The sequence below is a fragment of the Thunnus albacares genome, chromosome 8, assembly GCF_914725855.1.
Source record: "Thunnus albacares chromosome 8, fThuAlb1.1, whole genome shotgun sequence".
NCBI lineage: Eukaryota > Metazoa > Chordata > Actinopteri > Scombriformes > Scombridae > Thunnus > Thunnus albacares.
The window spans coordinates 23,179,250-23,251,338 of NC_058113.1; the positions used below are offsets into that span (position 1 = coordinate 23,179,250).

The 72,089-nt window shown below is 41.2% G+C and overlaps 2 protein-coding genes and 1 long non-coding RNA gene across 9 annotated transcripts in view; 1 reads left to right on the top strand and 2 right to left on the bottom strand.

The window, feature by feature from the left end:
- The first annotated feature begins 495 nt into the window (after positions 1-495).
- Positions 496-3,319, top strand: cited4b (Cbp/p300-interacting transactivator, with Glu/Asp-rich carboxy-terminal domain, 4b). Its single transcript, XM_044359811.1, has 2 exons — positions 496-729; positions 1,673-3,319. Exon 2 carries the CDS (start codon positions 1,682-1,684, stop codon positions 2,438-2,440), a length of 759 nt encoding a protein of 252 aa, XP_044215746.1. The 5' UTR covers positions 496-729; positions 1,673-1,681; the 3' UTR covers positions 2,441-3,319.
- A 6,839-nt stretch (positions 3,320-10,158) lies between these two features.
- On the bottom strand, positions 10,159-30,783 carry LOC122987345 (polycomb protein SCMH1). Of its 7 annotated transcripts, none has more exons than XM_044359175.1 (17): positions 30,651-30,783; positions 29,910-30,051; positions 28,003-28,074; positions 27,658-27,735; positions 27,313-27,383; positions 26,616-26,850; positions 26,120-26,208; positions 25,561-25,819; positions 20,120-20,364; positions 19,391-19,582; positions 16,341-16,467; positions 15,962-16,162; positions 15,434-15,604; positions 12,923-13,048; positions 11,960-12,091; positions 11,240-11,367; positions 10,159-11,043 (listed from the first exon to the last, which is right to left on the bottom strand). In XM_044359175.1, the coding sequence occupies exons 3-17, from the start codon at positions 28,025-28,027 to the stop codon at positions 10,924-10,926; spliced, it is 2,199 nt and encodes a 732-aa protein (XP_044215110.1). In that variant the 5' UTR covers positions 28,028-28,074; positions 29,910-30,051; positions 30,651-30,783; the 3' UTR covers positions 10,159-10,923. The 7 variants fall into 7 exon arrangements, with proteins under 7 accessions (XP_044215110.1, XP_044215113.1, XP_044215112.1 ...); XM_044359178.1 differs by having other exon boundaries at positions 25,576-25,819; positions 30,651-30,782; XM_044359177.1 differs by having other exon boundaries at positions 25,576-25,822; positions 30,651-30,782.
- Positions 30,784-68,920: 38,137 nt separating this feature from the next.
- LOC122986812 overlaps positions 68,921-72,089 on the bottom strand; it is a 3,333-nt gene continuing 164 nt past the window's right edge. Inside the window, exons 2-3 of the long non-coding RNA XR_006404391.1 lie at positions 69,422-69,568; positions 68,921-69,055 (exon numbers count right to left, since the gene is read on the bottom strand). This is a non-coding gene — a long non-coding RNA (uncharacterized LOC122986812). The remainder of the gene's footprint in view (positions 69,056-69,421; positions 69,569-72,089) is intronic.

Genomic DNA, 72,089 nt, shown 5'->3' on the forward strand with positions numbered 1-72,089 from the left:
CCAGGATAACACTCTTGCTACACATACACATAGTTCAAATAGATAAGTAGGTGTAGACAAGTGCATGGAACATGCACGAGTACGCTAATGTTATGCTGTCTGACACACACTGGTCTCATGTATAGGCTACTGACTCACACATAATAAGCAGAAAATCATCCTTATTACAAAAAGTCTATCTATCTATCTATCTATCTATCTATCTATCTATCTATCTATCTATCTATCTATCTATCTATCTATCTATCTATCTAAATTAATAAAACTTAGCCCCTGTATTTTACAAACACAGGAGCAGCAGTTACTTATGATGACAAACAAGATGTCCAAGTGTTCTTTCAAAAAGAAACAGTGGGGAGGAGGGTATTTAAATTGGCTACTGTGTCACAGCTCTCCAACAGCCCTTTTTTTCTACGCCCATGCACAATTATATTAAGTAGGGCCAATAGGAACAAAGAAGAGGCAGGACCGAAGCTCCACCTCTCCCTTACTGCCTTCCTCTGAGCTTTTTAGATGTACATAATCCCTGAGTTGACCCAGAAAATAGGCAGTCGTTTCAAGATCTGATGCGGCAGTCTTTGTGCGCACCGTCCCCGCTTGAGCATGAAGCGTAACCCTGTGGAATACATACTGTAATTCGGAGGAGCTTTGCCTTGCAGAGGAAAACTGTTTAAAAAAGACGGAGCCGAAGCAAAGTCGCGCAACTTTGTGAAAACGTAGCGGATACGGGTAAGTGATCTTTATCGGATTTATTTGTTAGAGAAATTGGGGTTTTGGTCTGTGGTGCTCTCAAGGGCTGCTGCTGCTCCATTGTTTGCATTCCCTTGTTTCAAACTCGAGATTAAGAAAATAGATATTATTCCACAGTGTCGGGGAAATTGGTGAATACAAACATTTAAACGAGTCGATAAAATGAAATCGAAGCGGGGGACTGAAGCCTTTGTTGAATTTCGTGCCTTATTAGAAATGTGGTGATTCAGCTGTTGGGGAGATGTTGCATGATGTCAGTGTTCTTTGTTGCAACCTTACGTGCGTAAAATGTAACAGATTTTTTTCTGTCTCAGCTGGCATGCAACATAGATGGGATTTAAGCAATGCATTACGCGATGCACGCATTTTTCCTCTTTTCTTGTCGATCTAGTCGTGCATGAATTATTCGGCTGAAAATTCCAAACAATGTCGGACGTTAACCTGTAATTTCAACCTGGGCGTTCATTCCTTGGCACAAAGAGGGAGGTTTTAGGAAGACCAAACACACGAGAAAGGTTTTTGGTGTACACCAAAATGCAAAACAATCTTGCAGATTGTTTTTCCGGAAGCGTTTTTGGTGGTGTAACTTAAGGTGGCATTATGACATTAAAAGGGGAAAAAATGTATCTTTGTTTCTTTTCAGTGAAGATGAAGAGTGTGGTCACTATAAAAGAAGTCAATTGTCATTAAATTGGTTTGGAATAAAGCATTGCTATATCTCACACATGACAACATCAACACTATTGTTGTTGTGTATCTTGACCAGTTTCATACTGGCTCACATTGAAGGACAGTTAAATATGCTATACATGCATGTCATGTCAGTATTAACCCTGCTGCACCTCCTCTAGTGTTTCTACTGCTTCCAAACATCTTGTTTGCCTCTTGTGTTGTACTAATAGTGTCTCCTCTCTGCTTATAGACAGGAGGCATGGCAGACCATCTTATGATGCCCATGAATCACAGCTCAGCGGGCGCCAGTCTCCACGGTTACAGGATGGGCATGAACGGCCTGCAGGCAGGTCACCAGCAACATGCCAACCAGCAGGGCATGCGGGCGCTGCCCAATGGCCAGATGATGCACTACGGTGGCGCCCAGGCCAACATGGAGACCGCCATGAGGCAGCGGCAGGGCATGGTGGGTGGACCCATGAATGGACAGCTGAATGGGGCCCAGATGGGTCACCACCAGATGACCTCTGGTAACATGATGTATAATGGCCAGCTGCAGCAACAACAGCATCACCCTCAGCAGCAGCAGCAGCAACAGCATCACATGCATCCACAGCAGCACCAGCAACAAGCCCAGCACCCACAGCAGCAGCAACAACAGTTCATGAATGGTGGGTTAACATCTCAGCAGCTCATGGCCAGCATGCAGCTGCAGAAACTCAACACCCAGTACCATGGACACCCACTGGGGCCTATGGGTGGGAACCACATGGGGCCAACAACCCAGTACCGCATGAACCCGGCCCAGCTGGCTAACATGCAGCACATGGCTGGACCAGCACTGGCCCTGAACGGTATGGATGCAGATATGATCGACGAGGAGGTCCTGACCTCGCTGGTCATGGAGCTTGGCTTGGACCGGGTCCAGGAGCTGCCAGAACTCTTCCTTGGCCAGAATGAGTTTGACTTCATCTCAGACTTTGTCAGCAAACAGCAGCCCAGCACCGTTAGTTGCTGAGAGGATCTGGTTTGTGAAGGCGAACAAATGGAGACAGCAGAGTGAGAATTGTCCAGGATGGATGAAGAGTGCTCATCTCTTTACTTTTTATTTTGTGAGCACCTCGCTGTACGACCAAGCCAAGTTGCAGCGCAGGGTGCACAGAAGAGAACTCTGGATATCCACAGTGAACGCACAGTGCTCGAGTCTCACGTGCTGGTGGCCAGAGGGTGGTTGGCTTTAAGGCCTAGTTCCACCTCTCACATTTCCTGGACATGAATGTAATAAAGTAATGCTGAAATTGTCAAAAGCCACTCTGAACAATGCTATGACACTGTGTTTCCTCCAAGCCTGGACTTCATGACAGTTTACCAGTAAAAAGGTGTATTTATTTATTCCTATCTGAGAAAACTGATATAAAGAACAACCACCATCTCCATTTTGGGGTCCAAGTGGTTTTAATGATTTTTGAGAATGAGACGGGGAAGAAAATCGAATTTAAGTTCTCTGCTCATTAATTTTTTTTCCTCCATTATATTTGGCCTAGTATTAAGAATAAGCTCAGATGACAAGGTCATTTAAAAAGAGCCTGCATTTTGCTATCACAAAGGTCAGACACGACAGAAGTACGATGTTAAACAGATTTTAAAAATGGTTCACTTTTGGAAAAGTGGCCTTTTTTAGATGTGATGTTCTCAAAAATCTACTGCTTGTACTGTATGAAGCTGTAAAACTCCAACATGTCCACACTGTTGTGTTCTATTGGAGATGTAGAACCGCCTTAATCGCGCAGATTCTTATTTATTGGTTGTTTATATTGTCCCCTTTTTTGTGGTCAAGATGGGGGGATGGTCTTTGTGAAAGGGGTTTTGAGGATCAATAAAGATGGCCTGGATAGAAGTGTGGCCTGCTTTTCCATTCATTGCACAGTTCTTCCCCCCGGCAGTGGAAAGCTAGCTAAGTGCTTAGGTTAACCTCTGGGTGAAGGGAGACCTCAGTTTCTTTCAAGTCTGGAATGAAAACATTAAACGGATGCAATATTTATGCTTTTTGAGAGGGATATGTACTCTAGTATGTACCTCTTGGGTTTTCAGTATCATAACTCTCCTTAATTTGCCATTTTCATAGCTAAGACAAGGCACAGTGTCACTGATGATAACATGATTGACATGGAATTACATGTTTCTCTGCCAGTTGGCAAAAGAATAGCTGTATTATTATCTGTGTACATCTTATCTCAGGCAGTGGTATGGAATTTACTGCTCAACAGTTTTATTCAGGTGATTAGCTAAATAAATGCCACACACTGACATTACAGGTGGTGAAAAGGTTTACTATAATGCCAAAATATTCCATCAAAGGGTAGCAGGCTTACAAAAGCAGCATTTAAATAACATTGGTTTCTCTCCAGCACAACAAACATTTGTTTCTTTGCTGTGTGTAAAGAGTAATCTGTGTGTGGTTGGGGGAGGTGAAAATGACCAAAGAATGCTTACCTTGATGGGGGTTTAACTGACTTAAGGCTTGTAAGCCCTGACTCAAAGAAGGTTGGTGCCTTTTCCCAGCTCACCAGCTCAGTGGATGGTCAGCGAAACAGAATATTGCCCGTCAAACAATAACATTAAACAAATTATGCAAATTCAAAACAAACCCCTCTCCAGTCTAAGCCATGGCCAGTTGGGATAAAACAATTTTCCTCATACTGTATAATTGAAATTCATTATGAAATGAGGGTGAAGGGGTGTTCTGGGGTGGCTGAGTTTGTTGGAGTGTTTTGTGCCTTCGGGCTATGAAAATGCTTGATTGAGGTCATGTTGGGAATGTCATCACCGCATTTAGCTTTTTCACATTGTCAACAAAGGCATCTTTAGCAGCATCATGAGTAACAAGGGGAAAATGAGAGCACTGTTGTTGTTCGCAACCAGGAATAGCACTTGCTGATTGCTCAATTTTTGAGTCAACTCTGCTCTTAAAGCAGCCTCATCTCTTTTCATTTTCTCCAATTGTGTTAAACAGGGTGTGCTCTCAATACCAATTTGAAACATGGTATCATAGGTGATCCATAAATTCTGAAATATGTTGCCCATAAATGCAGGCTTGTTTCAAGTAACAAAGACTTGCTTAAGGGTGTATGTGTTGTGTATTTTCTTGGCTTGACACTTTCAAGAGAATGGCTCATAAGTAGGCCAACAGCCTTGGCACAGGGCTTAGTAACGGTTGCAGATCTCTTGCCCAGTGCCAATCTGGTGAGATGGTCTTCTGGTGAGTGGCACATGGGGCATGCTGGCACACTGTCAGAACTCTGTCTCCTCATATATCTCATAATTGTATGCTGCACTGTGTGCTCCTTGTTTAGGCCCAATTAAATGCAGATGTTGTGTTACTTGATTGTGACTCTATAGACAAATGGCTAACTATGCCAAACAGCCCTGTTTGCTCTCCCAATCCCTTGTTATGACTGCCGCCTGCCTCACAGAGTGCCAGTCTAGACACACACGCTAAGCAGGGTGGGACAGTCAGAGACGTTTACAGTTAGTTCTGTTTTTCTTACTTTCTCGTTTTTAGCCCACCCACAGAAACTGCTCGACACAACAGTGTCTTCCTGTGGCAGCTTGCTGTTTTCTCAATATAAGTCAGAGACCAAAAGCCACATTATGACAGAGAGGCAGACAGGCAAAGTGAAAGAGACAAAAGATAAGAAGAGGGGAGAGAAAATGTAAGGATCTCTCCAGTTTACAATTAGAAATTAGGTGGAGGGATTTTTTTGTTTTAGGGCATGGGGATTTTTTAGCTGGGTTTTCCCACAACACTTTTATGATTCCAATTAAAAGCCTTCAACAAAGATCACGCAAGGTATGCTAAATACAATCAAGTTAACATTTCCCTCTTCTGAGCCACATCTGTATATGAATTGTATACATCTATGCATCGTGCATCGGCTAATTTTCTTTTTTTTCCAGGCTTTGGTCCAGCTGGTGCCAAACCTGAGCTCATGGTAATCTCAGGGGCTAGTGCCAATGACGGATAGGTGTTCATTTGCTGCTGTCACGCATGGCCAAGTCTTCACATGCACTCACATACACACACACACAGCATCAGCACACAACCTGATCAAACAGGCTAACAGGGATACCTCAATATCAGTGTGGAGCCAGGGGAAGATAAAGGATTTATGTCTCATCTCTGGTCATTGTGTCTGATCCTCGCAGCTACCCTTACAGCATGTTTGTAGATTGTGGTGAATTCATTGTCGGTGTAAATGAGACAATAGTGTTGGTTAAAGAGAAAGTGCAGCTAATGAAATATGTGGTGAACATCATGTGATTTAAAAAAAATATGACTGAGCATTCAATCTAAGATTAAAACTAAACCTGTCGTGTCAAGAATCCCCCCGATGTGAATAACTGTAAAGCAAAAAGTGAAATACACACGAAACTGAGAATCAAAGTGAGAAGACAACTTGAGTTTCCCACGAGTGGATGAGTTATTTATTGACAACAGGAACATGTTTCTATCTGTGTGTGTGTGTGTGTCTGTTTGAATATTGTATGAAGAGGGCGCATGCTTGAACTTGTCCGCTTTAACAAGAGAGTTTGGAGTTTTTTTGCCATGTTTTGTGCTAACCTTGTGTGTGTGTGTGTGTGGTGTATGAATGTGTTTGTGTGCTGGCAGGGGGTAAATAAACAGCAGATCCCTCAGGGCAGGGGTTATTCAGTGGACATGTTGCTCAAGCCGAACTTCCTGATTTTCTAGCTGAACAGTCACCTTCTAGCTCCACTTGACATGCAGTCTTATTGGACACTGCTCTTCCCTCCCCCAGCTTTAGGTTCTCCTCACAAAAAGCTAAAATATCACAGATATTTCAATGCAACAGGCCCTCTGTGGAAAACATCAGTTGTTGCACTGTTGGATTTTGCTCCCGGGCTTTTAGTAAAGCTCAGCGTCTTCTAAGCAACACAACCTTTTCTCTTTCCCACATGAGGGAAAAAGCAATATAATCCCATCACACTTTCTTTCCTGGAGCCACATAGTTTAGCTGTGTCTCAGTAATTGTTTTGTTTTCCATGAGTCCTGCTGAGGAGGCTTTTAAATGCAGCCGTGTACCTTGTGCATGCAGAGGTAAGTGGCTGATTTTGGCATGTCGGGGCAGGTGACACAGAGGTTGCCTAGTGACTAGCGACTCCTCCTCTGACCCCCCTCCCCAAATCTGGGGTTGAATGGTTTGCCAGCTCTTTGAAGTAAAGGGAGGGGATGTAAATAATTTATTTTCCTGCACACAGCTGACACTTCTCAGTCGAGCTGGCTCAAACACATCGTGGTGTCCCAACAATGTCTAAAGGTGGTAAATATTTAAGGGTTGTGTGATTTACACAGCAAGAGCCAAACTGAGTTGAGCTGCGGTTTCACAATAGTGGCAGAAAGTTAACCTTGGTGTCAGCATGTATCCAATACAGCTGTTTTGTTAATAACGCTTGTTAAAATGTTTTTTAAGTGTGTTTTTTTTTATTTGTTCGTTTTTTTATCACGAACATCAGCATAATTCATATTCACTTTGAATAATGTTAAAATTACCTTTCAAATACACCCTCATTGTTTGGCTCTCTGATGTGTCAAAACCTGCCCAGCCGATTATAAAGAAATACTAATATTCAACAGGGGATTGACACAAAAACAGCAACACTTGTGCGATGTAATAATGTCCAAAACAAAAGCCCTGCAAATAATATCACCCTTTTTGAAGCTTAAACCATGGAATTTTTAATGACACTGTCAGCAAGGTGGTAATTGAACACAGTTGTTCCCCTTTTTTACACTGTGCAAAATAATGTAGCGTTGTATCAACACATAACTGACAGTCTCAAGATTGAACATTTTAAGTTTCACAAAACCAGTATTTTGCTGTAGAGCTTTTTCGTTGGATTATATTGTATTGTAGAATTCATCATTGTATTCGCCTCATGTACTTGCAATTTTATTTGACTCGAGCCCATTTAATGTGAGCAGGGAAATTATCCAGGCCAGCCCTGAAGAGTTACAGGTTTGTAGGTTAGAATAGAGGGAAACAGTATTAGCACAGGCTATGTTCTGTACACAGTGTCTTTGTGAGCAAGGCTTTAAGCCTAATCTGGTGACAGTGGCAAGCACATGCTACCAAAGACAGAGTAACAGGCTATAGGCTGGGGGGGTGGAATTAATACAAGAGAGCAGTTCTTGTCAGGCTTTACACAAGTGTTATCCTGCTGATGAAATCTCCATATACTATATAAGGTAATCTGTGAATGCCAAGGAGAATCATGTTCACATCTGCTTTTTGATTATATTAGTGAGTAATTTTCACCCGTGCATCTGTTATACCTGTGCTTTTCTGTGTTTGTGTTTTATTTTCTGTGTGTGTGTGATCCATGCTTTTTTTTTTGGAGTCATGGACAGATAATACCCACGCTGCCGTGTGACCAACATTTTCCTTGCAGGAAAATCCTGACATTAGCTGGCACGCACCATCTGTAGGCAGGGGCCTGATTGGGTGAGGGGCTGTCAAGAGAGAGAGAAGAGTTCTTAGCAGATATTATCTCCCAATAAAAGTCAATGGAGACGAGCAAGTGGCCTCATTTGTGGAAGGTGGTGAAATCAAATATGATGTTAGAAACAATCGTACGTAGACATGGATGACAGTGTTATGTAATACAGACCCTACTTCCCTGAAATGTCATGATTCCTCTGAGGTGTGGTAGTATTTTCTTTTTCCATCCCTCAGTATTTGGTAATACAACGTGTAGTTTTGTTCCACAACAACTGACCAATCAGACAGAAGTGTCCTATACTGCATTGTCTGGACTCACTCACTGAAAAGCCAAATAAAATAAAGAACCTTAAACAGAGACAGTTCAGACTGATCATACCCAGAGTAAGTGAACTTGAAGCATTTAGATAATGCATTTAATGCATTATAAACCAGGAATTTGCGCAATCTGGAAAAATGTTTCAAAGATCAACCTGACAAAGAAATTCAAGTATATGTTTTTATTATGACTGACGCCTCAGGGCTTTGCAGGCACACCAGGATCTGAGGCCCTCACCCCCACTTAAAGTACCTCAACTGACAGCCCAAAGGCATGCTGGGAAATCTGGTATCAGCTGGAGAGGAAGGTTGTGGACTGAGCACCTTTTTCTTTTGTCTTTCTCTCTAACTGTGCCCACACTTGTCTGTAGAGAGCAGATGCCAGGCTGGTTCTGTAGAATATATGGCACTTCCATGCCATAACATGACAGCAGCAGCAAGACTCGAAAAAGTCGGGGTTTTTTCTCTCACAGTTATAACTGATCTGCAAGCCTGCAAAACTTCCTTTCATACATACTGAAACTGTCTCGCTGTTCTGTATGGTGTATGACTGTTGGGGCAAAGACAGCACTGGATGACTCAGGAGCTCTGCTTAGAATTGTTGGTAAATATCAGGGGCAGGATTTCCCCAAATTATCTAAAACCATTGTGTGTCATGACAATGAAGATAATCTGTCATGCATATATGTTCCCAGATGACCTAACCAGTGCTGTTGAATATTCACTCTAATACTGAAAGACCTCTCTGTCTGCTGTCTTACCAGCAGAACAAGAATGGCACCTAATAAAAGTCCCACTCTAGTGTTAGGAGCTAAAGTGAAAACTCACTTCACAACCTTCACAAACACAATATGCAGCACAAGGAGCTGTTATTTCTATAAATAGCACCAGTTTCATGCACAACACTTTGGCTACTATTACACATCAACAAGCACAGGCATCAGCCACGAGCTCTGAGCTTGTCACATGTGCCTGAGCATAACACACAAACACAGCACAGATTGTGCGTATGTGTCATATGCTCACACACAGAGACATGCATTCATACTCATCCATGTCAGTAAGAATCAGTGGGTTTGGTCACTGTTTTCAACCCTACATGATATGTTTTCCTGTTTTCACTAGGAGGATGTGGTTAGATTTTCTTGTCTTGTATCAGGTCGCTTCAGTAAACACAAGTAATTTTCACCCACACACCTAATAGCCCACTCGTGTACTGATGGAAATAATGATATACATTTACCAGAAACAGAGCAAATAATTGGCTCACATAATCATAAAGAAAGGGTCTTCCAATAATGGAAAGTAAGTAAAATGACCACATCGCAATATAGCAGAAATAATGATTATGTAGCAACAAAACTAAAACCAACCATATGAAGTAGTCTTCACTTAGTATAATAATATCATATGAGATTATCATGCTGAGTCTACCAGATGGAGATATGGCCACCCATGGCAGTGCATGTCAGTGAGTCCCAAGGAGAAACACCAAGGAGACTTGACTGCGAAAAGGCTAAAAGAGCTGTGCTTCCCTCTGTTGGTGAACGTCTGTCACTGGAAACACACTCTGAATGGAACCACATGTAGTCTTTAAAATAAAAATTTGAATCTGTATTGATAATGTAAGTAATATGCACATTTTAAACCCAGTATAATTTAAAAAAGATACACCTTTTACAGCTTCAAAATGTCAAGATTGTTAAATGTACATTTGTATGTGGTATATAATCAGTCTTTAAATGAAAAGGTCAGGCAAATTAGAGAGAGAAAATATGATCCTCATTCAAATAAGTGAAGAAATCAATTGGTGTAGTAACACAGGAGAGTTTAAACATGATGGAATCACAAATTCTAACATTGCAGAACAAAAAACAGAAAAAAAAATAAAACAAAACAGTTGAATTATTATATATTTATTGAACAATGTTAAGTATGATAGGGCTCTCCATGTAGGAACTCTAATAATATAGTATAAAAAATTAAAAAAGTACAAATAACAAAGACAAGACAAGTCATTGTAAACAACATTCAGAATAAGAGAAAAGAAACAGATTTCCTCATGGCAGTATCCTCCGAATAAATGTTTTGTTGTCCTTTCATAAAACATGTTTTTTCCCCATAATCAATATTGTTGTAGTTGCAAAACCATGCCTCAAACAGAGACGTTAATTAGACACATTCCCAACTATTGGGATGAATGTAGTGATTTCCTTTCTTCCTTTATGGTTTTCTTTCTTTTAGCATATCCGACACAAACCGTTTAAAAAGGCAAAAATACGAGTCCATATATTCATGAAGTACAAAATATGAAATGTACAGAATAAATGTAACATAATAAAAGAAGGCCAAAAAAGCCTTTTACAGTTGGCCACATATGACTCTTCAAGTTATACTGAAATGCAAAACAGATGACGGACAAGTGGGTGATCCTACGTATCCCATGCTGCCTTAGGGCTGGATTGTGCTACACAAAATAAACATTCCTCATTGGATGAGGTCAGGAGAGGGGTATGTAATACCAGATATGGTGGTTTGATGGAAGTTGCTACATGTAATGGTCAGTATATGTCCGATATGCAGTGCATTATATACTGATCCTACAACAGGGAGGCGGGGTTGGAGTTTAGTCCTTTGGAAGGTTGTGGCTGGTCAGCTGACCTCCTCAGGCCCGTTTGAGCTTGTCGATGTGAAAGGTGAGCTTGAGGGCGGGGCCGAGCTTCAAGCCCATGTATTTCATCATCATGTCGCTACGCAGCAAGAGGAGTGCTTTCCCGTCAATCTCCTGTAAGAGAGGACACGGAGATTGGACCGAGTGTGCAAAAGTAGTAGATGTACTAAATAAAAGCTGATGTTTAGCAGTGAAATATAAAGGACAGTCTATTTGCAAAAAGTATATATCAATTTCAGAGAAGAATATTTTAATATTTTATTATAAGCCAGAATTCTCTTTATCATTATCATTATGAGGGTATACATACATGTTTTCTGAAAAGGTCAGCATGTGGTGCCAGCACTGGGTCGATGTCTCTGATATACTGCATGACATCCTCTACTGTCCACAGGTTGGGGTCTTGACCACTGGGCCTGGGGCTCTCCCGAAAACTGCCTGAAGGGGAGCACAAGCACATACATTCATAACGACATTCAGGTCATTCATCAAGTATTTCATTCACCTAAACTGTTAATGTTACTGCAGTTTTCCCCAAGAATCAAGCACTATCCTACACTTTACCTTGCTATCCCAAAATACCATTAATAAAATTACTTGATTCAATTACAAAACTCAAAGCTTTCCTTTCCTTTGTGTCTGAGCCAATCTTTAGTCTTTCAAATTCAATTACAACTGTCAGTCAGTGCCGTCGTCTTCAGAAACGACAGAGCTTTAAAACCTGCTTTATCCTCTCTAACAGAGCAACTAACCCTGCTTCAAAAAATCCAATTGCCTGGCTTTCAAAAAGTACTTTCATCCTGTAAAGTTGAAATTATTTTGGAAGAACAGAATTTTCCTATCTACATTTATTTATTTACCATTTCAAAGATATGCCACAAACAACTACAAACTACAGTAAATCAGCAAACCTTATGTGCAGTAAATTTAATAGGCTTCTTCTGGTGTTATAAGCAACACAACACAATTAAATTGTGGTGCAAACTTCTTAGACAAAACTAGTGTTTCCTGTATAAGTGTTTCTTCCTACCTGTAGAGTTGGTATGATGCAGCAGCTTGGAGGGAGACCTCAGGCCGGGTGTTTGGCCCGTACAGTTTGGGGAGAGAGGGCTCTTCTTTAAGTGCTCTGATGCAGCAACGCTGTTCTCCATGAAGGACTCTCCTGAGGACAACAGAGACAGCTGGCTAAGCAGTGAGATAAATAAATACATAGATAGAGATACTTAACAATTCCTAAAGTGGCCACCAGCCCCAAAAAATCCATCATATTAAATATATTTAAAATGCTGAATGTAAAGAAGCATTACAAAATGAATGCAAGTGGCTGGCTTATTCTCATGACACATTTCACAGTGTAAGACTTATGACTAGTATGACAGAAGGCCAGTTTAAGGGGGATATTACCCTTTTATATAAATCTCTTATTCTCCAATAATTTAATTATAGTCTAAGGAAATTGAAAGAAGACTAAATGATTAACCTCCTGCACCAGAACTTAATACCACTTGCTCCTGAGCCAAGAGCTTCTTCTGTTTTACTACCTCTTTTTATAAGATTATATTAACTTTACTACTACTACTACCGAACTTTACTGGACAACTCAGAGCGGTCTGTTATCAGAATTAAATGTCTTACATAAAATACGGTGCAGTATTAGAGTGGAGCGCCACTGACTATATAAATAAATACTATGTACATGAGTGGAAGGCTTGTTTAATCAGTGAAATTCTTTCATTTAAGTGTATTTTCAACCCTTTTTTTTTTTACTCACAAACAAAAGGACAAAAAATAATACATTATTATATCAGGCCAAGGCATTTTACAAAATACATTTACATATATTGTTTCTTCTGAACACTATCAACATTCAAAGTATTATTATTATTATTATTATTATTATGAATTTTCTTCAGCTCTGTTTAAATATAAACAAGCAGAAAATATTACAATTTATGGAGGTACAGGGATATGAACAACAACAAAGTTAATGTACCATCAGTGGAGTGCCGGGGGATTTTGGCCAGTTTCTGAGGCAGGGGACTGTTGTAGGACTCCTGGAGGAACCGCTTAGTGCCTCGGCCCGGGCCTGTCGTCAGGTTATCTCCAAAACTTCTTCTATCTAAAAGCAGTACAGAGGGAGGAAATAATGAGAGCTCATATAGGTAGAGGCTAAACAGACCTATGGATCACTGGGTAAAACATATCTAGAGCTTTTGGTCTAAGATGCTGAATGGGAACAAAAAAAAACAAAAACAGCAATGTAGGGCAGAGAGAGATAAATATAGTAAAGTATTTTGATTAGTGGAAAAAAAACCTGTCAAGCTATGTAATTTTTTAAAAACACAATTTGGTTTGTGTCAGTGAACTCAATTTCAAGTGTCATGTTTTCGCTGTAATCATTAATTAATTCTTGAACTTTAGGAATCTCCAACAACACTGGCAACAACACACTCTCTCAGCCACCCTCCATTGTAATAGCACAATAATGATCCGCACAATCACATTAGAAGGTTTTGACTTGCCAACAATAGGAGGTGATCTACGACATTCACAACAAACAATCAGCCTGGCAATGAACAGTTTGACATATTTCTCGCAGTGTTTCTTCCTCCACCCAGATAAAGCATCTTGTTGTCAGTACACTATTAAGTGGCTGTACAGCCGGTAATTAATTCATTTATGCCTTATTTATCTTGTTCCCAAGAACTCTAATCTCTATCCTCAGAAACTGACATTTCCCAAAGTAAAACAAGTAAACATAGTGTACATATACTCAAGAGAGGAACACAGTGTACCTCCCTTGAGCACTTACAAAACTTGTTTTAGGAGTCTACTGCCAACATCTCTGTGAGTAAGACATCAGGCCTGTCACAATAATTACATTATCGACATTATTGTAAGATATGGACATGACCCTCATTCATTTTTACTGACATCAACATTGCCCGTTCTGTTTACGCGTGTTTGTTTGCATAAGAATGTCACCAGGTGTGTAGGGAGGGTGCGGTCGAGAGAGAGAGAGAGAGAGTGGGTGTGTGACGGTGAGGCTGACGCTGGCAACCGCAGCAGCAGCAGACATATCAGTATAGCTGTGAACGTTGCAGTGCAGTGTGTGTACAGTTTAAGGTATTTGTCAGTGAATAAATGCTACAACTCCTCATGACCCATGATTAAAATGAAGGGGGTTAACCCCGAAGTTAGCGACAATGGGTAAACCTAACTTGACCAATCTCACTTAAGGTGAACCGACCTTTAAGGTGGACCAGGTATTCTCATTTTAGTGACAATCTCAGACATTTTGCTACTATGGTGGTTGTAAATTTGCTCTTGTTTTCCTTTTTTAAGACAAACAGAGCAGGACTTGATGTGTGTATATGAACTATTTAACTCATAAAATCCATTTTTTGTAACATCACGCCCCAACAAATAAAAAAAGCCTGCAGACATTTCTAGAAACCCTAAAATTCTTCACTCCCACTAGTGAACACATGCTGGGGGAGTGTATGTAGGCTGCAGGTATGGTGTAAATGAATAAGGTGAAGCTAGAGGTCCTGGCACCTCCTAAATAAGTAAGTATGGTATTCAAACTGGTGTTACCATGTTAACTGCAACTGTGGCATAAAATGGTCTTATAATGACAATAAAATTGTTTATCACAGTTATTTCTGGGACAATATATAAAAGAACACAACTAAAGAAACCAATACTGGTGTTACACACACAATCTAACTGCTATATAGAGTCTATTATTGGTTTTCAGCTTAATAAATATTTCTAAACATGCCTCATTATCACAAGTTACAACTGACATATCCAGCAGTCAGACTGATTTCTAATAATGAGGACAGAAGCTCACCCTTCTCGTTACAAATGCTCACAAACATGGGCAAAAATTCCAGATTTAGATTTGATAGGAACTGAGAATGGAGCTTTGATTGAATACCTTTTTGATGAATATATTTCTAAAGCATTGAATAGGAGGAGAAAAAAAAACATATGATAGATAAATTCCTCATACTCTATTCTACATGTATTGCAGACTATTGGTTTATGAACTGGAATAAAAAATAATTATACACAGCGTTTGGCACTAATGGATGCATATGTAGATTTTGTTTTGTTTGGATTTGTGTGTTGTGTCTTGTGCTTATGGGGCTGTGTTTGTATATTTGTTGTATTTCCATTGTGGGATATCTTTTGAATCATCGTTTGTGGGAGGATTATGTTTATGTTTGGATGATTGTCGATGTACTGTGCTGTTAGATAATGGTGGGTTAACATGCAGCAATGTTTGGTTTGTCGTTAGTTAATATATCTGAATGATTCCATGAGGGGTGGGTCATGTAAATGACCAGATACAAAAAAAAAAAAACCTATTCATTCATTGTTGTAAATGAAAAACAGTATTTACATACACCAGACACACAGTATCAGAGCCTCCTGAATATTATCAGGATGTAGTTGTGCGCACCTGAACCCACTCTGTGATAACAACAGCACTGACCTGTAGTGTATGTGTGACTGTCGTAGTGCAGGCCTCCTCTGGCAACAGGCTGGCTGCCAAACAGAGGATCGCAGTGAAGGTTGTGGCAGAGTTTTTCCAGGAAGCGGAGGACGTAAGTGACACTGCTGACTGTGGGCAGGGTTAAGGTGTGATGTTGCTGGTCAAAGTAAGCTGGACAAGAAAAAGGGGGCGAAAGGCCAGACGATCAAATGCTGCTCAATGAAGTGTACACAGTCTTTTGTTTTAAAATGAATAAAAGCACAATGTCCGATTGTGTTGTTTGGACCTCACATTTCATGTCACATTTATAACATAATTTACACTCAGTGCTCCATGTGCAGTAGTGTTTTGTTGCTATTTTCACAACAGCTCTACTGCTCTTACGAAAGATAATTGAACAAAGATGTGAAAATGCCACAACAAACAAGTAAAATACAACTAAACTGCTAAAAATACTCTTTCATGAAGACTTTCAAAATGCTACAGAGACAGAAAACACATTCCCTTTCAAATGAATGTAATCCCCACCTGAAATGACTTCACCGCCTTGGCCAGACTTGAGGCAGGAGAAGACTGTGGCCTGGTTGTGGGCAGAGTCAACACACGCCTGGACGCACTGCTGAAGGACCGAAGAGGCCCGGCCTGGCCCAAAGTGATCTGGGAGCTGCTGGATTCGCCGCTGGTCCAAATGGGGCCCTACCTTGCCGTACTTGTTTAGGTACACACAAACTAAGAGACAAACAGAAGAGTCAATGATTATTGTTATATGACTTATTTAATACTTAAATCTAATAAAAAAAAATGCTGATTTTACACCTTGTTTCCATGTATTAACAGGGGTGGAAAATCTCTCTGCACCACAGTGTCAATAATATTCATAATATCCAGGCCTGTGGACGTCACGTACCTGTGGGAGCCTGTAGTGCAGAGTTGGGGATGGTGGCGTTGTCCAGAGGCACAGTGCTGGTGTCAGGCTCTGGGGTGCTGCTGGTGGGAGACGTGGGGACTGGATTAGGTACCACGCGTGGTTTTCTCTGGATACAAACACATACGTAGAGACATTTGTAGCATTTGTATCTTAACTGTTTCATTACCGTCAGTACCTTTGATGAAAACAGTTAATACAAATGTTGCTCCTTTGTTGCACATAGTCATCATTTTTATATTTGAGCCCACAAAACAAAGGAACTTCCTGTAAATGTAATAAGGTGTAACACGGAGAAAACAAAACAAAGATCAAAGGTGAAAATTCATAACTAAGTATCTCTCTTCAATACATTATTGGGGCCTGATGAGTGGTTTTGAGCTGCCAACATTTGTTGTGGACAACCACTGTGTTTTTGTAAAAGTAGATGCCTTTGAAATGGAAAACAAGCTCCATCTGACTCACATTCAGAGCACCAACAAACAGCGTGACATTCATTTATGAATTTTAACCCCAAACATATTCAGACCTGGAATCATTATTTTCATTTTTAGGGCAAGGCCACTTTGGCCTTTGATAAATACAAATTTATTGGGGCATCGCAACCAAAATGTAGGGCTCAAGGCCAAAACCACTGGTGCAATAACATAAGTGATAATTACATTGTATGAAGACAAAACAGTATACAATCAACGAAAAACAGTACTGAGTTTATTTAACACTGAATTTTTGACTTTTCTGCAAAATGCTGTCTGATTGATTCTTTTTAAAAATGTGAGCAATTCATTATATTGATTGTTATTGTTATATTTTAATGATAAAATAAAGTCTATAAATAGTAGGGATGCGTGATATGGGATTTTTGCTGATATCCGATATGCCAATATTTCCAACTCATTGTGGCTGATTGCCGATACTGATATATGCACATATGTTTTACAGCTGGCTGAGGAGACTATTATGCATGCAAGCATTGATTAAACTATGATCAAGAAAGACAATATATGAAGGAAGACTTAGGAAGACTTTAATGAACCTGCCAAGTGGGTGGAGCAGTAGAATTTTCTTTGAGTTTATTAGACAGACAGGATTAATGTGTAGGATTTAATCTCTGGTCCACACTCCGGAGCAGAAGGTGGCGGTAATGCACCTAAAACGCTGGTTGCCAACCGCCGTTACAAACCAAAAAGAAGAAGTCCCCCCCAAAAAGAGCGGTACATCCTGTCAGCCAAGGTGTTTCCTATTTTTGCAGCTGATCACAGCAGCTCCTCCGCAGACTATTTTACCCTGACGGTCCTGGCGCTGCCCGTCAGACCCGCTGCTTCTTCCCACTTTAACCTGAATAACGAACCGGGACTCGGTGCTCTGGTTGGATCCACACGGAGAGCTGGGGCTAACGTTAGCTGAGGGGCTAGCAGAGCATTAGCCACAGCATGACCGGAGGGAAGCAGAGCCAGCTAGCCTCTGCTAGAAGAAGCAGCTGGTCTGACGGGCAGCTGAGTGAAATAGAGCTTGTGGAGGAAGCACCGGGACCGTCAGGGTGAAACAGTCGGTGGAGGGAAGCACAGTCAGGCGGCGGAGGAGAAGGCAACATATCGACCTCTCATAATCGGCAGAAAATGTTCATTTCAGGCTGATGCTGATATTTCATTTTAGAGCTTATATCGGCCGATACCAATGACGTGCTGGTAATATCGTGCATCCCTAATAAATAGGCTAAAGGTGATCAAAATTAATCTGAGCAAGTTTCAACACCCGTGCGACTATTAGCATTTGAGTCTGAGATCATAGGAGCAGTCACAAAAATTACTTTTTTACACGTTACACATTAAACACACTGATGAGAAACTTCTCAAGGGGAGACTACGATGATAACTGTGAGTCATGTAACAGCTGACAGACTCTCCTGATCTGTATTAACTGAGAGGTGGCTGACTGCTTACAGAGAAATGGGTGTGTGTGTGTGTGTGTGTGTGTGTTAACATTGCATCACACTGAAAAAGTTGCAACCTGTCAGATCTCAGAGCAAGTTATATACTCTATGTACATTCATAGTTAGTTAACACTATGCAGCAATATCCTGGTTAGGGATGTCAACAGTTAAGCACCAAGAATATTTTTGACCGGTTACGCATGTCGGTCAATGTGTAAAACAGACTCCTACACGGAGCGTTACATTACGGGTTGTTTGTAGCCTTAATGTTGCTAGGCTAGCCAGTGTCTTAAAGTCTGTTTATACTGAGTGTGTCAGAGTCAGTCAGCACTAAAAGTGTTTCGTTAGTCCAGTTTAACCTGCAGGAGTTTCTGAATGCTCGTGTAACATGTTTTTCTGCCACGGAGGGAATAAATTCATGACGAGTGAAAACGAGTCCAAAGCGTCTCTACTGCAGAAATGGAATATGTCAAGCTGCCAAATACCACTGTCACAGATGATGAGGAGCTCAAAAAGATAAACAGGCAGTCTTATAAACGTTAACAGCTGGAGAAAATAATTTTGACTGCTTCCAAGAGTGTGTGAAACTTTAAAAACACAACCTGTATTAATATTTACACTGTACAGTGTTTAGCTGTTTGTGCAGTAATTGTTAGTTAACGTTAGCTAGCGGGTTAACTGTTAATGTTTACGTTACACATATATTTGTGGGAGTGGGAGATATCTCACGCTACTGTTGATGTCCAGTTTGATGACGGAAACACTGGGAAACATTGAGTCTGTTTATTTGCTGCATCGCATGAAGTTTTAAATGAGAAAATGCGCAACTTTCTTTTAAGGCCACAACGGCCAGTTCAAAACAGGGCAAGCCAAACTCGCCGTGTGGGTAGTTAATTTTAGAAGGGGCATTAAGGCCACACTCTGCGGTATCCATGGCACTGGACGTTTGGCTGTGGTATAATTCCTGCCCTGCATATTACACATGATGAAACAAAGGACCCTTTTCAATTTGACAGTAATTTGAAATATACTAGCCGTCACGTTTACTCAGGTGCTGTCTAGTCTAACTGGTAAGGAAAATGACAACAAAGACAGTTACCTTGCTGCCAGGCTTGGGCCCTCTTTTCTTTGGGATCTTGATAGGTTCTGCCTGAGTCTGGGCCTGCTGCAGAGCTATCCTCTGTGCCCAGTTGGCAGGCAGTCTGCCTCTGGGTCTCCCTGGGCCTGTCACTGGCCGTCCTGGGCCAGCTATGGCTTCTTCCAGCCAGCCAGTTCTCTTTGCCCAGCCCAACTGCAAACAAAGAGCAAAGGAGACAGAGTCAAGTAGAGCTAACTCCTCATGCTGTGAGACTCTACAGTGGTAATGCTCCCTCCAGCAGAAAACAAAGTGTGACATATGGTGAAAAATGTTTCCATGCAACCAAGGCTGTCATTGTGAAACAACTTGAGCACTGTTGTTCATCAGAGGTGACCAAAAAGAAACAACAAGGGATTGTTTTGAGACATAGCCTACAGGTTTTGCTCGTATAGTTTTGAGATATCCGCCTCAGAGATTTTGACCACCACCTCAGTACAAAGGAGGAGAATAAAATTTAAGTGAAGACTGCAAATCAATCAGTGTGCTCCAGTATTTTCCCTAATCTGTAATGCATTAAAAACAGCACTAAAAAGAGTCCCTCTAGGAACGACATCACTGTTACTCTGTATAATCCACAGATCTCACTGCTAACAGAAGTAGTCTTAATAAAACTGAAGACATACATGGCTTGACACAATTAGATATCTCTGAGGGTCTGACCCTGGTATCTGTAAGCTACATCAGGCCTACCTTACTGCCAGGCTTGGGCCCACGCTTCTTGGGGATCTTGATGGGCTCCAGGGCTTTGCCTGGCTGGATGCTCTGTGGTCCCAACGCTGATCCCTTCTGACTCCAGGGCCCCGTCACCTTGGTTTTCCTGCGGCCTGGCTTACGTCCTCTCTGAACCGGAGGTCTGCCCACCGTGGGGGCAGGGTGCATGGCTGGGCTCTCCACACTACCGTCTGTCAATGCCCCAAGGCTCTTAGGCAACACTACTGCACGGGCAAAGACAAGGCAGACAAGAAAGAAAAGTTGAGTGAAAAGCAGTAGGATAACAGCAAAAAAAGAGCAAATTGAGTTTCACCATTTAGTCACATTCATTATTTGTGTAATGAATTTGTATTGCATCAGTCAAATACAGCAGAATGAGTGAGTGCCCAACTCCTTGCTCCTCCCTTTGTGCTGTTAACTGTGATGTCCTCGTCTGACTCCAGCTGCAGCCAACCAAGAAGCAAGTTGTGTTAAACACACATGCATCACGGACTCTCATTGTATGTGGCTTATCAGGTATTACCATTACCTCACCTCTTCTATAAAAACATTCCTCAAATGCTAACTAAGAAGTTATCTACCACCTCCTTTCTGCAATATGTAGCATCAAACTTTAAAAAAATAAAAACATCTTTCAGTTTGTTAAGGGCAGAACTAAATTCTGACTGTTCATATCACAAGAGCTCACGCTTCTCACAGCAGCACAACAGCAGAGAAGGTCAAACATTCTCAGCAGTAAAACAGTTTTCCTTCCTCGGTAATAACCCTGAGGACACAACACTACTTCTCTTAGACTGTCTTGTGCTTCACACTGAGAGAGCAAACAGGTAGAGAGAGGTTACATCTAGAAGTGCACGCACCAATTCGCTTCACAAGACTGCTCACATCTGTCCTTTGCTTCACTTTTAGGTTTTGTGGGCACCATCAACAACATTGCATTTACTTCCATTCTACTGGTGTGGCGGTAGAAATCTCAAAAGATGGATATCTCAGAATCTGAGCGAATAAAACCAAAACTATCTGCGTAACCAAATAACACTAGAGGAAAGTGAGAAAATATGCTTTTTCATAACTTTGGTCAACTGTCTCTTTAACTATCCAGGTTTGGCTGATCAGCCTTTTACTGGAATGTTTGTGGTTTACACTTAACATTGCATTGTCTGTAAAATCATGTGTAACTAAAAGCACTTAATAATGCAGTGAGTAAAATACATGAATCCTGCTTTGAAGATGAGATTTTGATTATTTTTTTTCTTCTCAGTTAAATGAACATCATAATTATGGTGGGTATATGGTTGGCAAGCAACAACATATGAAAATATTGTATCATAAAGTCTGACAATCATGCATTTATCTTGATTAACTGCATAAACTGTGATCCATACCGACGAACAAAAGACGAAGATGAAGTAAAGGAAAAGCAAGGGCTGAAACATATCAGACAAGAGGAGAGGGAAGAAAACTCAGCTGTTTTAAAAGAAGGGACAGAGGTAATCAAAGAGAATTTTCTCTAGGTCTGACTTCCAAGTCCCTGTTGGCTAGAATAAAAAGAACACCTTAAAAGCCTAACAAACCCTAATAAAGAAGCTAGCTGCTGACAGCGGTGAGGACATTCTTTAAATTAATCTCTTAAACTTCCACCAATGAACACACACTATGCCTTTTTTGATGGGAAGCATTTCAGAAATCACATGAGGGAACACGCACATGGTAAAATCATTATGAGGGTGTATATTAAATAGATAAAAGCAAACCCAATGAGCCATGTGTTTTATATAAGCCAACACAGCTGGAAAAACTTCAACACAAAAAAAAAAAAAAAAAAAAACCACAGTTAAAGAATCACAGTATAGCCAAGATAGCTGGCTTCATATGCACCTGCAAGCCTACACACACACACACACACACACACACACACAAACAAACTGAAATACACTGGTATTCATCCTGGATCAACACACGACAGATTTATGAGAGGAGCGGCCACATTCATTAACACAGGTCTTGGCCCGTAGGGCTGTATTTATTAAACACACTTTCACACGGGCACACCAATCAATGCAAAGCTCAGTCTGCAGGCTACTGGTACTTTTTTTTTATAGGGGAGCTACTATGAGGCTAAGAAGAAAAACAAGACACCAGATTGATCCTCACAGATATAATGATTCCGAGATAATATGTTTAAAAGGTTTAAAGAGCTCTTGGTTACGTTGTTCATTGATCAGCAACAACCCTTGTAAATACATCCAAACAGTCGTGTAACAAGCAAACTCCTGTTTTTTTTTTTCTCCCTCTCCCCTGAGTGCACTGAGTTCATCGAGTTCACAAAGCCACCACTGCCGGCTTCATATTACAGGAAGATAACTTCTAAAGACCTTTTAATCTATCACACCGAATGCATTTCTGTAATTTCATTCATCTTAACTTACCTCTCTCTTGCCCAAAGAAAGTCAAAAAGTGACTGGTTGTCTGTGCAGCTGTCCTCAGATTCACCCTCTCCTCCTGCCCTGTCCTCCTCTCCCACTCTTCCTTTGCGTTGCTCCTCCTTTCTTTCTTTTTCCTCCCTTCTCTTCTTCTCTCCTCCCACCATCTGCCGACAATGTAAACAGTCCAACTTTCCCAGCATATGTCTTTCTTTTCTCTTCGTTTCTGCCCCCTCTCTTAACTCAATTCTCAGATGTGTCTAATCAGAACCTCAGTCTGCCAGGGTGCCAACAAGAGGCCTGTGGAGGGGCATCCAGGCTCGTTTCAACCACGTCATGGCCCCTCCACTCTGCCAACTGGGTAAGTGCCAGGCCTTCATAAAAACACTAGCAGGCTACAAAGACATGTCCTGCCTCCCCATTTCCCTCCTTCCTTTTCCACTCCTTCACACACTGTGGATTCTAGATGAGTATACATGACCTTGTGGCTGATAACCCTCATATTTCCCTTCTTTAACACTTTAACGCTACGAACTGAGCTGGATGTTACTGGATAACGGAGGTCGAAAGAACATGTTCAACTGCTGTTCATTTGAAACTATCAGGGATTTAAAAATAGCAAACTTGTGCGGATGACTTGATCAACTGTTACTAAAGATGCCTTCAGGCAGACGGAGTTCACCATCACACTGCAAAACCACAACGCACAAGTTCAACTCATACACGCCCCGGAGACAGTAAACAGTAAAACTCCAGATAGAGATATATTGATGAAATGTTGATGAAACAGGCTCATTATTGTGGTGAAAAAGTTACTTTTCTGCAACGGTTCTTAGATGTAAAAAGCAGAACTGGAAAAAAAAAAAAAACATACCACAAAAAAATTCAGTTACTGCAGTCTTTTAGCAGAAAAGTACTGGGTGCACAAGAGGAAAAACAGGTCAACTTGTTATGCACTGGAGTTGCTATGCAATAGGCTGAGCAAATACAATGGGTGGACACAATAAAAACATCTTTACAGCATAATACAATCCAATGCATGGGTCTGTGCATTTGAAGCTTATAATTTTGGCATAAGTTTGTTTTTTGTTCAGAATTGTGTTAAATCAACTGTATGTGTATAACTTATTACATTTTCTGTGTACTGTGTATTCATAAAGTACTCAGACCCCTTCACTATTTTCACATTTTGTTATGTTTGCAGCCTTATGCTAAAATCATTTAAATTCATTTGTCCCTTCTTCAATCTACACTCAATACCCCATAATGACAAAAACTGGATTTTAGATTTTTTTGCAAATTTATTAAGAAGGAAAAACTGAAATATCACATTAATGTAAGTATTCAGACCCTTTACTCAGTACTTAGTTGAAGCACCTTTGGCAGCGATTACAGCCTCAAGTCTTTGCAAGCTTTGCACACCTGGATTTTGGGGATTTTCTGCCGCTCTTCTCTGCAGATCCTCTCAAGCTCTGTCAGGTTGGATGGGGATTGTCGGTGGACAGCTATTTTCAGGTCTCTCCAGAGACTGTTCGATTGGGTACAAGTCACAGAGTTGTCCATAAGCCACTCCTGCATTGTCTTGGCTGTGTGCTTAGGGTCATTGACCTGTTGGATTGTGAACCTTTGGCCGATTCTAAGGTCCTGAGTGCCTGAGAGCTCTGGACCAGGTATTCATTAAGAATATTTCTGTACTTTTCTCCATTCAACTTTCCTTCAACCCTGACCAGTAACTGCCACTGAAAAACACCCCCACAGCATGATGCTGCCACCAGCATGCTTCATTGTTGGGATGGTATTGGGAAGGTGATGAGCAGCGCCTGGTTTCTTCCAGACATGACGCTTCAAATTGAGGCCAAACAGTTACATCTTGGTTTCAGAGAATCTTGTTTCTCACAGTCTGAGAGTCCTTTATATACTTTTTTGCAAACTCCAAGCAGGCTTTCCTGTGTCTTTCACTGAGGAGAAGCTTCTGTCTGCCATAAAGCCCAGACAGAAGCTCTCGGTGGAGTGTTGCAGTAATGGTTGTCTGATATGCATCGTCAGCTGTGAGACCTCATTTAAACAGGTGTGTGCCTTTCCAAATCATGTCCGATCAATTGAATTTGACACAGGTGGATTCCAATCAAGGTACAGAAACATCTCAAAGATGATCAAGAGAAATGGAGGGTACCTGAACTAAATTTCAAGTGTCATATCAAAAGGACCTGAATACTTGTCAACGTGATATTTCAGTTTTTCCTTTTTAATAAATTTGCAAAAATTTCTAAAATTCTGTTTTCACTTTGTCATTATGGTGCATTAACTGCAGATTGATGAAGGAAGAAAATAAATGATTTTGGCTGCAACAAAACAAAATTTGAAAAAAGTGAAGGAATCTGAATACTTTCTGAATGCACTGTAAATTATTAAACATATATATGTGTCCACCCTCTGTGTAGTAAATATATTATTTAAAAAGCAATGTAATGTTCCTCTACCAATGGTGGTTAAAGTCACCCAAATTCCAAAAAGCATTTTCTCATTTCCCTCTCCTGGTATCTGGCCATGCAGATGCATTTAGTTTTATATGCTGAGGTTTTGAGATATCATATCTGAGATTTCTGCCTTCATGCCAAAACAGTAGAGGTCAAGAGAATTTAGTTTGTGGTGCTCATGGTGTTGACATTGTATAATTAAAAAAAATGAAATAAATCAACATTTTGTCTTTCCAGAGACAATATACAGAACAGTGTGTTCACTTGGACACTGTTTTTTGAAAGAGAAGTGGCTGTTTAATTTTTTCATGTAGTTTTTTTGTTGTGACCACCAAAAACAAAATTTTCCTCCACTGTACTGACAAAGAGACAGAAATCTCATATATGATAAAATATAACCAAAATGATCTGCAAGGTCAGTACCACTAGGAGTACGAAAGAAAATATATGTTTTTTTCTCATTTGGGTGAACAGACACTGAAAAAAAAATAAAAAATAAACAGCAAAACTTCCCACCCACTGTTTAGGTTCAGACCTTTGGTACCAGGCGGCTGCAGGTTGTCTCCGGTGAGGGAGCACCAGCCAACTGGGAAGATGTCACGTGAGTCATAGCGGCAGTAATAGTCAAAGGCTCCTCGCCAGCCATCAAAGGTGACCAGCACCTCGACTCCACGCAGCGCACCCACTGTGGCCGGGCAGATAAAGTGGGGATTTTTACGGTCCACCGCTTCTAGCTTCATGCCCACCTGGAAGGAGTTCTGCTCTGGGGCTGGAGGCTCCTGCTGGGAAACATGGAGAGAAAACAAAGGGGGTCAGGTATGGAAGTTGGCATGTGTTAATATTTGTGCATACATATGTACAGGGGGAGTTCAGTAAATCCAACCAAATGCTGGTGAATTTTTGCTTGCTGATTTAGCTGATTCTTACAACAACAATTAATCAATTAGTGGGACTCTAAAAGACACCAGTGAAACATCAAATGTTCCTGGTGAATTCTAATATAAATTATGAATTAGCGAATAAGCAACCAGTTTTTAGAGTGTGCACGTGTGTTGAGCTTGTGAGCCTTGTACAGGTACCTTGTGAAATATGCGGGATGGTGCCATCTCAGCTCCATTAAGTGTTTTCAAAAGGAACATGGGCCAAGAGGACGCATTGAGACGGAAGCCTGAGAGAGAGGACAACTGTTGTTGTAACTACACACTACAGCTTAAACATCTACGGATTATGTGATGAGATGACAAAAACTATCAACAATACTTTGTGGTAACAGTCTAAATAGGCAGAAAGAGTGCTTGTGTCTTTTCCCATTGGTAGTCGATTCTGAAATAACCTGTGTATAAGACTTTCTAAACTGTATTGGAAAGTTAAATATGGGGATTAACATGACACTCTGTACAGTCAGTCACTGACACCTAGTGGACAAAATGAAAACCCCTAAAAAGTAAAAATGAGAAAAGGTAATGTGAGGTCTGTGGAAAACCGTTAACAATCCTTTTTTGTTCCATGAAAGCAAGACAACTGACAATGTGAACGTGAACTAAAAAAAAACTCATGTCATTTGTGTGTCTTTACCGAGTGGTGGCTGCAGCATGCCTCCATTTTTCTCACAGTTGCCGATAGGCTGGATCTCTGAGGAGTCCACCAGGCGCCAGAAGTCGTTCTTGTTGTCGGACCCATCTAAGCGCAGGCGCAGCCGTGAGCCTGTCAGGCCCACCACTGTAGCGATGCAGGTGGACGTGGTGTTTCGCGGGTCCTGAGCCTCCAGCTTCATGCCTGCCTTGAACTCATTTACTGGAGGTGTGAGGCTCTGCAGAAAAAAAGTGTTGGTGGGAGAGTGGCACAATCACAGGTGAAATTCTTATCAATAGGCTTAACCCCTGGGACACACTGGATGCGTGAGCAGCACGTGTGTGTCGCGGAACCTCTTGTTTTTCATTTCGGCGCCCCTGTTAACAGGTTAGAGCAGCCACACTGCCCGCGTGACACGCACGTCTCACGCGAGGCTGCTGCGTCACTTCATCTAGAGATTCGAGGTCTTGCCTGTTTTCTCCGCGTGACGCACGTGGTTCTCAGCAGAAATAGACAGGGAAAATGAGAAAGATGGGGCTACCAGTGGCAGAAGTGCCACAGCAGACACGCTTCCAGTGTGGACACTGCAAGCATGAGAGGCGCAGCAGTTCAGCGACACACACGCGCTGCTCACGTGTCCCAGGCGTAATGTTGACAGTTAAGACTGGACATTCTGCAGGAATACAACAATCTTGCTCACCTGTCTGAAGCAAGAAGCAGGTGCAGCGTTGGCACCCGTCTCTTTCAGGTATTTCTCCCAACTGAAATGCCCTGTAAAAAAATATCCATTTCATATTAAAATAGTGTTTTTCAAGTTGTGAAAAGTTTGATGAATGTCATAATCAGCTTCCAGACAATGTTTCGTGAGCCAAAAACAAAAGACAACAAAAAGAGACATGAGGCTTAAAATCCATTATCAACATTTGTGGCAAACTTCACCTTGATGATTAATGAAACAATACTGAAGCAAACCCTTTGGCACTGTTACCCTTTGGAATTGCACAAAACTTGCTTCATATTTCACTGGCTGCTGTGGGTTATTTACCTTGGTACTGTGAGGGCACCCGGGAGGGTCGTCCACTCCGGGCATGCTTGATCCTTCTGGCATCTTTCCACTCGATAGCTAGAGGAGCCAGAAAAGACGAAATAAGCTCTCATCTGCAGGTGGTTTTCTCATCAGTCAATACCTTGCAATTCTTGCCTCATTCACTGCTCCAAACATTGCCCAGGATTACACGACTATTATAAGATAATATACCAATCTGCCTAAATAGGAAAAATATGTCATACTTCTAGCTTAACCTGCAAGCTACTGTGAATACTTGTCTGTTAATACAAATATTTGGTAAAATATTGTTATCATACTGTGAATTAAATAATCCTTTGTTACCTTTCTGTGGCACAGGCTTCCTCATGCTCCAACAATACTGACCAAGCTCACGACACAACAGTGGCCTCCACTCTAAAGACGAAGGAAAATACAAAATACAAAAAAGTAGCTTTGTTACAGCTGTGTGAACCGTCCAACCATGTGAGAAAAAGAGGAATTTGGTGATGCTTGTTTATCGTTGCTGTGACGACTGAATTGAAAATATTAATCCATCTTTTTCCTGTCACTTTGTTTTCGATTCAAACTTTTCAAGATCACCAAATACGGCAGACTGAATTTAATTTAGCCTAATTAATATCTGTATTTCACGTGAGCCCTAAAAACAAGGCGTCTTGGGTTTGAGGGTTATTTAACGCAGTGTAAACATTATATAACTTAACAGTCAGTGAGAAAATCAAGAGTTTAAGGGATTCTATGAGCTCAAATAACTGATCAAACATAATAAAACTCAGGGTGGCTACCATATGTTTGTACAACCGTGTTTCAAAGTGAAACCGGAGTGCTGACTTTATTAGCTTTGTTGATTACTGACCTTCTCTCCAGACAGAGGGTCATCATGCAAACTAGAGCTGCACCTAACAATTATTTTCATTACTGATTAATCTGCTGATTATTGTCTAGACTTAATGATTGATCGGTTTGTCTATAAAACGTCAAAAAAATAGTGAAAAACACCTGCTAGCATTTCGCAAGGTGATTTCTTAAAATGTTTTGTCCAATTAACACTCCAAAATCCAAAGAAATTCAGTTTACTATCATGAACAACACAGAAAAGCTTCAAATCATCACACTTGAGAGGCCGCAGCCAGCTAATATTTAGTATTTTCTGCTTAAAAATAACTAAAGATATTAGTTGATTATCAAATAATGGATTCATTAACTAATTGTTGCGGCTCTGATCCAAATACATCACCAAGTTGAAGACCTAAATACATAAAAGTTCTTTGTTGAATTGACTCTATATGCAGACGGTTATTTAGATAAATGCTGTGGACAAAATAGAAAACTCGAACAACACCTCTCAGCATGAAGCAATATAATTCAACAGCACCACAAGCTACAGTTTCCAATTAACCATCAATTTCTCTCTTCGACAATTTCAACAAGCCCAACACTATAATCTTCACGAAGGTAGAATTTATTGCAGGGTTGTTTTATTAAGTTTGCTTCAGTTTTAGCTGGAGGTACTTTTATCAGTTTTGCTAAGGGCAGAAAGCGATCATCATTATTCCACATGACTTTTCACATTCGCACAAGGAGTCAATGCAAAGTTATGTAACTGGAGAGGCGACACCAAACAAACACTTGATCACCGCATAACCACATAAGCAATTAAACTTAATAGCCTCTTGGTTGAAGAAAACAGTGTTTTCCATAATGTAAAATTTACTCTGCTGAATGCTTAAAAATGTTTTCAATTAATGGACAGAGGTTTAGAGTAAGGCAACATGTTTTGAGCCTCGGTGACCCCTGTAACCCAAAGCATGGGCTCCACAACATTAGCAGCCAGACACAACACACAGGTCATCAGGTCAAACTGATATAAACAAGTACTTAAAGTGTTTTTTTTCCCTCCAGTCAGCAGGTACCCACAGACTTAGTGGCATTTATAGGTCATAATCCCCTAAATAACCCTAAATTTGGATGCAATACAGCAACAGAGGACATCTACTAAATAGACACTCAAACATGCAATAGATTTAATTTGGGGAAGTGCACAGGAGTTAGTACTGACACGCAATATCCAGCAACTCTATCTGCCAAATATTTGAATTTGCCGAGAAAAACATACCAGATTTATTATGACAACAGTTGGGTAGAAAAAGCGTTAAAACTATAACGGTGACAATGGACCCAGTTTGTAATTTGAACAGATTGCTGTTATGCTGTGATATAAACACACCTACCTTAATACTTCATAACCGTTTAGCAGCGTTTCTCCCCTCCGGATGATTTCCTTTTCAATAGAAGTGCGCCTTTTTCTTCCGCCAAGGGGGATGGCGTCCAAATTAAAGCGACCCCGCTCCCTGTTTTTCCCAGTCTGAGAAACTGACAGGAGGACTGGCGTTATTAACAGAGCCCAGCAGGTACACCTTCCTCCTGTTGCAAACCCGCTAACTGTTGAAAACTCAAACGTCCAGCTACTAACACTTGTCTGACATCTACAGGAGTCGCTTTGTTTGCATTCAGTCTTACATTATCAAAAAATATTGAGAGCTCCATTCAAAACACAAAGCCAAAACATGGGACCCCCCCCCACCCCTTCCCCGTGTGCCAGATACTCCTTTACCTGACAGCAGCGTTTACAATGTTATTCAGGAGTTAACACTATATTAGCGGTAAACTCCACGGTATAGATCCGGGAAAGAAATCGCTGAATGAAAAGCAAACACGCACGCAGCCGCTCAGGAACCACATCCAGCATGCATGCTATATGCTACGCACGGCTACACAGAGACATGCCCACCGCTCGGGATGCTATCTTAGCATGCTAGGTGGCTCGCTAGCTCGTTGACCTGATTATAAATATTAGCATTAGCAAAACGGGAGCATACCAGCACACTGAAGCTAGCTAGTGATAATGTGGGCTCGGCGATGGAGCCGTGGCCTAAAAGGAGACGTTGCTCGGTGTATCCGAGGATGTTTACCTTGCTTTGTAACGTGTATGTTTGTTTCTGATGTGGGATTTAGCGCTTGTCCGCCATTTTTTTCTCTACACGATGAGGAGGGGGTGTTTTGCTAACATTTCTTGTAGGGCAGTCAGTCAGCCGGGCGGGCAAGCTGGGGGATGAGGGAAAAGAGGGAAACGACGACCCTTGGTGGCCAAAAGTCAATTTAGCAGTATGGTAAACCAAAAAAAACCTAATATCCTGATTATCTATTATATGTTATATTTTACACTGCCAAATATACCAAAACATCTACTGTACTTATTATATTCCTTTTAATATACAGTACATCAAACTTTGTGCAATAGCATGTAACTACAGCAGGCAGTATGCTGCACATAGACTCACCAAGCACTTTATTAGAAACACCTGTGCAATGCAATCTAATGCAATCCAATACAACAGCTCTGCCATAAATTCTTCTTTTATACATTTTCAGTTTGTGTTCAAATTGTCAGAAAGGTGATGATTCCACATTATGTTTATTATTGAGGTCATAGAGGGTGGTGGCGGTGTACTGGAGTGCATTATATTGAAAAGTGTTCTTAATATTTTGCTCCTCTCATGTATGTCAATGGAAATGGAAAAAAATATTAGGAACATGTGTCCCTCCTGTCCATTTGTTGTTGGCACTGTGTTATAATTACAATGAGAGCTACTGGAAACCAGAATCCAATTCCTTGTATGCTCAAACATGGACAACAAAGCTGATTCTGACTGTAATAGGATCAGCGGATTTCAGTGATGAGTTTATAGAGATATAATTTTGGAATCCTGAGAGATGTCCCGTATGTGCTTTGTGCTTTTGAGGGTATATTCATTGTAAAATTGCAATCTGGATTTTATCATTTTAATCACAGATAGATTCCAATGTATAAGACATGAAAATATAGATGTGAAAAACAAGTCTGTGGAAATAAAGTGACATAAATTCAGGTCATAAAAATTTTTAAGGAAAGTTAAAGCACTTTTTTAGAGCATAATAAAGCACATTTACAAAAAAGTACATAACATCTAATAACATACAGTGGCTCTATTTCAAAAAATGTATTACATACAATAAAAATTAATTTACAGACATCTAACATACACTGCTGCTGATTTGCTTGTAAAAATGCTGAAGATTACATTTTCAGTTCTATAACTCTTAAGCAAATATTTTATCACACTGTATTAATAACCATGATCATTAATTTATTGCAAGAATATGGACAGACAAATAAAAATGGAAATACTAATTATTGTATTAAATGTTATTGTAGCATTACAGCAGTACAGAGCAACGCTCTAGTTTAATTTAACTGTGCTCTAGTTTTGGGTGTTTGACTAAAAATGTGGGGTATTAGCCTTGAGCATAATATGAATAAAATTTGATTATCAGTGCACACAAAGCTTAACTTATTTACCACTATTTGTCCCAGTAAAGATTATTTTAACATTATCAACAGAAATGTGGAAAAATCAGAATGTACTACAAATAGGGAAATTTAATATTTCAAACATAACATAAATCACACTCCTACATTGAAACCTTAGCAAAATAACTGAAATACAGTGTGCCTGCAGTAGTGTAATAAATCTGGCCCAGTACAGTATCTCAAAAGGTATTCTAGCTAAATTGTGTGGGTGTGAAAATTAGAAATATGGGGCCATTTGGTAATGCCATGCCAATTAGGTCTGGATAGCAACTGTAACTATGTGATTTGGAGAAACACCCAGCAGTTCAATTGTGTGTAATGGTCACCTGGCAGCACTGCTAATGCCCATTTCAGCCTACGCTGGGCAGGCCATGGCCCAGTGGCCTCCTGCACCCCAGGCAATTATGTTTGGTTTCACACGGTGAAAAGGGTTAATTGGCATCGCCCACGAACCTGATTGGACCTGTTTCACGCCTGTCGGCCCTCATCGCATCAAAGAAAGCCCCAGTCCACCAGGCACCATTATTAGGACACACACAAATACACCCCTCATGGACACGTACAGACTCTACAAAGACTCTGTTCTTAAATCTAATGTTGTCATGATTGTACATATGTGGAGGAATACACTCACATCCTACACATGCCCCGTGAACACACATGCAAACACACAAAACACACAGGCACACAGAAGTACACAAGATGCACTATCTACACATATAAACTAACACAATCTTATGGAAATATTGTACCACAGCTAAGTATTCACCATCTGTATGCAGAGACATAAGTGTATTCACCCTTGCATGCACACAAGCTTTATGCAAATCACTTTATGGATGATCCTAAGTAATATCACTAGGGGTCAGTGTTGTTTTATACAAAGCAGGACAAGATAATTCTGCCACTCTTGTTCTTCCCCATATTCATTTCATCGAGATGTATCCCTGCTTTCCTCTGAGGAAAGCAGCAGAGTGCCGCTTATTATTCACCTTTGCTGCTCACTATCATTTAAAAACTCTAACTTTTATTCAATTCTAATGATGAGTACGGCCTTTTCTCTTTTTAAATCTTTTTTTTTTCTTTCATTAGGTAAATTTTTGGGGGTCTGTTTCCTTTTTTTTAAAAAATATTTGAGAACTGATCGTTCTCTGGTTTCTCCCTCTGTGTGACTGTAATTATAGCCAAACCAAGTGTCGTGCAGTGAAGCCGTGCCTACTGTATATTGTGTGCCTGTCTGTCAGGGTCTCCATGTGGTTCTAGTTCTTTATTAATAAGGCTTCAACCACCGAGCTGCCAGCAGTCTATGAAAGTCCATCAGCCATTATACAAGCCAGTTTGACTGGCAAATAATAACACTGACAATGTGTCCCATCCAACAGTCCCCTCTCATATAAATTGCACTTTTCCAAGGTTCAACAAATTGGACACACATTCCACATCACTAGGAATACTGTTATTCTGAGAGTCTTGCGTAACTGTTTTTGTGAAAGAAAACTCTTGAGTGAGAGTCTTCAACAATATTCACCAAAATGGAATAAAAATATCATTATAAACATACAGAAAAACACTTTTAAAAAGTAAATATTAAAAAAAAGGGTAAAGATTAGGAAATTATAAGGCGAGATATACAGTATGTGACTATGTTGCCACACGATAAAGACAAGCTTTTGATAAAGGTATTACAGAGGTGACAAGCTAGATAAGCATTCTCATTTTTCATATATTGAGGGTTGAAAGACACTGAAAATACCTGGCAAAAAGCTTATTCTACACACTCAAAACACACGCAAACCGTTTATACAAACTGCAGTTTGATTTGCAGACACAAATGCCTTTGATAGCTGTCATCTGAAGAAATTTCAGAGGTAATTTTCTCTTATCTTGTTAGCATGGATCCACAGCCACATATACAAAGAACCTGTAAATGTATGACGATTTTGAGACAGACCTATTGTGTCAATGCAAATGTAAATTCTCATATTAATGTTTGCTCTTTTCTTTTGGCAACAATATCAGTTTTGGGTTTGTTTGGAGTGTCTTACTTGCTCTTTTCATTTTATCGCACTAATTGAATTTGGCTCTCTTAGCTGGCAATGTGTTTTTGGATTTCCAAACATGTTGCTGTAGGTGTCCACTAGCCAATGGCATGGCTCCATCACCGTGGTCTGTTTCTGCACATACAGACAGTACAGCAAGGATCTTTTCCCACTGCGCCTCCTTGTCACTTTCAGCACTCTGGCACGCTCCAGCAAAGTCACCCCTCTCACACATACACAAATATCCAGACACACACAGTAAACAGACACACACACACACACACATATGCATGCATGCGCAAGCACACATACGTGCACATGTACACACAGTGAGAGTCAGATTGTGTGTGTTCCTTCCCGACTGTGCCTCAGAGGACTCTGAGCTTGTTCCACACACGGGGAAATGCACACACACACACACACACACACACACACATACACACATAGAGAGAGTCCTGATACACACTTCCCATCTCTGCTGGCATCCTGGGAGGGACATGCGAGAGAGAGAAAGAGCATATGTTGGATAGACATTTGTTGAGGGGGGATATTTCTCTTTGGATGTTGTCTTACAAGCTCTGATGGCATGGCGCAGAAAGAAGGCATTTTTTCGTCCAATTTATTAATCCTTTTAGGCAATGTTCTCTGTTCAGAAATGCAAATTGAATCAATCTGAGGCTGACTTTAAGACTTTTCAAGTGGGATTTAATTAGAAGCCAGGGCCTGCAGTTTTTAATGAGAGAGGGGGTGGAGAGATGGAGAAAGAGAGAGAGAGAGAAAGAGAGAGGCATGGGGAGGGAGAGTGGGTTGCGGTTTTGATCTGGGGGTCCTGCTGGAGAAAGTATACACAAACACCCACAACATACTGTACACGCACACACAAACTTACACACATGCACGCACGCACACAAATGCACCCTGTAGAGCTGAATATGAGGCGGATGCCCGCTGTTTGGTTTTTCTTCACTTCCCTCATCTCCGTCTTGTGAGAGTTCAACCAGAAATCTTGTTACTTCAGTATACATCTCAAACCTTCACACCAACCTACCATATATCTGCAGAGATGGATCGGAGTTTCACACTGCTCAATAGTGTCAGAGCTGCTCAATAGTAAAATACCTTAGGTTAATGTTAGACAACTCCCAGGTGTGAGGGCATGTAACGGCAGAATTGTGAAGCTGGTTATTGCAGAAAAACCACATACCTTCCCTGGTTGGGTAAAAGTTAAGAGAAACAAGTCAATGATAGTCCAGGTTTCAAAACTTGGTACAGCTCAATCAGAGGCTACACACATAGACAGATATTTGACATCACACTGAACATTGTGTATGTATCTGATTAATGCCTGCTGCTGCTGGGGCCCCTAAACCAGTGCTACTTTATGAAGTGGCTGTTTTTATCATTTCTTGTTGATCAGTCAAAAGAAGGGATGTCCTGATCACTTTTTGTTTTTTTTGCCAGCAGCAGTTTCCAAAAAACAGCAGCACTTTGTTATGTTAAACCTGCAAAATGTCACTAAAAAAGACACAAAACAATCTTGAATATGGAGCTGCTACATACAAGTAGATGGGGGTCAGATCATTTTATAATTCATTCATATTGTTGCTGCAGTTGTTTAGTTTTTGTGACTCCTTAAAATCAACCACTGTCTACTTGTGAGCTTATATCACAGGTTTGGTTGAGAGAAATTCAACCAAATACAAAGAGGATTTTACCTTCTCAGATGGTTTCATTTGAGTAATTTTGGAAATCTGAAGAGCTCTATCCAGGATTTCACAAAAACAAAAAAACAAAGACTCAAGTCTATAAAAATGACCATAATTTAATGTCCCAGAACTATGATTTCTCTTTTTTTCTGTCTAGTTAATCATCTTTTGACTGCTCAGATTTATCTTTCGACCCTTTGGAGGATCTAAAAGTGAAGCTTCACTTTTGTGTGTGTGTTTCACGCATTTGTGCATATGTGCACATATGTACGTGTGTGGTTGAGCATGCATTAAAGTGTGCCAACATGTTAGAGTTATTTTTAGTTATTATAGTTCTTTAAGCAGCGGGATCTTCCCATCCCTCCCTTATAAATGATTCTAGCAGACAGCGCTTCCCTCAAGAGAAAAACTGGTGCCTGGATTTATCAGAGATTTCACTGCCATTTGGCTATCACGTGCTACGTCTGATACATTTTGGAGAAATATGGTGCTGTTAAAAAGGGTGAAGTCAGCCTGTGGTGTTGGGATGTGGTTTGAGTGCTCACGCTCTCATCGCTACAGTAACTCTCTGCCTTCATTCCCTCTCCCCTCTCTGTTTCCTGTCAACCCGCTCAAATTGGGGCCAAGGCTGGAGAGCATTGGTGTTTATTTTGAGGGGGGCGGGGGGATGTGTGACATCTTCATGGCCACTCTGTCTGCAATTTCTCTTTGTGTATTTTTCCTTTTGTGGTGGAATTCACCATTCTAACTTCTAACTTGACCATTTCCAGTTTCAGAATTATAATGAAATAAACATGCAAACATGGAAGGAATAAACACGAAATGATACGCACGAAAACTACAATTTTGGATGCCAGTGGTGTTGATGTACAGTATTGAAGGAGCAGCGGAAGGAGGGAAAAGATATGAGGATATGACTTTTAGGCTGCCACGGAGACATGAATTTACCCATTAAAGTGAGAACTCCAGTGTGTGCCTCACAAAATGCTTGACAACTAGTTGATACTGTCAATGTTTAAATAATACTAATTAATCTCCATTATTGAAACATGTAATTAATCTCTCTCTCACCCTCACTGGCTGTCTCTCTGTCTCCTTCTCTCTCACATTTAATAGAACATGAAAGGGAAACCCAAAGAGCAAACGCTGTGTTGTGGTCCTTGCGGGGAGCTCAGTGAGGGACTCACATCAGAGGAGAAGACAGGCAAAGAGACAGACGGGTGGACATGTTTTGACAAACAGACAGTTGCTCCAAAACTCCTCCCGATCTTGCCGCTCTGTGCTGCCTCTCCCCCCTCTCTCTCTCTCTCTCTCTCTCTCTCTCTCTCTCTCTCTCTCTCAGTCTGTGTCTTTGAACTAAGGCCTTCATTAACAATCTGCTGATTAACAGGCTTGGGAACATGGGGGGGTAGACGGATCAGATGAGGCAAGATAGAGGGAGGAGTGAGAGACAAAAAGACAGACATGGAGAGAAAGAATAAGAGGGGGATACAAGTTATAATGCATCCACACTTAGGCTGTGTTCAGACTGCTTGTTCATTTTAAGTAGACCACTGCGATGACGCAAAAAATGCTCCATCAAAAAAAGCAGGGTCGTCATGGTAAAAAAATTGGCTTGAACTTGGCTCACACCTGGCTTGAACCTACTGTAGTGGAACCTTTGTTAAAATGCAGCAAAGTAATGCGCTGGCCAATCAAAAATATGCCAGTTACTTTGTTACTTTGTTCTATCAATGGGATTAATCAGTAACGCTTTGTACTAAAGGTGTACTAGTACTGTATGTACCAATGCATACATATAGGTACAAGAAAACAAGATGTGAAGTTTATACTGTACTACTGAACTTTAAGTATTTTTAATTACCGGGTACCTATTCATGTGTTTATTCCAAAATGTACAAGTAAGTGAGGGATGCTAAAACATAGTCTTGCAGGGTGGGTGCATTTTGTTCGTTGATGGTGGGGAGAGTCCCATGAGCATGACCATCTTTGAGAGCCGCACAGGTCATAAACAAATGTCCACCATTGAGGTTTGCTGGTGAAGTGGATGGCAGCTGAGAATGTCTTCTGTGGAGATGTTGTTGAGGGACGCTATGTTTTGAGATGTTTTGTATAGTTATTGCCTAGCAGTAAGTCTGCTCAGTTTTGATTGCAAGCTGCAATTAGTTTACTGTTAGAGGAGACCTGAGTTAGCTCGTTGTGTCATATTTTAATTTTGATATTGTACAATGACTTTTCCAGTCATTCATTTAAGGTTCATGACAGTTACACTGTGACAGGACATATAATCAATCATCCTCAACAACCGCCTTGGCCATTAGATTAACACTCCTGGTTTTCAGTTCAGCTGTATTTATTGGTTAAACTTCACTATTAAAAAAAAGCTTCTCCATTTACTGTACTTCATTATAACAATTAAAAGCAACCTGTGTAACAACAGTGTCAATCTACATAAACCCGTGCTACCTCAGGCTTCTTTAGTTGTAAGTCTGTAACTACAATGTTGTACCCCAACAGGCCTACTTTACAACATACACAGTAACAGCTATATAGCCGGCAGTCAGTTTTATATGAAACCTCTGTTTGTTCTGAAGTAAAAACACAAATGCAGTATATAACAAAACTGAGTACACCCCTGGTCAGTATCACTAAAATGTTAAGTAATTACAAATCCTTTACATTTAATACAATTTTACTTGTTTTTAGACAATACCCAAGAAGAATTAAGCCAATTCACTTGAAAAACAGAATGTTTGACTAATTAAATTATAATGAAAAGGCCATATTTAAGAATGAACTGCAACAAAAGTCAGCACACCCGTTATTAGTGAGACTCTATTCTTTTATTTTTTAATATTTTGTATGCCAACCTTTATTTTTAATGACAGATTGGATCCTCCTGGGCATGGATGATACCAGTCTTGCCCAGATCTGCGGAGAGTTGTTCTGTCATTCTTCACAGATAATTCTTTTCTGCTGCTCTTTGCTGGAGGGGTTTTGTTGCTCTACCTTCCCCTTTAAAAAAAACTCTGAAGGTGTTTGAATGGATTCAGGCCAGGGGACATACTTGGCCAGGTCATAGTTTTCACTTTTTTCGTCTTCAAAAAACTTGTGTGTGATTTTTGTATGTGTGTTTGGGATCATGGTCATGTTAGAAAATTCTTCTCCTGCCAACCTTCTTGAAACTGGCAGTCATTTTTCATTTAGTATTTGGGCATACAAACTTGCATGCATAGTGCCATCTATAAATGTCATCTCCCCAACATCTTTTACACTCACGCAGCCCCATATCAGCACACTCCCACCTCCATGTTTCTACGCAGTCATTGTGATAATCGTGGACAGGACCTCGCTAAACGTGCTGGACCCCATCTGATCCAAACAAATTTATTTTGCTTTCATCTGACAAAAGAATGCAGTGCCAGTATTCATCAGGCTTATTTTCATGTTCTTTTGCAAAGTTTAATCTTGCAGTTTTGTGCTGTTTTGTGAGCAATGGTTTTCTTTTTGGACGTCGTCCATAGAGGTTAACTTTATGCACTGTCCTTCACACTGTCTGAGCAGTCACTGAAACACCAATTTACAGATAATCCTTGTGCCAAGTCAGAAGCACTTGCCTGTCTGTTTTTCAATGCAAGGTTGTGTAAATAGCAAATTGTGCATGCCGTCATTTTTCGCGGATAGCCATTGCACCTTCTGTTATTGGTAGCATGGGTCCTCCTGTACCTCCTAACCACTGCTGCAACTATGTTTTGGCTTCTGTTCAGTAGTCTACTGATGATCATGAAGTGTCACAATCTGGTTTCTCACTTGTTCAGGCAATTCCTCACCATGTACCATGTTGCATGAGACACAACCCAAGCCAAAATTGAGAAAGTTGTGGTGTTCACAGGTCCTTTTATAACCTTATTCAAGCAATTAGTCTTAAGTGGAAGTCACAGGTGTAATCATTTTTGTATCAGTGGTCACAGCTGTACTCATTTTTGTTTTAGTGGTCACAGCTGTACTCACTTTTGTTGCACTGAGGTTGTACTTTGAGGCTTGTATTTTCAATTTAGTCTATCTAACCTGTTTGTTTTTAATTACAAATAAGATGAAATACCCAACACTTCACCCTAAAAACACTACAATTATTGTAAGATGATACAATTTTGAATCATTTTACATTTACTCATATTGCACAGGGACGTACTTAGTTTTGTTATATACTGTATATCTGTCCTAGGGTGGCATGGGGATACAGTGGTTGGCACCTCGCCTGGTCGGCTCACAGCAAGAAGGCTCTGAGTTCAAACCTGTCAGCCGGCTGGTGCTTTTCTATTAGGAGTTTGTATGTTCTCCCCTTGGTTGTGTGGGTTTCCTCTGAGGACTCTGGCTTCCTACCACAGACCAAAATCATGTTGGTTAGGTTAATTGGCAACTCTAAATTGCCCGTAGGAGTGAAAATGAGAGTGAATGGTTGTCTGTCTCTTTGTGTCAGCCCTGTGATTGACTAGCAACCTATCCAGGGTGTGCCCTGCCTCTCGCCCATTGTCAGCTGGGATTGGCTCCAGTCCCCTGTGACCCTCTAAAGTGTAAGCTGTATAACTAATGGATGGATGGAGTGGATAGATGGATATATAAAGAGGTACAGAATTCATTGACTTATCTTCCCTCAAACCTCCAGTTTTTTGCTCAGTAATGGTCATACTGTACCCTGTAATATTAGAATAGGTACACCTTAGCTAAAAATTAGGACAGTAAGTTCCATAAATTCCCAGATTGTTACCCTCTTCTAATTCCTTATCTTTACATCTTTACTCCCTTGCACTTACATGTATGTATCGATATAGGTTTGAACAATCAGAATGCAAAATTTTTAAGCCTGCCGTCTTGGCACTTTATTCACATTAATCTGGTGTTTTTGACACTCAAAAAACAAAGATTTTTAAAAAGTTACAGAAGAAATCTGGCCTCCCATTTTAGTTTAAACTGAGTTTTTAGAGAATGATGACATAAGCCGGGGCTGATTGCCAGTGAGAGGTATCCCTTTCTGTGACCACTCAATACTGGTGTCGTCATTAAGCTGTGTTTATATTGATTTTGTCAGATGACTTTGTGATTATAAAATTATGATCTGATCAACATTTTTAGCACAGTATTGAATGAATGCCTGGTTAACAGGTAGCACTTGTGACCTTTGATCACATCACTGTTTCCATTCAGTCTGTCTGTCCACAGAAATAGAAAAATATGTCAATCAGAACAACTAAGTTGTGAGTTTGGCTGCATTAAAATACAGAATAGTTAATTGAAAAGAGCAGAAGGGGGATGGAATGGAGGTTTAATCAGATGAGACTCAGCAGAGTAACCGGGCTGTGTCTGTCCCATTCCTTACCAGATGTTCTCTGTGATGCACAGTTTAAATGTTTGCTGATTGAAAACGGATGACGATGAAGAAGAAATTAATTTGCCATTTTTGTATTGTTTTGGTGTTTTAGTTTGGAATGAGAAAATTAGTTGAAAACACTAGTGTGGTGTTCGCTTTCAGACGTAAACAGGATTTTCATAATTAGTCCGCTTTATATGGACATATTCTTAGAAATGCAGGAGGAGGAAAAACTGCTGGGAAAATCAGAGAGAGAAAGAGAGAGATGGAGAGAAAGAGAGACATTGACTGAGACTGGGAGAAACTGGGAAACACAGAGAAAGAGAGACAGACTGACGCAGAGACAGTGGCAGAAATTTAGGCTGATGGGCAGAGACAGAGAGCGAGTGAGCCTGTCTGATGGACAGAGAGAAAGAGACAGACTGACAGAGGGAGAGAGCGAGGGATAGGCCTGTTCTGAATTAATGACTGCTCTCATCAGAAGATGAATGTTCTCCCGCTCTCCCCTCGGAACTGAGCTCGCAAATAAAAAGAAAGCCAGTCCAACGAATAATGAATACACAAATAAATAAATAAGCCAATAAATAAATGAATAAATGCGATAGAACTCCTGAAAGACAGATTATGATCGATGTACAGTCAGTGGTGTTTCATGTGTGTCAGTTTTTGTAAATGCATTTTTACTTTTGTGTGTTATGGCTATGTATGCTTATGTATCCACGCTGCATGTGGTTTGGTATATGCGTGTTTGAGGCTGTAAACATGCATGTTTTTATTGTGTGTTTCCTGCTGTGCACATATATGTAATTGCCCATGAGTGTGTGTTCAAAGTGTATTTGATAGTACATCTGTGTGTGTGTGTGTGTGTGTGTGTGTGTGTGTGTGTATCTGTGTGTGTATTAGTCTCCATGTTGTGCTCATGTGACTGTGAGTTTGTGGTTATGAGTTCTTGTTAGTGTGTGAGTTGGTTTTTACTTGCGTGTGGCTTTGTGATGGTGTGTGCAAGCATCCATTTTTATTAGTGCAAGTTTGTGTGTGTGTGTGTATGTGTGTGTGTGTGTGTGTGTGTAAACACCGACCTTGTCAGGACCAGTAGTCCTGATGGGGACCAAAGCCCGGCCCTAAAGAGGCAAAATGTCCCGGTTAGGGGTAAAGGTAAGGTGTGAATTGAGATTAGGTTAAGGTCAGGGTTAGGGTTTGGGTTAAGCTGTCCACAATGAATGGAAGTCAATGCAATGTCCTAACAAGGATAGCTGTGCAAACACTGTGTGTGTGTGTGTGTGTGTGTGTGTGTGTGTGTGTGTGTGTGTGTGTGTGTGTGTGTGTGTGTGTGTGTGTGTGTGTGAGAGAGTGAGTGAGTGGGGGGCTCTCTGGTGAGTCTCCTTAACATCAAACAGCTGGAAGTAATAAAATATTTAGGAAGCGCTGGGAGTCTGTGAATATTAATACAGCCTTTTCCTTCTGTCTCTCCAATCTCCCTCTCTTTTTCCCTTCTTTCTGTTTCTCTTTTTTTCCCTCCCAGTTACTCCCTCCCTCCACCCTGACTCACCCGGCCTCCATCTCACTTCTTCTCCCTCTACATCTGTCTGTTTGTCCTTTCTCCCTTTGCTTCTTTGGTCCAAACTCATGCTCTCCCGCTCACTCACTCTCCGATTCCAGTCTCTTTGACCTTGTTTATGAGGGAATCACAGTCATTTAATTGGGAGTCTGCTCTGCCCGCTGGCACTGAGGGTGATGGAGGGAGCAGAGAGGAGTTGACCTATGCCATTCTGTCATGCTAGCGGCTTCGGCGTCTCACTGTGTGGGGATAAGCAGTGTCACAAGTCCTCTGTGCCACCGGGCAGCAGAGTTCACCATGCTGCAACCTGCCATGTCAGACATGAAAGTGGACCAACAGGCAGACGGATGAACTGGCTCTTGAACAAGGAGAGCCACGGGACCTTTTGGCCCAATCATGATGGAGGCCTCTGGCTCAAATTTTAAAGGATGATGTTCAATTCAAAGTTTTGCACCTCACTGACATTTCTAGTGGCACAAAATCAATGTCTTCACATCTACTGCACTAGACTTTCTAAAGCCGGAGAACAGGAGCAGCTTAAGTGATGTGAAAGTTCATTTAAAATAGGAGAGAATCAGCTTTACATACACATCTGTTCACCACAATCACCTGTTAGCCTACTAACCTTTATATCTTAAGTGGTACAGTCTATGGAGTATAGACTTTATTCATGTTTAATTATAATCAATTAATACACTGATAAATTGAAAGAGGAAAAGCAATTATAAATTCATTCATACACTTTGCATTTAAATTATGCATTAAAAAAATCCACCATTACATTTGTCAATTAATAATTCAATTTCTTAATTCTGTCTTTAAATGTTGAGTTAAAAATTGAATTTTAAAATGAAATTGCAAAATTAATTTCAAGTTGGCTTTTAATATTTATTTTTTGTTATTCCATTAATTTACGTGTTTCATATTCCATCTCACAATTTATCTTGTTCTTTTACACACAGTACAGAGACACGGTATTCAATAATACATCACCTAATAAATAATCACATGAATGAATACAAAGAGAAAAATGTAATCATAAAATTGTGAAATAGTTTTAAAACTCAGAGAGCTCATTATTATGAAATGTTATTTTCTTTTGCTTCTTTTCACAAAAAAGTTTACTTCAGGTCATTTTGATTTCCTCCGAGCAGTTTAAAGTTCTTTCCAAAGTCTTGTTTCATGATAACATTGCATATTTTCTTTGTATTTACTCATATGTTTATTATTTTATCATTTCAAACGCTTTGGGTCTCCATGACAGTATAGCAGGAGCTTTGATTGGTTAGCTGTTGAGCTGTGATCCCACAAGCAACTCCCACCAACACATAACACATACTGAACATCATCCAGATTTGGTAATGAAACACTGACACTTGTGGTTGTGTTATGCTTGGCAGGCTCTACATGCACAGTAAACACTGCTAGTAGTTGCATGTGGTGTAAATGCAGCATTAACACCATCACTGTGTTCTTAATTGTTTTGGTGTCATCAGTTCCCTTTTGTTTTATACCCTTGGTTTAACTAGTTGCCTTGTTTTGTTATTTATGTTTATAATTGACCCCGTAGGAGAGTAGCTTGCTGACTGTATGTGAACTATTTTTCGTTCTTAAGAAACAGACCGTTTCCAAGTACCTCACTGTGTTCTTGACATTGCTTCTCAAAGGCACAGTACAGGTTGCACATTTGTGCACATTTGACCTATTTAAAGAACAACTTGTCAACCTTTTGTTTTGGCTGTGATTTGGTTTGCATTAAAAGTGGCTTAATTTGCTACTGCCTTTCGAATTAAGTTTACATCCTACAAAAGACGACAAAGATGCTGCTTGACATACCTGAGAGCTGGTTTGTATGAATGGCTGAGCTTGGAGCCAAAGGCAGCCTTACATGCAGGTGTTGTAAGAGTCTTACGATACTCAAGGTCACTTGTTACAACAGGCAGTACATTCATATACACAAGGTAAGACAGGGAAACAAACAGAGTGACAGCAAACGAGTCAGACATGAAGCAGGACAGACTCTAGCGGAAGGTTGGGAATTGCATCAAGGTCATTTGTTTTGAGCTGCCATTCCAAGGCTGTCTTGTTCTTTGTCCCTTCTGGCAAAAGGCGTTCCTGTTTGTGTGTGTCAAAGGGAGATGCAAGAAACAAATAATTATACTGCTTATTACATGGTGATTTAAAGAAACACAGACAAAAGAACATGCTTTAAGACAGGAAACACAATGAGACTTATGGCCAGGCAAACAGGAAGGCAGCTACCAGGTTCACATAAAGGAACTAACAGAGACAGTGAGACACGGGCAGACTGACAGTGAGACAGGCATTGGGCAGGGAGACAAAGAGATATAGTCATACTGAAGGACAGGCAGATAGGAGGGCTGGCTGTTGTCAGCATCAGTGACAACAGCAGCAATGTAATTATAGGCTCTGATTAAAATCAATCTCATTTCTGCCACTCACAACATATTTTGCCTGCTGAAAAGATCTCTGCTTCTCTGACACCTCGGCTAGTGAGAGAAAAGGGAGGAAGTAAAGATGGACAGATGGGCAAGAATTAAGATGCGGGCCATGGTAGCCATCTAAGTTGCATTGCAGTGGCGTTTTTGCAATGCACTTCTCAAAGATCGCTTCTGCAATTAAATATTGTTTGTGAACTGGCTCACAAGCTAGCTAGCTACTTTGATGTTTTTTCTTCAGTATTGGAGGCCATGGTAGAAAACAACAGGAAAGATGAGAGTAAAACTTGAGAGATGGATGCTATGGCATAAATGCTCAAAGCCCGATGCTGCAATGTTTCAACCACATGCTATTGTGTGATCGTGTAACTGAACCACTGGGATCCCCCAGCTTTCAACTTACTGGCCTCCCACCTTCTCAAAGGTGTCTAGAGTTGGGGGTTTTGTTATTGGCCTACAAGATCCACCAGGATAAGTGGCTTTGCCTTTCAACCCGTTCTGTGGCACAGTGCTGGTTTTGCCGTTTTATAATTGGTTGCAGTAAAGCTTTGGGTGAAGAAAAATAACATTAACATTGTCACTTTTGACTGACTTCCACAGGATGAATTTGAAAGTGCTGTGGAGTAATTTTTCAGACTAGAATTTTATCAATCAGCAAATTTGGAATACATCATTTTGTGCATTGTAAGCATGTGAACTTAATTCTGAAATATGTGAAATCGTAAAAACTGAATTCTCCTCTTTGCACACTTGGCACCTATGCAGAGGTGTCAAGTGTGCAAGGATTTTAGGGTGATGACATTAAATGCATGAAGATTTAATGGAGCAGAAGCTTATGGATTTTGCATTCAGGTTTTTCTGAAGCTGAAGTTTGTCACAAGTTCGTAGTTTAAGTTTAGTAGAGTTTGTAGTAGAAGTTTGTAGTAGCCGATAACAGCACAGTGCAGCAAGTGTGGTTTAGCAATTTGAAGGTAAAAAACATCTAGGTGTCTCTTATTACTTGGTTTTAACATACAGTACATTAGATGGTTTTTTTTAGACATTTAGCTTAAATAAGTGTGTCTTAGTGGTATTTCAATGATCATATTTCAACAGATTCTAATGGATGTCCTGTACATAGTTCTTTTGCAAAAGCTGTACAAAGTGGTTAAAAAAATAAATTCTTTACATGCACTATAGTCCTATTGCACATGTGAACAGTGAATACTTCCCTACCTGCCAGAATTAGTCTATAAAACTCATGCTCATAGACTTAGACGGTTACAATTTGTTCATATTATGGATGCATGGTTACTGAATATTCCACAAGTAAAAAAATCCCTTTTCCCAGCTAAGGAGACAAAGACACGCAAAGAGAGTGAGTGAGACAAAACAATGAAACACACACACACACACACACACATACAAAGATTGACAGAAAGAGAGAGAGACAGAGACGGAGGAGAAAGGCGTCAGTGTGGAGAGGATTTATGAGTGGGGCCTGTCTGTTGGCTATGGGCCTGGTCCCTCTGTGGTCCACTCCTCTGTAATATTCACCACTCCTCAGGCTCCCATGTGTCTGCCTGTGGCTGCAATGTACACACATGCACACACGCACACATGCACACCCGTATACGCATACATATACTGTACAAACATGGGTGCATGCATGCACATATAGACTGCTCCAAAAGAATCCAGTCACTGTACAATTACCCCTCTGCTATGTCATTGGGCACTTAACATCTGCTTCCTCTTTCGTCTTTTTCTCATTTCCCACCTCTTTCTATGTGTTCTTCTCACACTGTTGATTTTCCTGACTGTACACCTGACCCTTCATGCAGACACTGGCGGCTCAGACGCCACAAACAATTATCACGGAACGATTATCACATAAGGAGGAAGTTGTGATGGAGGAGGGAGCTTCAGCAAACTGCTTCATCGTGACCGTATCAGCAGTGTTGTCAATGAGATGTGTCAGGTAATAAAGGCCATCGTACCCACTTGTATAAATATGATTGGATCTTAATAGTCAGCTGGTACACAAGCAGCTCATAAATGAGCCACTCATGATTAAGCCTGAATGAAGAAACTGATGCCAATCAGCTACTACAAGCACAACTTCAGTGCCCTGTCTGTTCTATCCAGTGCTCAATTTCTGTTTTCAAACTCCAGGCAGCAACACAATTCTAAGACTGTCCTCTTCTAATTACAGTTCTGTAAAGAATGACATAAAACACAACACACACAACATCAAAACACACTAGGCTGTTATGGGTAGCTGTAGGTCGCAGAGGCTCGCAGAGGAACTAATGTGCACATCTCACAAATCTCAATAAAGTGTGCATCAAGCAAGCTCATTAGTTGACACAATTCATGTTGGGAGGTGGGTTGAAAGCAGGAAAGAAAAAACACTTAAATGTTATACCGAAAAGCTGTACAAATATAAACGAAACGGACATGCAAACATCTTCAAACGATCAGTTTCCTGCAGCCCTGAGAGTCTAAAGTGACTAAGCTCCACTAGGCAAAGCTGGGAGCCAAATATATGCTGTTTTTTTTAAACGAAGGTCAATGATGGTTTATAATTTGACATGTAGTTTGAGGTGCATTTTACTTGTCAAAGTCTGAAAAAGTGAGTGTCACAGTTGCAGGCACGAAATACAGTGTACCGTTTGGAAAAGCATTACATTTCATGATAAAAAACGTAAATACAATGCTTTACATGCACTGCACGCATACACCAATGTATTGTATATACTGTACGTACTGTATATGTACACACACACACAAACGCACACTCAAATACAAGCACTCGCAGCCAGCAAAGAGCTTGATCTTGCCTTTTTTCCCCTTTTCTCATTTGTGTAAACAGGGCACAGATTACAGAGATAGAACCATTCAGGCCTTTATGATCAGTGTTAAGTGTGACTGAGGCCATGTGCTAGGCATGTCCATATTGCACAGAGGGGCGCTGAATGGGGATTCCTCTTGTGTGACCCTGGTCAATAAGCCCACAGCAGCCTGCCATGCCAGCCAAGACAGAGGCCAACGTGATTTAACACAAGGAGGGAGGAGTTAGAAAGGCAGGGGGTTAGATATGAGGAGAGAGGAGGAAGAGAAGGACATAAGGAAGGGAAAAGAGGCAGAGGTGAGGTGTGTGAGGCGAAGATGGGTAAGAGGAAAACAGTAGTTTTAACAGTAATGTAGAAACGAATGGGGAAGGTTGAGGAAGGGAGGAAGGAGATATAACAAAGACAGAATAAAGAGGAAGTGATGAAAGAAGGGACAGGTGAGTGAAGAAAGAAAGGGGCAGAGGAATGGGAGGGATTCATGAGAGGGTCGAGGGAAAAAGAATACTGTATTTCTGTGAATTTTGCGTGTGCTTGTGAGGTTGAGTACGTTCAAAGAGAGTGCATGAAGGATTTGACAATAAGAAAGACAGAAAAAAGAGAGGGAATATAAAAACATCAGTGGCATCAAAACAACAAAAGCGAGAAGAAAGACAGAGGGTCAACTGAAGAAAAAACAGAGCTGAGAGGATGAAGAAAACTTTGGAAATAGCCCATAAAAAGTATGTGTTTTTGTGTATGTGTGTGTGAGACTTCCCCTCAGTAATGTGTGTGTCAAGCAGCTGCCAGTTATGATCCTCTCCCTCTGCCCAGGGCACTTCTAGAGGACACTGCAAGCTGAACAGAGATTTAGCAGATTCATGTGATATGATTGATATAATGCAGCATATTTGATCACATTTATTACAGAGTCGATGAATAATTCACAGATTTCACTTAACGAGCACTGAATCTTTTGCAACATTTTGATTGGGTGCATGACACAAATACATCCTAGACACCTCGTAGCTGTCTTATTCGTTAATTCATCCGTAAATGCATCTATACTGGTTAATTTTAGTTTATTCTATCATCCTGCTATCCCGAGTGTCAGAATTTAAACACTATTTTGGAGCTTTTTGACAGTTCATGAGACAATACTTGCAGTTAGTGTGTGCATCAATGGTCAAATTAGGACAAGCAAAATGCAATAAGGTTAAATCCATAAAGTATTCCCTTCAACAGCACCTAAACACTGTGAAAGTGTGTGTATGAGGAGACAGAACCAGAGCGAGGGGTCCATGAATGAGTACTGTGTGTATGCGAGTGTGATGCTGGGTTCACTTATGTAACAACCACAAGACACAGACAGTGGGAGGCTGAATTAGGAGGTACAAATCGAGGAAGAGGGCAAGAATAAAAGCGAGACAATGAAACAGAGGGAACCACAGAGGGAGCTTCATATTACTGAGCCAGCATAACTGAACGAAAGCAGCGAGTACATTTATTTGAAAGTTAATTTTAAAAAAAATAGATTAACATATAGTCTTTACTATACATAATTTAATCCTTACAACTATCCTAACAAAAAGAATTTCAAAAAAGAATTTCTAGATACTGCCTGTGATAATTGAGCTGAAACAAGAGTTAGATTAGACCAACAGACAGACAGACAGACAGACAGACAGACAGACAGACAGACAGACAGCCCTTGCAGAGAGTCTGTGCTCAGAAGTGGCCTTCTGTGATCCCTGCCACTTCCAAACAGCATCAGGAAAGAGTGTTGCTCTGGCCGCCAGCCGGGCTGTCGCCATAGGGACCCAATTCAAAGAACCCCCGGCCAAACCATCTGAAAGATGTGAAGGGGGGTGATTTGAAGATGTGAAAAACCAGCGAGAGTGTGGATTCAGTGCTTTAACACCCCGTATACTACTATCAACCGGCCCACTAATCAAAGCCTCGAGTTTATTCTGTCCCTGCGTTTTTTTGTCTATGTCTCTATTTCTATTATCTCAATTTCTTTCCTTCTGTTGCCGACTTTGAAGTTGCTTAAGTGAGATCAGAATCCCAAATTTTCTCCCCGAGTTGACGTCTGTCTCTGGCTCGCTCTCCCTCTGTGTCTTGTTTCCTCCTTTAGCTCACAGAGAAGAATTCAAAGTGTACTCTTAATGACTTACATGTGTTTCGATTAAGAAGCTGGCATGCACTTCCCATTTTAATGGGCTTTCTGTGCTCTTAGTTCACTGCTGGGGTAGGTTATGTGGTGGGGATCTGGAGGTAACGGCTTTTAATTGCCAGGCTATGGCAGGAATGTGGTCGGTCAGATGGCAGGAATGTGGCATGCGAGACACACATATTTTTTTCTGGCTTTTAGACACATATGTGGGCACAGATGCTCAAATGATATGGGCACGACATGCATACCAAAACAAATGCTTCAAGAAAACATCTGAGGTAACAGGTTATGGTAGGTAAGGAAGAGAATGTACCATAAAACCCCGGGAGCATATTATAAAGTATGTGATCTTTTGCACAGTGGGCGCCCAAGAACCCTTTTAGAAACTCTGTCCTTTGTTTATTCAAGAGTAGGATTTTGAATTAGCAGGATGAGCAGCACTACTGTTTCTTATTCTGGGAGGCGTTTGGACACATGGCATTGAGAGTGAATAGAGACATCTTGAGAGAAGAATTTAGTCTTTATAGGTAGGAATGACACCTGTATGGCAATATTTTACCCTGACAGTGTTCAACGTGCAAAACACACATTGCAAACATTTAAGAGATAGTTTAGGTTACTTGGGAGGAACTAACATTTTTTCCTGTATACTTGTAGTCAATGAAAACCATTGTAAGCATTTGGAAGGTGTGTTGAATAGCGAGGTTAGCATCGTTTAGCTCAATTCACAGGTGGTTCTGTGGTAGAAAAGGAGAAGCTCTGCTCTAAAGATGGAAAATACACTAATCTTTGTCAAAACATTTCAACAAACATGTTTAGCTATAATTTACAGTTGCTTATTTCACAATTAAAAAAAATACATATGAAACTTCTAATCTATTTCCAGTTCATATGCATGCACAGCCACAACATACAGCTATGGTGTAAGAATATAAATATGCTTATAAACAACTTGGATGATATCATTGTGTTTTCATTTTGTATTTTTTCTATGTATAAAAAAGTTGAACAATAGTGTAATAAGTTCAGAGTAATAAAGCTTAAAAAAAAAGTTGCTGGAAAAGATGAATTTGCCTGTGCGAGCAACTGCTGGTTAAAAGAACTGAAATAAGCTAAGCTAAACTCACCAGTTCACTGCATGGAGACACATAAAAAGGCATCCAAGTGTGTATGACCCAGGGCTAGTAGGAATATGTGTAAAATTATTGCATGTTCAAATTTTCTTTTATTTCTTTTTTTTTTCTTTTTTTCTCATTTGTTCTGTTTCATTTAATTTCTCATTCTTTTTACATTTCTCAACATAAGCTGGACTACACAAGGAAGGCCCTCTCACTCACTCTCTCTCTCTCTCTGTTTTTCTCTCTCCTCTCTCCCTCTGTAGAATACTTTACAGGCCCAAACCACCCTGCGGTTAAAGAAAAAAGAAAAAAAAAAAAAACACACTGGGTGCAAAATGATCCCAGCCCTGTAAAATTAGAAAAGGGGAGGAAGAAAAATGAGCGCACCCAATGTAGCATGTGAACTAATGATGGGTTGGTGGGGTGGTGTTGGTTTCGGCGGAGGAGGCCGGCGATACCATGTGATGCAATCATCACCTTTCGTCCAGTGTATGGTTAAAGTGGGCCGCGCCCCGGCAGTTTGTGGTGTGCCCACAGGGTCATGCCGGGGCACGTGTGTGGGTGCTCAGCCGATGGAGGCAGGACGGGGCTGGAACAGGGTGGAGAGGAGTCAGGAGGATGATAAGGAGAAGAAGAATAAGGGGGGTGGAGGGTGGAGGATTGATTGAGGTGAGTGTGAGTGTGGGTGAGACAAGGAGAGCTGAGAAAGAGACGGACTGACAGATGAAACGAGGGAGGAAATGGAAGGAGCCGATATGCACATAAACACACGTGTCCGGACACACACACATGCACACACACTCACAACCACTCCAAGTCACCCTATTATTATCATTATGCAAGTGTGACTGCAAATGGTCCCCCTGAGCAACAACAGGACTGAGCAATGAGCCCATAAACAGATATGTGTAGCAGTGTTGGCATTTTTGATGAGGCAGCAGCAGCACACACGCATTCACACACATACACACGCACACACACACACACACACACACACACACACACACACACACACACTCCTCTTTCCCTTCGACCTCTGCTCTCCGAGGGAAGGCAGTGCTAGCACACAGCCTGCCGTGGGGACTGAGCGACAGTGTGCCCAGCTGCATGCCAACTGCGCCCGCGGGCTGCCCTAACCCCAAGGGAGCAAACAGCCTCTATGCTCTCTATATCACTATCTCTCCCTTTCCTTCTCTTGTCCTCCCTCTCAGCCTCTCTCTGTCCCTCTCCATCACCCAATCGTTAATCCTTACTCTTTCTCCTGCTGCTCTGTCTCTCTTCCCCCCCCCCCCCCCTCTCCATCCTTCTTTCTGTCTCACTCTTGCTGCCAGTCCTAGAGAGTGACTGACAAGCTGTGAATTGCTCTGAGGCTATACCCAGATAAAAGGCAAGGAATGCACATAAGTACACACACACGCGCACACACACACACACACACACACTTCACTGGGAATCACATCTACTGTCACATAGATAGACACAAGTCCTGCCATTCCCATGTTGGTGAGAGCAATACACAATCTCTTTGTCCAGTCCCCCCCACCCCCCCACCTGATGCCAGTGTGCTCGGTCACTCACTGTAATGGTACCCAGCATCAATCTGTGTGTGTGTGTGTGTGTGTGTGTGTGTGTGCATGTGTGTGTGTGGAGGGGGGAAGGGGAGAGCGTGGGTGTGAGACTGAGCCAGAAACAGACAGGGAAAAAGAGAGGGACAGATTGAGAAAGAGAGTGTGCATGTGTGCATGATGTGCATATGTGCATTTGTGTGTGTGTGTGAGAGGAAGAGATATTGCGTCTCACAGTGTGTGGTGTCAGGTCTGGCTGTGTGAGCTGACACTGATTACAGTCTTCACAGCTCACTCCCATCACAGGGAACTATAGCCATGGCCAAAGCCCTATATTTCAAAAAGTTGCAACACTGTGCAGGATCCAGAATTGCTTTCGTGCTTCCAGCAGCTCGGCCGTCGGCTTCCCAGAACGAAATTTAGAAGCCATACTGTCCAACTGCTCGGTATAAAAATAGAAAGGAAAAAAAAAGAACGTGTTCAGACCTAATGACCTATCTGAATTACACAATATAATGACAGAGCCTTAATTTCACTACATTTTGGTGCCATTTCTAAAGAGATGTATTTGACAGTCCACTAAAAAATTTCCATCACTTAGGGCTGGGTATTTTACCTAAATACTTTTCTGGTACTGAACAAAATGTATCCGTAGAATTGATTCAGTACCATATTTACTTATGTTTTGCTTAATAGTTTCTCATTTAAATTTACAATTTGCCAAATTTAGACTTAGACATTGAACATTTGAGGACTTTTCTTAAATGAAAAAAGGGGTATTGAAGAAAAACACGTCCTTATTTCTAGGTATAAAAAGGTTTTGGTATTGTATTAATAACATTTCAAACAGCACCCAACCTTACCTCCACGCTAATCTTATAAAATGGCCTATACTGTACATATGGTTAGTGTGTATTTATGTATATAGCTGGAGCACTACTACAAAAACCACCCATCCCAACAGTTTTCTATGCAAAACAGTTCTGGCCTGCTCTTGTTGAGACACATGCTCCTGTCTTTTGTGCCAAATGATAGGCCATAGTGCGGAGTGTATAATTATTGTAACAAGCCTTCTCTCTACACACCAATGACAAGGAAGCATTGAGAAAAACAAACAGTGACACTGATGACTGATGCCTACTCTTAGATGCTCACATTTAAAGGCTATCAAACCATGAGACTCCTTTCTCTGTGTGGACCATTTCTTTTTTTTTTTTTCTCCTTTCTTTTCATGTGCTCTCTCTTTTCAGTGTCATTGACTGCTTTATGCCAGATATAAAAAGCAATGCATGGCCAACGAAGTGCATAATGGGCAGATTTGACTAACGTGTCAGTGCAGAGGAGTGAAAAAGAGGAGGCAGCGAGGGAGGGGGAGGCACAGCGAGAGGGGGCAGAGGGAGGGGGAGGAGGAAGCGTGAGGCAGGTGAGAGAATGCGGGAGATAGACAGATTGAAGGGGATGAAAAAGGAGAAAAAAGGAGGGGATGAGAGACAGTTAGAAGCAGAGGGGTGGTGACCTGTGCCCCATCCTACAACAGAGGTAGTCGCCCTGGCATCTGCAGACACAGCGGGCATCAGCTGACATGCTACATGACTCGCAGGCTGTGACTGAAGTAGATTGGACCAGCACATTCATGCTGAGTCGTGGTGGAGAGACTCCGCTGTCAGATAAAGTGACTCTCTGTCAAATGAAAACAGATGATAAACTGAGTGGACATCCAGTCTGAATCAGTCTGTATCACGACTGAAGCAACTATAAGCCAAATCCAGGCAGCCACTGCGGTGAATTGGGACCGACTTTGAGTTAAAACCTGCGCAGGCTCCACTCAAGATCGAACAGAACAAGTATTGAGAGTCCAACCATGCATCACCCTCTCAACCTCACTCACCAAGATTCGATTGAAGCTGACGTGACCGACGCTGCGGACCCCATTGAGAATCTTCGCTCTGAGCCTAATTCTCCACTCTGTCATGTGAATCACGTACACCATGAGCATAGTTGACTCCAGCTGATGTGTGCTGACATGTAAGTGCCCATAGTGCGAATGTTAAATCCGGCACCGTGCTTCCTTCATCCATGTGTAAACTCCATGCTGTGTATGTGTATAGTGCATTAATGCCTACTGGAGATGATGCAACAGAGGTCAAGCGTTGTCCATAGCTAACTACTGGCCTCCGTATAATGTAATGAATGCATTAGTTACATCATCATGTCAGAGTCTTCATAATGTCTCCAAAAGATCAACATACTGTAAACGCCTTAGGCTTACATTACAGTTTATGTCAAGATGTTATAGCAGCGTATGCTAGAAATAACTGATTCTAAATTTATATGGTCATTTGGCATTGACTGCCATCACAGATCATCTTTTATTACATCCTCCTATCGCCTGCTTAAGAAATATTTGTGAAGGCTCAGTATAGTAAAAGCTGACAGGCTTCGCAAAAGTGTCATAAAAGATTTTAATTTTCTACTTCTACAGGTGAAAATATACTCATTCAGGAAAAAAAAGGACAATGAATCATCCTCTGAGTCAAAAGGTGTCTTGAGGGTGGGGAAAGAAGTTGGTCATAATAGTGTAGGGCTAAATATAAAGAGGAAGTAGTCACTGAGACAAGAGATCAATAAAAAGGCTGAAGAACATAAGATATTGCATTTACAGGTAACACACAGGTAGCTGCATCTCCCAGTGTGTGTTTAATACCAAATGCAAGAGTTGAACTCAAGGTAAAGGAAGTGTTGGATCATATCTGTCTTGCAAGGAACTTGGAGCTCCTCCTATTTTCTCACTTTTGCACACCTGCTGCAGAAAGTGGCGTTGACTGTCTAATTGCCAGTTTGAGTGCCACGAAAACTTTTTCCACTTTTTCCCACTTTCAGACTGTCTGAAGAGCATGTATGATGGAATGAAGTATGTGCAAAGTCTTGTCAAATGATGCAATGCATATAAAAGCCAACACCTATGCTATTACCCGGGTATATCTGATGACATTTGAGATCAGGTGAACGGGATAATATCCTGAATGATTACATTTTGTTCTTTTATGGATGAATTTATTTAGTCAAACACCAGTGTTCAATACAGCTGCAACATCACAATTTTCCAAATTCTAGCTTGTGTTGATGTGTCATCATCATGGATTGGCCTATACGATAAAAATAATACATCTGAATTTGTAAACCGAGCGGCATTCCCCTTTCACTGCTGATAAACCGTTGTGGTCTTGATTGGCTCCAGATGTTGGCTTTTTTAGCCTTGTTGTCGTTTTCATTGGGTGGCCACTGCACTGCATGAACACATAGTGGAAGAATACTGGTTTGTGGGCAGACAGACGCAGGTGTATGCTGTAGTGGTGCAGTCCTGGTCCCCACCCCCCAGCCCTCTGCTGTTTAATGACTGTGGTACAGCCCTCCACTGTGGCTTTGCCCCACCCCTCCTGCCTTTCTGAGCTTTTGAAATGTGCCAGCCAGATGTTCGGGGCTTACACCTGTAGGAGACACAGTCTTTGACATGGTCTCTGTGGATCTGTGCTGAACACACACACACACACACACACACACACACACACACACACACACACACTCACACACGCGCACACACATAAAAGCACATATGCATGGATGTGCACATGAATCCAGATGTACATACGTCCATGTGCCCAGCAGAAGTGCGTGCTCACAGATATGCCAACAGATGGATCAGCAGACACGAGCCAACATGTAGACATACAGGCAGACAGAATCACTCACACGCACAGCTCCATCTTTAACCCCTCATTTATCACTGTTCACTCACCCACAGCTTGGTTTCAACGTGAATTTCTGGTGGGGTAGCGGGGCATCCAGTTTATGTCACCCTGGTGCTATACACCTCTCTCCCACGTCTCACCCTCCATCCACCTCCTTTACTCTTTCGATATTGTGTGCCATTACGCTTCAGCGTTTTGTAACTGGAGACTGTCTGTCTGGCTGGTGTAAGCTAATGGAGAAGAGCAAGTGTATGGAGAGGCTATAAGAGAGACAGTCTTCCTTCCTCGCATGCTGCTGTCAGAAAGCATACGGGCCTGATTAACGACAACAGCCACAATAGCTCTTTATGCATTCTCTCCTCACTGTTGGCCTGCTGCCAACTCACCCTCGGGGAAGGAGAGGTATACACGGTGTTGAGAGATTGTGTGCGTGTGTGACAGAGAGAGTGAGAGAGAAAGAGAGAGGAAGGTGAGGTATGTAATATGTTCTGATTTGGGGTGAGTGTGTGTGTGTGTGAAAGGTAGGTGCAAGGGGGAGCATCCAAAAAGTGCTAAGGAGAACAACCAGATGCTGTAAATCCAATTCACAACTCTCCGAATGGCCAATCCTTTCTTGTGAAATAAAATAAAAAAATAAAGAGGTACTTATAGAGGCTTTTTTACATCCATAATATCTATAAAACAACTTGCATAATGACCTAAATGTAACCCTTGTTCTAAACATTAAAACTAGTCAGGACTGTTGTATCAAATATAATTGGGAGTTGGATGAAAATAGCCCTAAAACTTTATATCTATTTTAGGTTGTGTTTTGGGTCTATAGTCTCAGCAGATGCTGAGTACTTGTGGGTGAGTGTTTGCGTGTGTGCGCGTGCATGTGTGTGCATGTGCAACTGTGTGTGTGTGGCTAGCTAGCAGCTATCTCCCCTCGCTCCTAACACAGAAAGGTTGAGAAGAGCCATCTTTCATCTCCTCTGCATCATCACAGCGTCTGCATTATTAATGGCCCTGATTACTGTAATCAAAAATTCTTATTTATTTGGAGGAGTCGGTGGAAGGGGAGGAGGCAGCGAGGCCTGGGCTTCTCTCTCCAGACAAAAAACCTTTGGTCTCCAGCTTTAATTTTTCAGAAATAGAGATGCCGCAGTGCCCTATCTTCCCCAAGTTCGGAGCTAAGCTAGTTAGGCGCACATAAACATGCAAATACTGAGGCACAGACGTTCAAACTTTTTCTTTCTCAGTCTTTGAGCATCACATACACTCATGTACACATACTCACAGTTGCTTGCACTCATGCACTCAGATGCACGCACACACATACGTAGAAGTAACTGTCAATAAGAGCATCTTAACGAAGACAATCATCTAGACCTCCAGACAGCCAAAGAAATAAAAAGCAGAACGCACTCATCCCTGCCTTTCATCTGGTTTTTGAGCTTCTTTTCCACCTCCTTCAATAAAGTATGTCTGTCTCCTTGCCTTCCTTATTCTCCTCCTCCTCCCTTGCTTCCTCCACCATCCACTCCACCCTGTCTAATCTTTCCAGGCACTGCCATTTGCATGCAAATAGTCCATTACCCAGTGGCAGGGAGACACAGCCAGGAGCTCACTACTAGGTAATCAAGGACAAAAGAAGTGCAGGAGAAATGTGAGAAAAGAAGGGGAGAAAAGAGAGAAAGACAGAGTGGAGTGAGAGAGTGCAGTGAAAGATCACAGGTGAATTAACATTGAGAAAGAAAAGGCACAAAGCGACTTGGCAGAATGAAGGGAAGAAAGAAAGGAGTAGTGAGGCAAGAAGAGGAGAAATTCTGTGAAACTGGCAGAGAGGTGACGTGTTTGAAGCGGTGATTGGAGGGAAGAATCTTTGTAATGTACAAGTTACAAGTTAAGTTGAAGACTGGAATGAGCGGAGTGCAGCTTTGAGTGTAAGAAGGATCAAAGAACACTTTATTGAAGCTTGTCAGGCTGTCAATCTACTGGAGGTTTATGAAATAAAAGAGTGTTACCCAGAAGTACGCATGCAAGGGAAAAGGTTTCTCCCTGCATGTTTTGTCTGCATTTTAAAGAACAGCTTGCAACAAATAGCTTGTCACTGGGGCACTGACCATAAAAGGGCACATTTGTAGCATTTGAAAGAGGTACATTTCAAAAGAATTAAAGGCATACCTTGACATTTTGAATATATTTGGTTATTTTTTTTCATCAGTAGATATTTGTCACATTGAGGAACATTCGTTCCGCAGTTTTTGTAAATACTCTTCACATTGTTAGCATTCCTCACAACAATTCCTGCTTTAACGGTGTGTTTTGAGGACTGTGAAGGAAAAAAGGAGAAATATTTTTTTCCACAATGTGACAAGTGGTGAAGAAAATGGCAATTTAAAATGCAAATGTCAAATACTGTCGGTGCATCTCTTTAAAGAACAAATCTGTCACTTGAGGTGCCTCTAATCCTGTCTCTATAAACTATATACTGGACCAATAAACTGCATACAATAAGGACTTCAGTACGGGGATACAAGTACTGCTGAAATGATTAGTCAATTAATCGATTAGTTGAACAACAGAAAATCAATTGACAACAATTCTGATAATTGATTAATTCTTTGTTATTTGTTGTTCTTGTGTCATTAATCAAGTAAACATACCAAACATTCACTGGTTTCTTTGTTTTAAATGTGTTTTTCTCTGGTTCATGGAATTGTAAATTGATTATTTACCTTTCTTGGACTGTGAGTCAGACAAAACAAGCAATTTGAGGATGCCGTCTTGGGTTCTGGGAAACTGTGATGGCTGTTTCTCACAATTTTGTGACATTTTATAGACTAAATGACTAAACTATTGATCAGCAAGGCTAAATGCTAACGTCAGCATGCCAACATGTTCACAATGGCAATTCTATCAAGCAGGTATAATTTTTATCATGTTCACCATCTTATTTTAGTGTGTTAGCTTGCCAGTTCTTACTAATTAACACTAAACACAATGTACAGCTGAGGATGATGGGTATTGCAAGTATTTGGTATACGTACCAAATTTTGCGCCAATCCGTTGCATAGATGTTGAGATTTCCCCAGATAAGTTGGTAATGCTTGATGAAAAGACAAGGGATCACCTAAGTTAATAGGATACATCCACTGAGAAGCAGATATGTCAAAAATTTCCTGGCGATCCACTCAATGGTTGTTTAGGTATTTCAGTCTGCACCAAAGTGGTGGGCCGACAGACCAACATTGCCATCCATTGATCCACACCACAAGTGTAGCTAAAAATCCATGTATTCACATGGTCCAGTGTCTCAAATGTGAGGAATTGCTGCTTTTCTTTTGTTTTTATCACTGTAAATTGAGTGTCATTCAGTCTTGGACTGTTAGTCTGACAAAACAAGCAATCTGAGGACAATCTTGGGTTCTAAGAAATTGTAGTGGCCAAGTTTGTAACATTTTATAGACTACATGACTGGACTATTAATCAAAAAATATAGCTGGCAGATTAATCGATATTGAAAATAATTGGGTAGTTGCAGCTCTAGATACAAGGCAACATTTTAATTCCCATTAAAACACATTATTCTACATTAATACAAGACGTTTTTCCACCAAACAGCTCCTTCTGAGTGGTGACCAACTATTACTTAGCACTGCAGACAGAAAATAAGATTGCGATGATGATAATCCCAGTGAAATAATTAAAAAGTTGTGGATTTCACTCTGCTGTCCATCCTTCTGCATAACCTGCATAACCTTCTACGCAACCTCTCGAGGTGCTTGTTCCACTTTCAAATGTGAGTATCAACCAAAACCTTGTCTCACATTCAGTGCATCCCTCCTTCTCTCTCTTCCCAATGATAGATGCTTGAGGAAGCTAAACTTCTTCTTATGGGAGAAGAAGAAGTGCATGAACGTCAAAGGAAATGAGCCCCCCACCGCCGCCACCACCTACAACCCCTTCCTGTCCTACCCCCCCTCCCGCCTCCACTCTGCGAAGCGGTTGATTGCGGCCCGTTTGATGTCCTAAACGCGGCGTGCTAAGATTTGCTCTCTGTTCCTCGCCGAGCCCGTTTGAAGCTCTGCATGAGCGACACACATTTTCAACGTTACACTCTGCTAAAACGGGCAATTATTTTTTTTTCCCCCCTTTTTTTTTATGTTCGGCTTTGGAATCGCAGCGCATAAGGAGGTGGAGAGAGAGACAGGGAGCGATGACTTGCACCCACACATTCCTCTAACTAAGATGTAAATATGCATGGTGCAAAGACCTTTCTTCCAAGACAGGCGCTTTACTGTTTCCTAAACTTTTTTTTCTTTTTTCTGTCACAAGCATTACTGAAATTACACCTCCTGTAGATATCACCAGCATGCACCTATTAAGACCCATATATTACTGTCAGTAGTGCTTGGTTGAACCTGCCTCAACCACTTCTCAGCATCTCTAAGCACTTTCATAAGCCTCCTCTGTCGGTCGTGGGAATATAAAAGAGTCCTCCGTGATACAAGTTGCTGTAAAGGGGTTTATTCATTGTACGAAGCACTACTGAAGCCGCCTCAGGCTTGCTTCTGTCTACACCCACTACAGGAGCTCCAAGACAGTGGCTTGGAAAAAAACGCTCTAGCCTTGGACCTGCTCCTCACCCACCCACTCATCTCTATGTGAAGCAAGGTCACCACTTATGTAGGTTTATCATTTTACAGACTTGCATTTGACACACAGTTGATCCACTGCTACAGAGCTCTCTCAGACCGTGATATCTGCTTGGTTGCAGGTTTGGCTTGGTGTGCCGTGGCACACTGGTAACATGTGCAAACACATACACACACTCATACGTACACATCCAAGCGTACATACACAATGAGACACACTCTTCTCTCAGAGCTTGGCCTGTGCCCAGCGTTGCACTCCCCTTTTATGACCCTTGCTTTATGGTTTATTTAAAAAGTAACAGTCCCTTTATAGGTCATTAAAGCAGAAATAAAAGACAGCAGACAGCCTGCAGTGGGGAGAGGAGCGAGCAGACGCCAGCCAGATTGGCTTGAAACACACACATATCTACACACGCGCACACACACACGCACAAATTCAAGCAATGCAAGGGTGCATCCAAGGCTAAGGGTTGTGACCCTCCTGGTGAGAGTTGGTGGCTGCACATCATCATTTTACACATCATTACCCTGGTCGAATATTGTGCCATGACAAAGTGTAGGGACAAACAAACCCATGTACTGTATAAATGTACACATACAGCCGTACATAGAGAAATTATTTGCACTTTTTTTGGGATAGATGAATAAATAGGATAATACATACAAATGCACACCGAATGCAAACATGCAAATACACACATATATCCAGAGGCTGCACACAGCAGACATGCAATTTTATCATTTTGGGCTCTCACTCACTCTCCTCTCCTTTCTATTTGATTCTCTCTCCCTCCCTCTCTCTGCCTCCCCCTCTCTCTCTCTCACACACACACACACACACACACACTCACCCTCTTCTCATTCACACACACTTTGACCTGTGCGTGGTGGCAAAATGGGCATGATTAACTGTACAGAAATGTCAGCCGAGAATAATGGCTGAAATGTAATTACTGAACGAATGTGGTCCACCGAGAGACGAGCAAGACAGAGAGGAAAGGAGAGGAGAGACAAATAAAACATTACTGTATCCATTGAGTGTATTGATGATGATGTGTGTGTGTTTCTTAGTCAGAAAAATACAATACATGAGAAAATTTTGGGGAAAATGTTTGCATCATTCAGGAATAAATACATTTATGTGAGCATAAATAAAAATAGCAACATTTAAAATGTGTTTTTATTTGCATACACACACACGCACACACACACACACACACAGACTGGTGTTCTATGTGCTTTCAAACAAGCATGCACATATGTTCAAATGACTTATGGTAAACTGCTCCATACATCCAATCAACTAAATGATTGATTGTGACTCTACAGTGCCATTAGAATTACTTGTATGTCTCTCTGGCATCGTTAATCTTAATGCATATCTTCAGTGAAATACATATATAATAAAGAGATTTGCTACTTAAATTATGAACTACAGTGCATTTATGACAACAAGAGGCATGAATAAGTGTGTTCGTATGTTATGTGTTAGTTCTGCTTCAGAAATCTTTGTGACTATAAATACATCTTTATCTCGTTTAGTGTAATGTCCTTGGACTGATGTGTGAAGAATGGTGGTGTGTATACTTGTGTAATTGTGTATGAGACGAAGACAGGGGAAGAAACAGTGACAGTGAGTGGGTGTGTTACATGTTACATGCTGTACAGCATGTCTACATTTGTGATAAAGAGAGAGAAAGACAGAAATAGGTTCACGTTAGAGAGGATTTATTAGAGTTTTGTTTGTGGAGCTCCAGACTGCGACTGAGACTGAGTCATTTTTTAGAGACAGGGCTCCTCATGAAAAAAGTGTTAGTCTGGAGCCCTGGCATACATTGATGTGTAATGTGTGAGATTTGTGGTGTGTGTGTGTGTGTGTGTGTCATCACATGCGCATATGGGCCATTTTGAAATTGTTTGCTTTCAGGAACAGGGTTGCAGCAGCCCTTTTCCCTCCTTCTCGCTTTCTATCAGATCATCTCTCTCTCATCTAAGCGACCATAGAGAGAGAAAGAGAGAGAGCGAGAGAGAGAGAGAGAGGGCACAGAGAGCGAGGTCATAGTCTTATTAGTGATAATGAGAGAGAGCCACTCTGCCAATTTACATCCGTAATCTGATATTAGCTCCTGCCACCCGCACTAAGGGAGCACATACGCACACAGATGTAGACAGGCGTGCGCACATTTGCAGGCAGACACAGAAGCACACACACACTCACAAATTTGAAATTAGTTATTCATATTCATGAAAAAGAGCATAACTGCTTTTGGGTGAAAACTATGGCGGCTCCTACGGACAAAGGAAATACGCTCCGAATCCAGAAATATCGGAACGCATACAAGACAGAGAGTAGTGGCTAAGACATGTTAATAATGCTAACTAACTAGCTAGTTCTCATCACCTCACATATTCTATTTATGCTTGTACTTTCACTCTTGTGTGTGGTTTAGTATTTGGAACAGATTTGAGGTGCATTTTCTTTACTTTACGTTTGTGATTTCATTCCCTCATGCTTTCTGTCCTTTTGCCCCATCATATACTGCAAATCTACCAATGGTTTTAAGTAAATAAGCCTTGTTTTTAGCTTGATTCGTTCAACTGAAAATGTGAAAATCACCAAAATTAGGATGCACACATTCATGAAAAACATCACATGCACAGTAACGTCATGCAAAATATCACACACACACACACAAACTCATCACAACATATAGATCAACCTCTGCATCTGTTTCTATATCAAGAGACTAATGGTTCCAGGAAATGGACGGATGAATGAAAAGCAAGATACTCTCGGGCAAACACTGAAGAACTTGGTTGAGCAGGATAAGTCCTGGCAACATGTTCATGAATATTCCATCCACACCGGAAAAGCAAATCTCAATCACTCGCAATCCCTTGTGTTTCAATTAGATCCAAACCACCCAGAATCAGCTAATTGTCATAAGCACTTAAGCATGTATGGCAGGATCCCTACCATCAATCCACGGGCTAGAATATGTATTATAACTATGAGGGTGACAGAGCATTATGCAAGCTAGAGGGGAAATCTTTTAGCTGTAACATCACACACTTTAGCATACTGTCATGTATAGCAACCCTCTGAAATCACTTGCCTCCACTACAGGCTGTGGTTCTACATACCCACATCATTTCAATAGAACTTTTATCATCCAGTAATGCCTAGCAGCCTGGTTAAGAGTGCCATATGGATCTAGAAGCTACACTGCACAGCATTATCGACATCTTGCTCAAATCAAATCTACTCATTTCCTGAGCCTTAAAAGCTTATTTTACTTAATGCAAATCAAGTAGAATTATGATGTCACATAACTGTCACATAACTGTGCAGGTATCCATAGTATGTTATCCAACATACTGTCACTTGTTTGCAGTTCTTCAAATAAGTGCAAATGAGGCAACAAATATACAATTCAATTATGACTCAGTAAAGACTAAATCAGTTTTATTGAAGAAAGGTATCGGGGCAAGTCCACGCCTTTTAAATGCAGATAGCAAGCAATTAACACCTAGTACGTGTAATGTGTGTAAGAGCTGCTTGCCATTTTAATGCTTGGTTGATGTTGTTAAAATTATATGTAGCCATTTCACAATATTTTAAAGGAAAATGTATTCTGGTGTCTGATTTGTTTTTTAATGTATTCATTTTTAACAGCAGTCAGTGTGGGAGATATAATATTATGGAATCAAACACATTTTTATTCGTACATGTGTAAATGGTTCTGTTGTAAGTTCAATAGATTTGTGGATATCAGGCACCTTAATATGTTTCTGCTTGCATGTTACTTGAACGAGGAAGCCTGTAGGCCCATCAGTTTGGTGCCTCTGGTGTGATAAAAACTTAATTGCCCTGAAGAATCCAAAATCCTTGACTTCCAAGTGAGCTGCTCAACAACAAAGAATTTTACAATCTGACTTTCAAAGATGTCATCTTGGAATCTTTTTAAATATAAAAGTTGTTTGTTGATCCGAAAGCATCTGCAGTGTGAGAATTCTCTATTCCTCTGAGAATGTGATGGTATCTGTACGTCTTCTGCACAAGGGTGTGTTAGCAATAACTAACTCCAAAAAGGACAAAGGAGTGAGTGATGGCTTTTACTATGTTGTCACAAACAGGAGTTGCCTTGGTATATTTTTAAGAGCACATTTTTTTTCCATCAACCCTGCCCTCGACTAGTCCTTTTGTACCTTGTGTAGTTTTTTTTTTGTTAATATTATGTACAGTACTTATATGATGAATTTGCTTTTTTGCACTATTCAATCTCCAGTCTTCAAAACTTAACCTACGTTTCCACAATTGTATTAGTCTTTATTTCCTCGATCCTGTTTCAAGCTTTTTTTTTTTTTTTTGTCTTTATTCGATAACGAGCAGCTGAGAAGCGACAGGAAACAAGAGGAAAGAAAAAGGGATAATGACATGCAAAAAGGTCCCCAGCTGCAATCGAACTGGGGGCATTGCAATCACAGTGTATGGTATACGTCTTAACCACTAGGCGACTACAACTCCCCAAGAAATATGAGCTTTTTAAGTGATGCTGCCATGGAGTGCAATGGATGCGTTTTTATTCTCCTGACTTAAGAAAACCCTTTCATCCAAAAGAGCTCATGTCTTGGAAGTATTCCAACCTCCCGTCAGCTTTCATCTCATTACATTTATTTTGGACCATATGTAAATATGATATATGTGGATAAAGATGTCTTAGTCATCCGTCAGCATGCTGAGTCAGAGTCTGGCTCCAAATTTGGATATCCATCATGTAAGAGAGAAAAACACATTAATTGGATTTAAAACAAATATGGGAGAGTTTGAGGGATGGTACGTAACTTATAGACTCTTGCTTGACAAAAAAGGCAACAACCAGCTGAACTTTTGTTGTTTTAATTGCATACAAAAACTTCAAGCAGGGATTTTTTTCTCTAACATGGATGTTACATTTTAGAATAGAAATCTCAGAAACCTTATGGCCTTTCAGCTTTCCCTCTTATTGGTTATAATATGACCTCAAAATCTGTCTTAATCTACCACTCTCTTTTCTGCAGCTTCCTTTTAGCATTAACCTTAGCTGCATTAACCTTACTTAGCGCCTAAACCTTCTTACTTTCCAGTAAGACAGTGTGGAGAAAAATGCAGGCAGCCTGAGTATTCTGCCGGTGTGTGCACTGCATTTTCTGTTTGACTGAGAGTGACTTCTACTTCTCCCTTTCAATATTGCGTATGCCGTCTCCCCTGCACACTGCCAATGTACTGTACCACACACTCTTTCTCACCAATTACCTGCCTGTATCTCTCCGTCTGTGTTGTGTGATTGAGAGAGGGTGTGAGAGGAAGAGAAAGTGAGGATGTGTCTATATGCGTGTGTGTTTATTTGTGTGTGCAAGCAGCATACCTGCATATGGGAGTGCGTGTGTGTGTATGTGTGTGTGTGTGTGTGTGTGTGTGTGTGTGCAAGAATGTGTGTCCGCGTCTCATTCTTCTGCCTCTGTTTCCCCTCCGGATCTCATGTATAATTTATGGAACCTCTCATGAATATGCTAATTAGCCGGCGTGCAGGGAGAGGTGAGAGGGCTTCCCCTGTTCTATTCTTACATTCGTCTGATGAGAGAGAGGGAAAGAGAGAGGGATGAAAAACAGAGAGAGAGAGAGAGAGGGAGATAGGGGGAGAAACTGGGAAAGTGTGTGTTACTGCAGTACAGGAAAGGGAATAAGTGAAAAAAGGGGAAAAGACGAAGGGCAGGGAAGGAAAACGCTCGAAGGAGAGAGTGTGGAAATACATTTATGAAATCCTGGGCGTTCGACAAATAAGCATTGTGGCAATATGGACGGTGGTGAGCCCATGTTGTGCTATATTGTGTTGGAGACAAATGAATCACCCATGCTGAGGGGACGTGGAGAGGCGAGATTGGAAGAGGTAGTGAGAGAAATGGGTAGATGAGAGGGAAAAAAAGGGAGAAATAGTTGTCATTGTTCCATCAGCATTTCAGTCGTGTTTTTGAAAGGCTAGACAGGCAGGCAAATAGGACCGTTATTCCAGTTTCAATTGCTTCTCCCATAAATAGATGATAGGTGCCAAGTTTCTGAAAAACACCCTTCTAGTTCTAGACAAAGGCAAAGGAGGGTGACGCAAGCTCCTAGCACTAATCAGATAAATTGCAGTGGGAAAGGGGTAGAAGGTAGAGAGATTAATCCAATAGCTAACAAACTAGCAAACTAAACATCAAACGCTTCATCTTCAAAGTTGCGTAACATGAAAAACCTTTTAAACCACATCAAAACCTTCACAGACAGCTGAGGGAAGATCTCACTCTCCTCTCTTCTCTCTCTCTTTCTCTTGAACTCTCTGTCAGTCTATCTGCCACCCTCTCTCTTTCTCTCTCCCTCTTTTTGTCTCACACTCTCAGCCTCTCGTTCTCTCTCTCACCCCTGTGTTTCCTTCTCTTCTTCTTCTCTCTCTTCTACTATCTGCCCTCTGGAGTTCAATCATGAGGAGTGAGTCTCATGTGAAATAGTGCGTAACATGCAACGATTGCATGTGTGTTTGTACATGCATGCCAGTGTGTGCGCAATGTTTGCATGAATGCGTACAGTTAGCGGATGTATGTGTATGTGTCTTTGAGGGAGTTCATGAGTGTGTGTTTGCATGTGTGTGTATGTGTGTGTGTGTTGTCTTTCCTCCTGGCACCCTCTGGGTAGAGAGAGCATTCCAGCGGGCAGCTGATGATTCAGCATCTGTCGCCCTGCTTATGTAAGAGAGCAGACACAGCCTGGATGGCTGACTGACTTGATGAATGGATGAGTTACTGACTGACTGACTGACTGACTCAGTGAACAAACTGCCTGATTTACTAACTCACAGACTGACTTAACAAACTGCCTGATTTACTATCTCACAGACTGACTTAACAAACTGACTGACATGACTGACTGATTACTGGAACAGGAACAGACCTTAACTTCACACAAAGACTAAACACCCCACTTCTAACAACCTACTTCCAACCAACCAACTACAGTACAACCAACCTCCAACCAACATACAGATTTTTTTGGTCTTTAAAGGCAGAAAGGATCTCATATTGAACAAGAAAGTAAGTAAAGATTGGAAAATAAGTTGACTTAGGGTGTTTTCAAACCTATGGTTTGTTTGCTCTGGTCTGAATCAGTGGATGGGTTGGCAAACTTGTTGTGTTTTCCCCTTGGTTCAGTTTCTTTTCACACATGAAAAAATGAAAGCTAAGTGAGAATGAATGAATGAGCGATAATGTAACCACACAAAGAAGGTCCTAAAGAAGGTGCCAAAATATCAAGGAGGCAACATACTTTGTCACTACTCCAGGATGGACCTTGATTCATTATCCGGCCAGCTGCTAGCAACTGTTGTTTTCGCTCATCCTCTGTTCCCACCATAGACCAACCAACCCAGAATTCATTTGAGACCACACTGAGACCACTTCCTCTAAATCCAATATGGTTGTTGAGGTTGACAACCAAGTACAATTGCTGTGTTCAGATCTGCCCAAACGAATCATATCAAGGGGAAAAACGAACCAGAGTCCAATTCAACCAGACTAAGCAATGCAGGCCTGAAAACACCCTTAAAGTCCAAAATCCAGCATGAACAGCCACCCATCAACAATTTGCACTGACCGAGACTTGGACGGTAAAGCTGTGCAGAGAGCAGCCAGAGGAGAACTTCACAAGCTGCAGGTGAACTTCAGGTGACACTGCACGGAAATCCGATGATCTGAAAACCATCTCCCTAATGGCAGACGCAGCATTATTTTACAATTTGCTTCTGGCCAGTTTTTTTTTTTTTAAATTGAACTTAAAAAACCATTGCATGATGTCCGAATTCTGGTCTTGAAATAAAAACATTTAAAATAATCTTAATGCGAACAACAGGCAGAAACTGGATCAAAATTCAAACAGTGAATGTCCTTAAATGCCACACTGTATTTTATTATATCTAACTGTTAACCTAAATTGGCTTCAGACTGGAATGGACCAACTATGTACAACCAGTCTTTTCAGTTTAACTGACTATCTAACTGACTCACCGGTTTTACGACTTGCTGACCAACTAGTTAGTCATTCTCCTGACATGATATTTGGCTAACTGACTCACCTGGCTAACTGGCTGGCTGACTGAAGTTAGAGTCAAACTGGAGCAGGTTAGATGACTGATAGGTATGCTGGCTGCCTGTATGGCTGGATGCCTGACGGAAAAGCTGGATGTCTGATTAAACGTCTGACTGGCTTGCTGCCTGGCTGGCTGGAGTCAGACGAGCAAGAGAGTGAGAGAGAGAGAGAGGGAGAGAGAGAGAAAAGAGGACGGGAGCACAGAGGCAAACCAGAGTTCATTACAGTAAACTTGGAGAGGCAGTGGTGACAGGCTGAGAGAGAGTGCAGAGACGGGGAGAAATTGAGAGTGACATGAATACTCTGAGCCTCCATGCAAATAGATGCAGTTACCTAGATGGCCTGCTCCTTATATAGACACAATGGAATAGAATCACAAACACATACACACACACACACACAATGGAGAGTAGCTGTAAAACACACACAGAGACACACACAAAGACTTTCACAACACAGGTGCACATGTACACTGTGTGTAAAGCTTGTTTCTCCAGCTGAAGGTTGTTGGTGGCCGGGAGTACAGAGGACAAACTGGACAGAGGTGGAGGGTATGGCAGTTCGCATGCATGCATGTGTTTGTATAAGAGACTGAGAAGACAGAAAGATCCACAAGAAATGAAGGAAAATGAAAAGCAGGGTTGGTGTTCAGCAGTGTGACCTTCAGTGTCGGGCTGTGGGGAGGATCAACCTCAGGGAGACAGGGGCGGCTTGGCAAAGTCACTCCTACACAGGGCTCACTGGCAGACGGGGTCAGGCCAAACAAGCACACACCCACAGGAACAGCTCACACCCAGAGCCAGCCTGTAGCAGACACTCAGCCAATAGATATGAGGTGCAATAACACCCAATGTGAGTGGGTTCCTCTCATGGTTTTAAAAAGAGAATACACCTTTAACAACACATGCACACATGTACACATTGAGCTCTCTAATTCACACATCTCACTTTAGTGGCCACAGACAGAGGGAGGAGGAGGACTGGAAGGAGAAGAGGAGGAGGAGGGAGTTACAGCGGTAGCAAGAGAGAAAGAGAGAGAGAGAGAGAGAAAGCGCAAGAGAGGTGTCGCCTCTTCTCACTGATCCCTTATGCTAAGAGGGATTTGCATACATTTTTAATCAAAGCAAATTAGATCATAACCAAATTAAATCACGCTTTCCAGCCGCCCCGTTCTCTGTCTGCCTCCTGTTCCATCCACCCACCTATTCCTCATCATTTAATTATAGTCACTAATAAGTATGGTTAGACAAAAAAAAAAAACCTCTGCAAAGATATGGAGCTAATTGTCAAAAAATATATGTTGAGTGTGTTGTTGTGGTTCTTAAATGTTATCCATCAATCTTGTAAGAATGTGAATGTGGTGGAAACTGGATTTAAACATACAGTAGGTAAAACTAACTTTACATTGGCTGCAGGTTTACGTGGGTCTTGACAGCGTTCGGTGGCTTTGCTACTGTTACTGTCAAACATGTACTGACAAATACATAGCAATAAATCAAATGAAAACACATACACACAGACAAGAAAACATGCACGATGGCTGACAAAACAGTCACCCACCATAGAAACTAGACACCTCCTCCTACATTCCTCTCCACACTCTATGCTGCTAAACAGATTGGTATCGGCCCCCATCGCTAGCTATTGCCCATTACACAATGACTTCCTACTGTTGTCCGATAACTCAATCACAACACTATTATAGGCAATCATCATGAGGTCCACCTCTTCACTGGCCCAAACATATTTTGTCACAAACACAATTTGTCACGATTTCATCCCTGGCGAACAATAAATCCTGTATGTCCTCGCACACAAATTAAATTGCACGTGCATGTGCCAATACACACATGTATACCTGCACATGCCCACCAATTCACCCACACGTACACAAATGTGCATATTTAAGAGTATTCTGCCTCTTTCTTTCTCTGTCACACACATGCACGCCGGCACACAAAGGTGCCTGCAGGCCTATTTGTGATGCAGACTCCCATGTCCCAGTAAATGATATTAAAAGTCATATCATGAATAAATCAGCAGGCAGGGTCCTAACGTCTCCTCTATGACACATTCACATACAGTAGACAGTAGAGGGAGAGGGCGAGAGAGAGGGGACAAAGATGCCATCACGTAGAGCACACACAGGAACACACACACACACACTGAATGAACTTGCACAGTAAACACACACACGCATGCATGTATGCATGCACCCCTGCACAAATTTTATGCATGAAAAGTGCCCATACTTCTGTATTAGCTTGTGATAGCACATTCTTTTGAATTTCCCCCTCAATTTTGCAGTGTTATATTTTTTTATTTCAAATTTAATAACTTACATATTTCCTACAGTACATGTACAACAATCTTATAGAACTTTGACTAATTAAGGGGAAATTTGATACATTACCATTTTACTGACAGGTTTCATTTGAAATGTGATTAATGTAACAGTCATCAAAACAGGTAACCCCACTGAGACTAATCATTTCTTTTTCAAGGCAAAAACATAGACCGCAAATTAACAAAGTACAACAACATGCAAAACAAAAAATACAATTTAAGCTGCATGAAAGAGAGCAATTTAAAATGTTGTATGTACTTGTTGCACTTGGCGGTAGTCCAGTATGAAATAGGTTCATATGAGACAA

Bases quoted from the DNA above. Each gene is read 5' to 3' on its own strand.
- cited4b (XM_044359811.1), top strand. From the start codon at position 1,682: ATGGCAGACCATCTTATGATGCCCATGAATCACAGCTCAGCGGGCGCC.
- LOC122987345 (XM_044359174.1), bottom strand. From the start codon at position 28,027: ATGAGGAAGCCTGTGCCACAGAAAG. The intron at 27,736-28,002 runs GTAACAAAGGAT...TGGCTCCTCTAG, and splicing joins GAAGCCTGTGCCACAGAAAG to CTATCGAGTGGAAAGATGCC. The intron at 26,851-27,312 runs GTGAGCAAGATT...TTTTTTCTGCAG, and splicing joins CTGCTTCTTGCTTCAGACAG to AGCCTCACACCTCCAGTAAA.